Source organism: Lathyrus oleraceus, chromosome 7, assembly GCF_024323335.1.
Source record: "Lathyrus oleraceus cultivar Zhongwan6 chromosome 7, CAAS_Psat_ZW6_1.0, whole genome shotgun sequence".
NCBI lineage: Eukaryota > Viridiplantae > Streptophyta > Magnoliopsida > Fabales > Fabaceae > Lathyrus > Lathyrus oleraceus.
Window position 1 is genome coordinate 120697274 of NC_066585.1, and position 72089 is coordinate 120769362.

General features: G+C 35.7%; 4 protein-coding genes, 1 long non-coding RNA gene and 1 other non-coding gene across 7 annotated transcripts; all 6 read right to left on the reverse strand.

Annotated features, from left to right (window-relative positions):
• Nucleotides 1-29567: 29567 nt before the first annotated feature.
• LOC127107108 (receptor-like protein 51) lies at nt 29568-31224 on the reverse strand. The gene has a single exon (XM_051044383.1). It carries the CDS (start codon nt 31168-31170, stop codon nt 29764-29766), a length of 1407 nt encoding a protein of 468 aa, XP_050900340.1. The 5' UTR covers nt 31171-31224; the 3' UTR covers nt 29568-29763.
• Nucleotides 31225-31600: 376 nt separating this feature from the next.
• Nucleotides 31601-39027, reverse strand: LOC127107109 (cellulose synthase A catalytic subunit 8 [UDP-forming]). The gene is made up of 18 exons (XM_051044384.1): nt 38769-39027; nt 38615-38677; nt 38375-38417; nt 38088-38165; nt 37527-37842; nt 37294-37447; nt 37112-37183; nt 35281-35335; nt 35039-35195; nt 34604-34873; nt 34175-34520; nt 33952-34089; nt 33766-33891; nt 33472-33684; nt 33160-33388; nt 32855-33057; nt 32430-32783; nt 31601-32354 (listed from the first exon to the last, which is right to left on the reverse strand). The coding sequence occupies exons 1-18, from the start codon at nt 38838-38840 to the stop codon at nt 31767-31769; spliced, it is 3477 nt and encodes a 1158-aa protein (XP_050900341.1). The 5' UTR covers nt 38841-39027; the 3' UTR covers nt 31601-31766.
• A 353-nt stretch (nt 39028-39380) lies between these two features.
• LOC127107110 (pentatricopeptide repeat-containing protein DOT4, chloroplastic) lies at nt 39381-42155 on the reverse strand. The gene has a single exon (XM_051044385.1). It carries the CDS (start codon nt 42120-42122, stop codon nt 39507-39509), a length of 2616 nt encoding a protein of 871 aa, XP_050900342.1. The 5' UTR covers nt 42123-42155; the 3' UTR covers nt 39381-39506.
• Nucleotides 42156-42263: 108 nt separating this feature from the next.
• TRNAE-CUC (transfer RNA glutamic acid (anticodon CUC)) lies at nt 42264-42336 on the reverse strand. The gene has a single exon. It is a non-coding gene; the product is annotated as a tRNA-Glu (tRNA).
• A 4956-nt stretch (nt 42337-47292) lies between these two features.
• On the reverse strand, nt 47293-49031 carry LOC127105417 (uncharacterized). The gene is made up of 2 exons (XR_007794998.1): nt 48965-49031; nt 47293-47599 (listed from the first exon to the last, which is right to left on the reverse strand). It is a non-coding gene; the product is annotated as an uncharacterized LOC127105417 (long non-coding RNA).
• A 4230-nt stretch (nt 49032-53261) lies between these two features.
• Nucleotides 53262-55186, reverse strand: LOC127105193 (uncharacterized). Of its 2 annotated transcripts, none has more exons than XM_051042359.1 (3): nt 54945-55186; nt 53991-54719; nt 53262-53843 (listed from the first exon to the last, which is right to left on the reverse strand). In XM_051042359.1, the coding sequence occupies exons 2-3, from the start codon at nt 54680-54682 to the stop codon at nt 53618-53620; spliced, it is 918 nt and encodes a 305-aa protein (XP_050898316.1). In that variant the 5' UTR covers nt 54683-54719; nt 54945-55186; the 3' UTR covers nt 53262-53617. The 2 variants fall into 2 exon arrangements, with proteins under 2 accessions (XP_050898316.1, XP_050898317.1); XM_051042360.1 differs by having other exon boundaries at nt 53991-54730; nt 54945-55175.
• Nucleotides 55187-72089: the final 16903 nt, after the last annotated feature.

The following is a 72089-nucleotide window of genomic DNA, read 5'->3' on the forward strand; positions in this document are numbered from 1 at the left end:
AACCTTGTTGTGTAGGTTCCATGTTACTCCTATCATATCTTATACCCTTAATGTTGACGCTTAGGTACATGGTATCTTGCTATAATTATGTGTTTTGATTGCAATATACAAGTGTCATGTATAAAAAGGGTTAAATATGTTGTTAGTCATCTTAAATATTTTATATTTCACTTTTAGTTTTATGTTTAAATTTCTTCAAAGAATTGTTCTTTTAAAAATTTCAATCTACACTTTTGGTCCTTACTCCTAAAACCAAAACAGTTACTAAATGTTGAAGTTGTTTCAAGTATTTTATGTGTTGTAACCGGTTACCACGGGTGTGTAACCGATTACAGCCGGAACTAACATGCATTCCAGAAGTGAGAAGTGAAGTTTTCGTAGGGATAACCGGTTACCATAAAAAGTGTAACCGATTACCACTGAAGCTGAATTAATTTGATTTAATTTCAGTGTCAGGTGTAATTAGTTACCTGTTTTGGCGTAACTAGTTACAGTCCCGAGTTTTTGTGTTTTCTGCTATTGAATTTGGTCAATTTACATTTCAATCATTGTCTGACTTGTATATAAGTGTGTAGGATGTGAAGGAGAATGGCGATCCAAAACGCAGCGGAATTTAAAAAAAAAATCTTTTTTAGTGATCCTTATGAATGTGCATGATCAGTGATAGAATCGTTACCTCTTGTGGCGATTGTAACCTTTGATGCAGATCTATGGAGCGATCACGAACGTTGAACGATGACAACGTCTCTACTCAGTCCACACGAACGGATTCCTTCAGTCTCAGTGCTAACTGCTACGAATGAAGGCTTTGAGTGAGAGAGACAAACGAAAAATTGCAACGGCACAAATGCTTCTGCACAAGGGTTCTATTTATAGAACCACTTGTGTGGGCTGCAAGCTAAAAAGCCCACTTAAGTGTATGTAGCCCATATCTTATAATATGCCAAAATCACTTAAGTGCGTGGTACCTTACCATATTTCGTATTCTACTTAAGTATACCGTACTTTACGATGTTCTACAATTCACTTAAGTGCATTGTACCTTACGGTGTTCCTTAATTACTCTATCTCTCATCAATCCATCCTTTTGTGTGTGACCCTATAGATTTTCGCGGAATTGACAATTATATTAAATCACGTATTTAACATAATAAACAGTGAGCGGTATCTAGCAACACATCACTGCTACCCAAGACACGGAAATGTCATGTGATCTGACAAATTCTTTTGTGATAATACTTATGTGTACAATTACCTTTTTGCCCTTATGTCTATATTGAACACAAGGCATAGACTGTGTCATCCTTGTCCAGTTCAATATTGGGTCCATAGACATTTATCCTGTTACGCAAGATGTGCAAATTCCATCTATGTCACTTATGTCCCTTAGCATGCTTCGTGGAGTACCCATTAACTGTCTTTATGGTCATCAAGTTACGGATAATGTTTGATCAGCAATAAGGCACTCGACTCTACATCCAGGGTCCATAGTGGTTTCAGGCCGAAGGGTGGTATACATCATTATCACCATGAGAATAACTTATGACACTTTGCATAACATTCTATATAGTATTCTCATAGCGGGTCAATCCAGTATAAATATTACTCTTAATATTCATACATATGTTTAAGACTTGATAACTCCTTATCCATGATCCATGAGATGTGATCATCAGTCTATATACATAATAGTCTTAATGCTTTAATGTTATCCCACTTCACAATAAAGCTCGACTACGGATACCTTAAGAATATCATCCTTATGTTTAATGTGATCTCATGATTAAGTCACACTTGATACATTAAACGGACTAGCTATTCTAGGGACTTTATTAAACAAACATAATAAAGAAAAAGCCTTTTATTATTAATAAATAATTCGATACAAGTACCAAAAGTATTGGCCTCTAGGGCTTACACCAACATGATGCTCTCTCTCTCTCTCTCTCTCTCTCTCTCTCTCTCTCTCTCTCTCTCTCTCTCTCTCTCTCTCTCTCTCACACACACACACACACACACACACACACACAACACATTCGTAACAAGAAAGAGAAAAAACGCTCATGTAAAAAATGGAATGCTCTCATCGTCGACGTTAGAATCCCCCTCGCGAGCAACTTGAATCCCTCCGTGTAAGAATCGCGTGTCGTTGATGATGCAGATTCACATTTCTGTTTCGAAGAATGAAGATGATTGTTGTTGAATCTGATGACGAGTGTTGCGCCGTTGTTGCTCAATTCGTTCGTGTTATTGATGCGTGGTGAGTATTGAATTGGAAGCTGGTGAATGATGAAGATCGTTGAACCTGGTTTCTTGAAGCTCTCTGGTGAATCCCAATGAAGCACCATTTTCCAAATCGTGAGTTTTCCCTTCTTCCCTACCACCATTGAGCCCTCCTTTAACTTTCATTCATTGGCTGAAAAAAATTATCATATCCTTCATTATCAAACTTTCTAACAGATAAAAGATTAAATCGAAGTTCTGGAATGTGTTTCACGCCTTTGAGAACTAGAGTTGTCCCATTGCTAGTTTTGACACAAATATCTCTTATTCCTGTGACATTAGTTTGCCCATTATTTCACATACGAACAACCCCAAAGTCATTGGTCTCGTAAGTTGAAAAAATGTTTCGTCTCGAGGTTGCATGAGTAGAAGCACCATTATCAACCATCCAATCCATCACATCATATGATAGATTGACATTCTCTACACAATTATGACAAAAAAAACAAAGAAATCATCAACAATAGCAAGATCTTCATTATTATTATCTTCCTTTATGTCGTTGTCGTAATTTTTCTTCTTGTTTTCCCTTTTCAACTTCCGACAATACCTTTTTATGTGTCATTTTTCTCCGCAATGATGACACTCAATATTAGAGAATCTATTAGAACATCCTTGTGATTTACCATGTGATGTACCATGATTACTTGAACCTCTACTTTGATGTCTTCTCCTCGATTCAGTAACCAACACCTCGGAATGTGACGCAAATTAGAGATTGTATCTCTAAAGGAGCTGTGAGAGTGGATCATATACGCACTGATGAAAATTTAGCAGATTCTTTGACGAAGTGATTAACTAGAGAGAAAGTCCATAATACATCCAAGAAGATGAGACTAGTTCATATAGAGAAATGAGTTGTTCATGATGATAACCTGACCTAAATGACTAGAGATCCCAAGAAATATTTCAATGGTTAATAACAAATTATGAGTAATATGAGGTGATCATACGGATACAAATAAGTAAAACATGAATTCTGAAGTAATAAGAAAATGAGATAATATAAGTTCTTAATGAAATTTATACTCTCCAAAGAGAGGGTACTTAGACTACATAAATACTTTTGATAAACTCATCTATGTGATTGTGGAATTTAGATCAATTTCTATGAACATTGTCACGAAACGATTTGAGAGAACCACCTATCCAGTACGTATTGCCACATATTAACAATACGCAAATAACATGTGGCTTTACCATCCCTAGCTCTAGAGGCGATTCGTATCGGCACTGTACATATTGATGAATAAGTGTAAAGTTCTACACAACCGGTTTAAGGACATTGATACACACTAAAAAGATAAAATAGAATAACTATATTCTATCGTGTTTACATATATATAAAACTTGGTGTATATGAACATAAACTTAAGATTATATATTATTATTTCTTTGTTTAGTTTATTGAAGTCGATACTCCATCCGCATCAATTTATAAAAGTGCAATTTTTTATATTTAATGAAAATATTCAAATCCTTGATTTTTTTAAATATATTTCATGAGAAAAGTTAAAATAATTTTGATTGTTTGTTGTTTAAGGAAAAAAATAGAGGAAAATCAAATTAAATTAAATTTATATTTTATTTTATTTTTAAAAAGTGAATTTCTTAGAATAAAATATTTAAACTAATTAAAGTTAATTTTTTTCCTTATAATTTCTAAAAACTTGTATTTTTTTAATAAATTGATACGGAAAAAGTACATTTTCTTTTAGTTATATTAGCGTCCCCGAGCCCAATATTTTAAATATAGATTCAGTCTTTGAATCGGTGACGATATTAGATGATCGGTTCATTGATCGAACTATTAGGTGAATGATCAAACCGCATGATTAGATCAAATAAAACTGAAAAATTCGTTTGAATAAACCTGTAATTATAACAAAATTATATAGGTATTAAATTGGTCAAATTAGATGATTCGGCGTAAAAAAGCAGTAACATCTAAAAAATTTAAAATTTTCATAATTCCACACGCTCATAATTTAAATTCAAATTTAAGTCAAACAATTGATTTAAAATTTTAAACAAAGTAAATCTTAAATATAAATTTATGTTTGTTATTTCAAACTTGCATTATCATTTATTTTATGGAATATTTCGGTCCAACTAATAGAAATTAATTATATCAATCACATAGAAGAGAAAATAAAGTATGTTTAAATTCTACGATCTATCACTATAAAACTATAATAGCCTTTATTTATTATATTTAAAATCATTGGTACCAATTTTCTTTTATATTTTTATTTTTACTTTATTTAAATAATGAAAATGACATTTTTAATTTCTTTTAAATAAAAAAATGTATTTAAACCGCCATTGTTTCAAAATTGTTGGTTTTTTATTTTTTACCGGTTTACATCAATTCTTATCGGTTTTCATTGGTTTAATTATATAGCTGATCCAATAGATAAATCAGACCGACTACCACTCTAGTTCCCAGTTCAACGGATCCGACCGATCGGTTCTTAAAACTATGCATGTGTCAGTGTTTATATATCGTTTGTCTGCATTGTTAGTGTAATTTATTTAATTTTGACAATAATTTAATATATTTATATGACTGCGGTTAGAGATTTTTTTACAAAAATACCCCTGATTTAAAAAAAATCCAAAATAACCCTGATTTCAAAAATATTCCCAATCTTCCCCACTTTTAAGAGGAGGCGTCAGACCAATTGACGCCTCTTCTTTAAACTTAGAGAGGAGGCGCCAATTGGATTGGCTAGGGCTCTTTGTGTTGCCAATCCAATTGGCGCCCATGTGTTAAGCTTAAAGGGAGGCGCCAATTAGATTGGCACCTCTGTGTATTTTGTGGGTTTTTTTTGAAAAAAAGTCTACATGATAAATAAATTCGAAATCTGACCAATTCATATTAATATTAATTCTCGTTTACACAAAAAAAAAACTAATGTTGATGACCGGGATCACCTAACCGACCTCCGGTCTCACATCCCCTAGCTACCCGAACACGTGGCCCTAACCCACGTTGATGATTCACCCTAGGTGTTTGAGTATCTGAGGGCCCATGAACATCACTACCAACTGCAGGAGATTGCCTGTTGAGATAGTCAGACAAATCAGCGTAGTCTTGTGTATGCATCGAAGGTGTACCGCCATAGCTGAGTTCATGAACTCAAAACCAACTGATATGTACCAAGCCATATAATTACGACTTGGTTTTTCTCCAGTTGGCATCACAACGTCAGTTAAGACATGGTCATGGCGGTGCTTCCATTTGTGACACTCAGATCTAGCGAAGCTTTGCCATGGGTTAAAGTTCTATTGGTCGTTAACTTTGCGTAAATGTCATTCTCCTAGGGTTGCTGGGGGATCTGAGATGTGCTGAAGCATACCGAACTGCAATTTAACACGATCACTATTGTGTATCTCCACAGTGGTGAATCTTATGATCGATGTGCATGCAGTCCAAACGGCTCTGTCTTGTTCATTGATTTCATGATCATGATCCAAATTTAGGTATGGACGCCAAAGGAACTGAAATGTGAACATATGTTAGATTATAAATTTGATGGAAGAAATTAACAAATTATTACGAAATAGTTAGGTTAATGACCATACATCTGTCGGTCGAAGGTGATCCAAGAGATTGTGATACTGGGTAATACAGTTTCTAGGACATCTGTTATAACTCATACCACGTGCCGACCATTTACACCATAAAGGTAAAAATATTATTTAGAGATGATAATTGGTAAAGTAAGTAAATATAGTCCATTTTAAAGAACTTACTTTTGTGTATACGGGAATGTGAAAGGGTTGTTGTTGACGGGCGCTAGGGACGGTAGTCTGGACCAACCCCATGCTTGAAGCAAAACATCACATCCAGAAAAGGTATATGTGTCTTTGTGTGAATTTTTACACAAAGAGCTATAAAGATAAGACAGACAAGTGGATCCCCAACTGTAACTTCATATTCCATCTACATGTCTTAGTAAAGGTAAATACATAACATGCATACTAGAATCACTACCTTCGGAAAATAAAAAAGAATCAATTAAAAGCATAATGTAACACCTAGTTTTTATTATTCGAGCCTCTTCGATAGAATGCTCATCTAATTGTAAGTTGTTATAATATGCCTTAAGGTGTGAAAGGAGTATATCTTGACCTCTCGAGTTATCATCTAACAAATCAGCATCCAAGAGGTCCATGCAAATTGAATTCGCATAGTTGGTTTTACCATTTAGCGCTTTACCTTCGATAGGCAGTCCCAATAGCATGTAGACGTATTCTAACGTCACAGTACACTCACCGGTTGGAAACCATAATGTGTGTGTCTCGGGACGCCATTTTTCACATAACGCAAGAATAAGTTTATTATCCACCGACCAAGACATTATTGAAGGTAAGAAAAACAAGAAAGGGGGGGTTTGAATTGTTTGGAAAAATAAGCGTTTTTCAAAATGAAAATCACACAAGGATTTTATACTGGTTCGCTTATAACACAAAGCTACTCCAGTCCACCCGGCCAAGGTGATTTCGCCTTCAACAAGGACTTAATCCACTAATCTTGAAAGATTACAAACAACGCCTAAGAGAAAAATCTCTCAGTCCTCTCAAGTATACAGACTACACTAAGTCACTTGAGGAAATCAACAAACAATAAATGAAAGATTTGTGTAATCTAAAGTGCTTCTAAGAAAGCAAAAATTACAGTGTTAAGAACAAGAGTTTTTTTTCACGTTATAAGCAAAAGCTTCGTGAATATCTTAGAGAAAGAGTGTTTTTCTTGACTTGGTGTTTCAGTATAATTTTGGCTTGTTGGCTTACTGATTGTTCTCTCGTGTGTTGCTGAAAGTTGATTTGCAATCCTTTATATAGATCAGTTGAAGTAGTAGTTGAAACTGGTGGATATTGAGATGAAGTTACGCCATCACATAATTAGCTAATGCAGGATGACTTTTTTCTTCTTGAAGTGACTACTTACCACAAGTAGTATTTTCTTTATTGAAATTGGAGATTAACGTCTCTTTCTCAATTAGGAAATCCATTTGAAAATCTTTACTTGTCTTCAACGTTACTCTTTCATGATTAGCAAATCCATAATCAGAGTATTTGTGTTTCTGGAGAACCTTGGAATCTTGCTTCTGATGTTGATCTAAATATATTCTTCAGAAAGCGTTGTTCAGAGTCAGAGGTTCTAGGACTTACTTCTTGTTCAGATGCTTCTGATACTTGTTGTTTAGTTCAGAGTTAGACTTTCTTGAGCTTGTTTCTACTTCAGAGCTTCTGATCATTTGATAATATGCTTCTGATCTGATACTCTATCTGATGACATCATCAGATTTCTTACTTCTTTCTTTAGAACCCTGCACACTTAGAAACTTTTCGTTAGGGTGCCATTTTTGGTTTCATCCTTTGTTATCATCAAAATCAAGGAATCTGTTGTAGAACAATTTTTGTTCTTACAATCTCCCCCTTTTTGATGATGACAAAACAACTTAAATTAGCAGATGAAACATGAATAAAATTAGATCAGATAGACAGAAGCTCCCCCTGAGATAATGCTAGGGAGTTCAGAAGTTCTTACCAGAGTTTCTTAAGTAAAGAGGTTTCTGAAGTTCTCTGCAATTTCTTAAGTCCAAGTTAGATAATTTTATTTATATGAAAAATATGTTGCAGAATGCTTAAGGTTTTAGACAATATTTTCATCAGAGCTAATAATTACTTCTCCCCCTTTTTGTCAGAATCAAAAAGACATAGTAAAAAAAAAAGTAAAGAGAAAATAAATAAAGAGAAAAACTTGAAATTCAGAGATAGAAGCACAAAAGCAACAAACAAAACATCAGAGTCAAAGGAACAAGAAAACACATCAGATGCAAAAGAAGACAGAAGCAAAAAAAAAAATAGGCAAGCAAAATAAATCCTAAGTGCCTAAGGGTTCGGAGGCGGAGGCATTCTCTGAAGCAGCATAGCAAGCATGTTCTGAATGTTTTCGTTGACAGTATCTTGCTTGTCCATTCTGGCCCGGAGTTCATTCTGATCTTGCTTGAGTTCTTTCAGAGTCTGAAGAACCGTAGGGATCACAGAAGAGGACTCCCCCAGAGTCAGAGCCTGCTGAGTTTCAGCTTCAGCAGCAGCTTGAGCTTCTGCATCTGCCAGAGCCTTGGCTTCAGCTTCCTTTTGCCTTAGGAGTTCAGCTTCCTTAGCAAGTCTTTCTTCTTCTAGCCTTTTTGCTTCTTCTTCAGCTTCCTTGGCCAACCTCTCTTCTTCTAGCCTTCTGGCTTCAGCTTCTCTGGCAAGTCTCTCCTGGAGTCTTGCCTCAGCATCTCTGATGTAGTCATTTCTGACTTGTTCAGAGATACTCTTCAGCCTAAAAGACTCAGATGTCATCCAGCCAATGACTCTGTTCCAGTGTGTCCTTACAGATTCAGGATCATCACTGACTTCAGAGTTAGAGACCAGAGAATCGATCTTTTGAACTGAAGCCTCTGCAATCATCATAATGGCTTCCTTAAGGGTAGGTTTAGAAAGTTCAGGTTCAGGTTCTGGTTCAGAGGTATGAGGTGGAGGGCTGAGATTCAAGGTTTGAGGTTCAGATTCTGACTCAGGTTGGGGTTGTAAGAACAAAAATTGTTCTACAACAGATTCCTTGATTTTGATGATAACAAAGGATGAAACCAAAAATGGCACCCTAACGAAAAGTTTCTAAGTGTGCAGGGTTCTAAAGAAAGAAGTAATAAATCTGATGATGTCATCAGATGCACAACAAGATCAGATACAAATTATCAAGTATCAGAAGCATCTAAAGTAGAATCTCGTTCAAGAAAGTCTAGAAGCTCTGACTCTGGACAAAACTGCAAGTATCAGAAGCATCTGAACATGAAGTAAAGTCTAGAAGCTCTGACTCTGAACAACGCCCTCTGAAGAATCTATTTGGATCAACATCAGAAGAAAGATTCCAAGTTTCTCCAGTTACACAAATACTCTGATTATGGATTTGCTAATCATGAAAGAGTAACGTTGAAGACAAGTAAAGATTTTCAATTGGATTTCCTGATTAAGAAAGAGACGTTAATCTCCGCTTCCAAGAGAAAAGATACTACTTGTGGTAAGTAGTCACTTCAAAGATGAAAAGTTAAACTGCAGAAGCTATTTAAGTGATGGAGTAAACTCAGTTTAATATCCACCAGATTCAACTCTACTCCAACTCATATATAAATAGAGATGCAATCAACATTCAGTAACAGGAAATCAACTAGCCAAAACTATACTGAATTATTTCACGCTCAAGAAAATCATCTTTGCTCTCAAAGAATTTCACTAAGCTTTTGCTTATTAAGTGAAAAATCTGTTCTTAAGTTTGTAATACTTGCTTTCTTAGAAGCACTCTAGATTACATATCTTGTATCTAATTTTTATTTGATTTCCTCAAGTGACTCTTTGTAGTCAGTAGACTTGAGAAGACTAAGAGATTTTCTTCTCTCTTAAGTGTTGTTTGTAATCTTTCAAGATTAGTGGATTAAGTCCTTGTTGAAGGCGAAATCACCTTGGCCGGGTGGACTGGAGTAGCTTTGTGTTATAAGCGAACCAGTATAAAATCATTGTGTGATTTTCATTTTTGAAAAGCGCTTATTTTTCAAACAATTCAAACCCCCCCTTTCTTGTTTTTCTCACCTTCAATTGGTATCAGAGCGAAGGCTCTGTTATTGATTTTCTAATCAAACACTTAACCGTGTAGAGAGATCCAGTACGAGAAAAACAATGGCCCACTCAAATGAGAAAGATTCTTACAATGCCAAGCCTCCTGTTTTTGATGGAGAAAAGTTTGATTACTGGAAAGATAGAATCGAAAGTTTCTTTCTGGGTTATGATGCTGACCTCTGGGACATTGTCACAGATGGATACAAACCTCCAATCTTAAATGGAGCTGAAGTTCCCAGAAGCAAAATGTCAGAAGATCAGAAACGTGTTTTCAAAAATCACCACAAGGCCAGAACAATACTTCTAAATGCTATATCATACAATGAATATGAAAAGATCACCAACAGAGAGACTGCCAAAGATATTCTTGACTCTCTGAAGATGACCCATGAAGGAAACTCCCAAGTCAAGGAGACGAAGGCTCTGGCGCTTATCCAGAAGTATGAAGCCTTCAAGATGGAAGATGATGAAGCCATAGAAGCTATGTTTTCCAGATTTCAAACTCTTATTGCAGGTCTTAAAGTGCTAGACAAAGGATACACGACTGCAGATCATGTTAAGAAGATAGTCAGAAGTCTGCCAAAGAAATGGAGACCAATGGTTACTGCTCTGAAGTTATCAAAGGATCTGAACAATATCAGCCTTGAAGAACTTGTTAGTTCTCTCAGAAGCCATGAGATAGAACTAGAGGAGGATGAGCCTCAGAAAAGGAACAAGTCAGTGGCGCTGAAGTCCAGACCTGAAAGACGGAAGTCAGACAGAACCAAAGCTCTCCAGGCAGAAACTGCAGATACTGACGACTCTGAACCTGAAGACTCTGATGATGAAGAAGAACTGTCCTTACTAACCAGAAGAGTTAAGCAACTCTGGAAAAGAAGGAACAACAACAACTTCAGAAGATCAAGACCCAGAGGGGATCGATCAGAGTCAACCTCAAAAGGTAAACCTAATAAAGATATTACCTGTTTTGAATGTAAAGAAACAGGTCATTACAGAAATGAATGCCCCAAGCTGAAGAAAGACAACCCTAGAAAAGAAAGCTTCAAGAAGAATACCTTCAGAACAAAGAAAGGATTAATGGCCACCTGGGACGATAGTGAATCAGGATCATCAGAATCTGACTCTGATGAACAAGCCAACGTAGCACTTATGGCTACCACATCCAGCAGCTCAGATGAAGAATCTGAAGAGGTATTTTCTGAACTTTCTAGATCTGACTTAGAATCATGTTTATCAGAAACTCTTACCTCTCTTCAGAAATTAAAACAAAAAGTTAAAGACATTAAAGGCCTTCTCAAAGCAAAATCTGAAGTGTGTAGTAGACTTGAGACAACAATTCTAGCACGAGATGATACTATCAGATCTCTAACGATAGAAAGAGATGGAGCTAAAACAAAAAGCTTAGAATTAGAAGAAACGTTGTCTCAAGCACCACAAACTTCAAATGAAATTATTTATAAATATGAAGAAGCCTTTCAACAATTTCTGAAGAATGGGATAGATAGGAGTATTATGGCATCCATGATTTATGGAGTAAGTCAGAATAATAAAAGGGGAATTGGGTATGATTCTGAGGAGAATAAAACCTCTACCAGTAACCAAATTAAATCTCCTTTTTCATACCACTACACACACACACAAGAACACAAATTTAAAAATGCTAGAAGACCCAAAGTTGTGAGAAACTCTGGGAAAACTAATCTAAAAGGACCCAAGAGATTCTGGGTACCGAAAGATAAGATTATCTATGTTGCAGATATCCTATGCAGCAAAGTTCAGACACCAGTCATGGTACCTGGACTCTGGATGCTCGCGACATATGACGGGAAGAAAGTCTATGTTCCAAAGCCTGGAACTTAAAGACGCTGGATTTGTAGGCTTCGGAGGAGATCAGAAAGGAAGGATCAGAGGCTCCGGAACTATTTGTAATGGTACTCTTCCCTCTATATCTGATGTTCTTTATGTAGAAGGATTAATGCATAACTTGTTATCCATAAGTCAATTAAGTGATAACGGTTATGATGTAATCTTTAATCAAAAAACGTGTAAAGCCATTAGTCAGAACGATGGCTCTGTCCTTTTCACAGGCAAGAGGAAAAACAACATTTATAAAATAAATCTTTCTGATTTAAAAGATCAAAATGTTAAATGTTTAATGTCAGTTCACGAAGAGCAATGGGTATGGCATAGACGCTTCGGCCACATTAGCATGAGAAAACTTTCTCAGCTAACTAAACTTGAGTTAGTCAGAGGCCTGCCTAAACTGAAGTTTTCTTCAGATGCTCTGTGTGAAGCTTGTCAGAAAGGAAAGTTTTCAAAAACATCCTTTAAAAAGAAAAATGTTGTTTCTACCTCTAAGCCTCTGGAGCTTCTTCACATTGACTTATTTGGCCCTGTGAAAACAGCATCAGTCAATGGAAAGAAGTATGGACTAGTAATCGTTGATGATTACAGCCGCTGGACATGGGTAAAATTCCTAAAGCACAAGAGTGAGTCTCACTCTGTATTCACCAGTTTCTGTTCTAAAGTGCAAAAAGAATTTGACTCTAAAATTGTTAGAGTCAGAAGTGATCATGGTGGAGAATTTGAAAATAAAGATTTTGAAGAATTATTTGATTCTAATGGAATATCCCATGATTTCTCCTGCCCTAGAACTCCACAACAAAATGGAGTTGTAGAGAGGAAGAATAGGACACTCCAAGAAATGGCCAGAACCATGATCAATGAAACAAATGTAGCAAAGCACTTTTGGGCAGAAGCTGTAAATACAGCGTGTTACATTCAGAATAGAATCTCTATTAGACCTATTCTGGAAAAGACTCCCTATGAACTGTGTAAGGGAAGAAAACCCAACATTTCGTATTTTCATCCTTTTGGATGCATTTGTTTTATATTAAATACTAAAGAACATCTGAACAAGTTTGATTCCAAAGCACAGAAAGGTATTATGTTAGGATACTCAGAACGCTCTAAAGGCTATAGAGTATACAACACAGAAACCAAAATTGTGGAGGAATCAATTCATGTTAGATTTGATGATAAGCTTGACCCTGAAGAGTCAAAGCTAGTTGAAAAGTTTGCAGATTTAGAGATCACTCTGGTAGAATCTGAGAAAACTCCAGAAGCAACTGTCACTCCAGATTCTGAAGAAATTAAATCTCCAGAAATTCCAAGGAAAGTTAAAAGTCGTATTAACGTATCTGAAGATTTGATTTTGGGAAACAAAGATGAACATGTTAGAACCAGATCTACCTTCAGAACTTCTGAAGATATTCCTCTGGGACTAGTGTCTCTGATTGAGCCCACGTCCTGTGATGAAGCTCTTCAAGATAACTATTGGGTGGCAGCTATGCAAGAAGAGTTAGATCAATTCTCCAAGAATGATGTCTGGGATCTCGTTCCTAAACCCAGAGGCACTCATGTCATTGGAACCAGATGGGTTTTCAGAAACAAACTGAACGAGAAAGGAGAAGTTGTCAGAAACAAGGCTCGACTGGTAGCTCAAGGTTATGGTCAACAAGAAGGTATTGATTATAATGAAACTTTTGCTCCAGTCGCGAGGTTAGAATCTATTCGTCTTCTTGTATCTTTTGCTATTAATCATTCTATCAAATTATACCAAATGGATGTCAAGAGTGCATTTCTTAATGGTTATATTTCAGAAGAAGTGTATGTCAATCAACCTCCAGGTTTTGAAAATTCAAACTTTCCAGAACATGTTTTCAAACTTAAGAAATCCTTATATGGACTTAAACAAGCTCCCAGAGCTTGGTATGAACGCTTAAGTAATTTTCTTCTGGAACAAAATTTTATCAGAGGGAAAGTTGATTCTACACTCTTCTGTAAAAACCTTAATAATGATCTCATGATATGCCAAATTTATGTTGATGATATTATTTTTGGTTCTGCTAATATCTCTGTTTGCCAAGAATTTTCTAAGTTAATGCAGGCAGAATTCGAAATGAGTTTAATGCAAGAACTAAAGTTCTTTCTGGGAATTCAAATCAATCAAACTCCAGAAGTCACGTACGTCCATCAAAGTAAATACATTAAAGACGTTCTGAAGAAGTTTAACATGACTGAATGCAACTCTGCAAAAACTCCTATGCACCCAACTTGCATTCTGGAAAAGGAAGAGGTAAGCAACAAGGTTTGTCAGAAGCTCTATCGAGGTATGATAGGCTCTCTTCTCTATCTGACTGCTACTCGTCCTGATATTCTCTTTAGCGTCTGTCTTTGTGCCAGATTCCAATCAGATCCTAGAGAATCTCATTTAACAGCTGTTAAGAGAATTCTTAAGTATCTGAAAGGAACTCCTAACCTGGGCCTGATGTATGAGAAAACATCAGAGTATAGGCTTTCTGGTTATTGTGATGCAGATTATGCAGGAGATAGAATAGAACGAAAAAGCACATCTGGAAATTGCCAGCTTCTGGGAAACAATCTAATCTCCTGGGCTAGCAAAAGACAGTCAACTATCGCTCTATCAACTGCAGAAGCAGAATACATCTCAGCATCACTGTGCACAACTCAGATGCTCTGGATGAAGCATCAGCTAGAAGATCTTCAGATATTTGAGAGTAACATTCCTATCTTTTGTGATAATACTGCTGCTATTTGTTTAAGTAAGAATCCTATTCTACATTCCAGAGCCAAACACATAGAAATAAAACATCATTTTATCAGAGACTATGTTCAGAAAGGGATAATAACATTGAAGTTCATTGATACAGAACATCAATGGGCAGATATCTTTACTAAGCCTCTAGCTGAAGATAGATTTCTTTTTATATTAGAGAATCTAAACATTAAAAATTGTCCTGAGTAAAATTTGGCTCTGAACATGTAAAATGAGACTCTGATAAAAACAAATACACTTCTGCCTCTGACTCTGATACTTCTACAAGTTTAGAAGATATCTGAATCAGAAATCTTCAGAAACCAATCTCTTGGTATTCCTGAAGATCAGATACATTAAACACGTGGAGCTCTGAGCGTCAAACCTTAGAACTTCTAGACAGCTGTCAAGAAATTCAAAAGGCAGACGTTTGAGTTTTCCTCGAGCAGTGTGCAAACTGTGGGATTAGACATTCATTTATTAGCTGTAATCATTTTTCCCCCCAAGCGTGCTATTTTGAGTATTGTGTTTAACGCATTCTGAGGTGTCGTTTTGCATGTGTTTTACTTAGGGTATATAAACACTTTTCTCACATTTCACACACTTATCACTCTCACTCACTCTAAAACCCTAAACCCTTCTCTGCAAGTTCTCTGCAAGTTCTTCACCTTCTTCATCAATCTTCTTCATGGATGCTCAACAGCAAGAAGTTTTTAACTTCTCCCAACAGATGGAATCCAGTTCTAATCCCCAAACCTCAAACACTCAAACACCAACTGTTACAGGCGTCACCATAACCCCTGTTTATCAAGAACCCCACATTCTTGACCGAGAAAGCCACATAAACCTTTCAACTCCCTTTGAAGGTTTGGATGTTTTGTGTGAATCTTTGGTTGATTTTGACAACCTAAGTAGAAATGGTGTTGATCTTACCAAGGAACTTCGTCAACAAGGATGGGAAACCTACTTCAACCGGCTTTATGGTCCAATCTACCCTCTTCTGGTCAAGGAATTCTGGAGACATGCTGATGCAGATGACCAATTCATTGTCTCTTTTGTTCTAGGGGTAAAAATTGTCATCACTGAAGCGTCAATAGCCTCCTTGCTGAATATGGAGGAAAGTGGAGGAAAAAGGATTTACAACATTCCTCCCAGGTCTAAGCGCATCACTGAAGTTATCAACCCAACTATCTTCAAACCTAATGTTGAAGGAAACCCCTCTAAGAACAAGGAGCTACATCAGAACCTCCGAGTGTGGCTGAAGATAATTCTGGGAACAATCCATCACCGTCCAGCCTCTAACTCTTCAGATTATATCAATGCAGACCAGAAATGCATTCTGTACTGCATTCAGAAGGGTATCAAGATCAACCTCCCTACTCTCCTGTTCAGATATTTGAGGGATTCAGTCAGAGAGACCAGGAATAACATGAAGCCCAGATCCTACATTCCTCTGGGTAGATTGCTCTCTGACATCTTCATTGAGCATGGACTGGTAGACGCTCTGGAAAAGACCAGATGTATGGATGATCTGGCAATTGATGTAGGGAAGCCTCTGAATGCCAAAAACCTCAAGAGCATGGGAATCATCAAAGACATTAGAGTCAAGCCCACTCTGGATGTATCCTGGGAATCTCTAAAGGATCAGAGGAAGATGCCTCATGGCCTGGCCAGATTCTTCAAGAATGAGCCCAGAGACGCTGTTGCCCTCTATCTTCATCGTCTGCTGGAAGAAGGTGTTGATGTCTCTGATTTCAGCATCGATGATTGTCTGGATTCAGAAGAAGATCTAGTCAGATACAAGAGAGGTGTCTCTGAGAAACAGATAGCTGCTGAGGCAAGGAAAGCAAAGAAAGCCAGAATTGAAGGAGCTTCTGGAAGCGGATCTTCAGCTCCTCTGCAAATCTCAACTAGTAAGTCTATTCCTCCTGTTACTTCTGTACCTATGATGGCTTCTTCTCATCCTCTCACAACACCTCCCTTATATACTACCTCTGAAATACCACCCTCAATCACCAGAACCTCCCAACCTACACCAGTTCTAAACATAGCTAGAACCTTCATTCCTCCCTCTATACCTGCACAAACTCACCAAAGCCCTTCTTCTTCTTCATCATCCTCTATACCAGAATCACCACCTTATGTTTCTCTCTCCTCTGACCCTGATTTTTCTGATCCTGAGTCCCCAACCATAGCCACTCTCTATGCCAACAGACTTGCCTCTCAACAACAAACTCTAACACAATCTGAAGTAACCTCACCACTCCAAACTTCACTTCCACCACAACAAACAACAACTCTCCCCTCTGAAACTCAACCATCTGATCCCTTCACCTCTAATATCACTCCACCAATTATTCCCGCTGTACCTGGACCAGACTCTGACCCATTAGACCTAAATCCACTTTATGCTTCATCCCCCAGTCTTCAACCAGAAGCAGATTCTGAACTTCAACCAGAAGCAGAATCTGAACCTCAAACTCTAAATCTTAGCCCTCCAAACTCTCCACCTCATTCACCTGAACCTGAACCTGAACTTACCATACCTACCCTTGAGGAAGCCATCAGGCAGGTAGCAGAAGCTTCAATCCAGAAGATCAAGTCTCTGGCTAACAACTCTGAAGTCAGTGATGATCCTAAATCTGTTAGGACACACTGGAACAGAGTCATTAGTTGGATGACCTCTGAGTCTTATAGGCTGAAGAGTGTCTCTGAACAAGTCAGAAATGGCTACATCAGAGATGCTGAGGAAAGACTCCAGGAGAGATTAGCTAGAGAGGCTGAAGCCAGAAGGCTTGAGGAAGAAAGGTTGGCTAAGGAAGCTGAAGAAGAAGCAAAGAGACTAGAGGAAGAAAGACTGGCAAAAGAAGCAGAAATCCTAAGGCAACAAGAAGCTGAAGCTAAGGCTCTGGCAGATGCAGAAGCTCAAGCTGCTGCAGAAGCTGAAGACCAGCAGGCTCTGACTCAGGGGGAGTCTTCAACTGCTGTTCCCATGATTCTTCAGACTCTGAAGGACCTTAAGGAAGATCAGAATATCCTCCGAGACAGAATGGACAAGCAAGATACGGTCAATGAGAATATCCAGAAGATGCTTGCCATGATCTTGCAGAAATTGCCTCAGAACCCTTAGGCACTTAGGATTTTATGTTTTGCTTGCTTTTTGTTTTCTTTTTGCTTCTGTTCTCTTTTTTTGGATCTAATGTTTTGCTCTTGATCTTAATGAATCTGATGTTTCTCTTTTAATGAAATGTTTTTCTCTTTAATTCAATTTTTATTACTATGTCTTTTTGATTCTGACAAAAAGGGGGAGAAATCATTAAATAGCTCTGATGAAAATTGTCTAAAAACCTTAAGCACTCTGCAACAATTGTAGAAATAGCTCTGATAAAAACAGCTCTGATTAAATAACTCTAACATTAAATTTAAGAATTTGCAGAAAGTTTCAGAAATCTCATTACTTGAAAAGCTCTGGTAAGAACTTCTGAACTCCCTAGCACTAACTCAGGGGGAGCTTCTGTCTATCTGATCTTATTTATTTCATGTTTCATCTGCTATTTTAAGTTGTTTTGTCATCATCAAAAAGGGGGAGATTGTAAGAACAAAAATTGTTCTACAACAGATTCCTTGATTTTGATGATAACAAAGGATGAAACCAAAAATGGCACCCTAACGAAAAGTTTCTAAGTGTGCAGGGTTCTAAAGAAAGAAGTAATAAATCTGATGATGTCATCAGATGCACAACAAGATCAGATACAAATTATCAAGTATCAGAAGCATCTAAAGTAGAATCTCGTTCAAGAAAGTCTAGAAGCTCTGACTCTGGACAAAACTGCAAGTATCAGAAGCATCTGAACATGAAGTAAAGTCTAGAAGCTCTGACTCTGAACAACGCCCTCTGAAGAATCTATTTGGATCAACATCAGAAGAAAGATTCCAAGTTTCTCCAGTTACACAAATACTCTGATTATGGATTTGCTAATCATGAAAGAGTAACGTTGAAGACAAGTAAAGATTTTCAATTGGATTTCCTGATTAAGAAAGAGACGTTAATCTCCGCTTCCAAGAGAAAAGATACTACTTGTGGTAAGTAGTCACTTCAAAGATGAAAAGTTAAACTGCAGAAGCTATTTAAGTGATGGAGTAAACTCAGTTTAATATCCACCAGATTCAACTCTACTCCAACTCATATATAAATAGAGATGCAATCAACATTCAGTAACAGGAAATCAACTAGCCAAAACTATACTGAATTATTTCACGCTCAAGAAAATCATCTTTGCTCTCAAAGAATTTCACTAAGCTTTTGCTTATTAAGTGAAAAATCTGTTCTTAAGTTTGTAATACTTGCTTTCTTAGAAGCACTCTAGATTACATATCTTGTATCTAATTTTTATTTGATTTCCTCAAGTGACTCTTTGTAGTCAGTAGACTTGAGAAGACTAAGAGATTTTCTTCTCTCTTAAGTGTTGTTTGTAATCTTTCAAGATTAGTGGATTAAGTCCTTGTTGAAGGCGAAATCACCTTGGCCGGGTGGACTGGAGTAGCTTTGTGTTATAAGCGAACCAGTATAAAATCATTGTGTGATTTTCATTTTTGAAAAGCGCTTATTTTTCAAACAATTCAAACCCCCCCTTTCTTGTTTTTCTCACCTTCAGGGGTTCAGATTCTGCTTCTGGTGAAGGTTCAGATGTTTGGGATGAAGCATAAAGTGGGTTTAAATCTAAAGGTTCGGATTCTGGTTCTGGTTCAGCGGAGATGTTTGGTGGGTTGATATCAGAAGTGGGATGGTCAGAGGGTTGGTTTTCAGAAGGTATGGTGGTTGTTTGTTGTGGTGGAGGTGAAGTTGCTTCAGATTGTGTTTGTGTTTGTTGTTGTGAGGCAAGTCGTTGAGCATAAAGTGAGGCTATGGTTGGGGATTCAGGGTCAGAAAATTCTGGGTCAGAAGAGAGGGAAACATATGGAGGTGATTCTGGTTCAGAGGAGGAAGAAGATGAAGTGCTTTGATGGGTTTGTGCAGGTTTAGAGGGAGGTATGAAAGTACGGGCTATTTTTAGGATTGGTGTAGGTTGGGAGGTTCTGGTGATTGAGGGTGAAATATCAGAGGTGGTATAAAGAGGTTGTGAAGGGAGAGGGTTAGAAGAAGCCATTAGAGGATTAGAGGTATTAGGAGGAACAGACATACCAGTTTCTGATGAAGTCATCAGAGGATCTGAAGTTTTGCTTCCAGAGGCTTCTCCAAGTCTTGCCTTCTTTGCCGGAGGTGCTATCTTCTTCTCAGAAAGACCTCTCTTGTATCTGACGAAGTCTTCTTCAGAGTCCAGACAGTCGTCGAGGCTGAAATCAGATATGTCAACACCTTCATCCAGCAGACTATTGAGGTAGATAGCAACAGCTTCTCGGGGTTCATTCTTGAAGAATCTGGCAAGGCCATGAGGCAACTTCCTCTGATCTTTCAAAGACGCCCAGGATGTGTCCAGAGTTGGCCTGACTTGAATTTTCTTGATAATCCCCATACTCTTGAGGTTTCTGGCATTCAGAGGCTTCCCCACATCTATTGCCAGATCATCCATCAACTTGGTCTTTTCCAGCTCGTCTACCAGTCCATGCTCAATGAAGACGTCAGATAGCAATCTTCCCAGAGGAATGTAGGATCTGGGCTTCATATTGTTTCTGGTTTCTCTGACCGAATCTCTCAGATATCTGAAGAGGAGAGCAGGGAGGCAGATCTTCACACCCTTCTGAATACAGTACAGAATGCATTTCTGGTCTGCATTGATGTAATCAGAAGAGTTAGAGGCTGGACGATGGTGAATTGTTCCCAGAATAATCTTCAGCCACACTCTGAGGTTCTGGTGCAGCTCCTTGTTCTTAGAGGGGTTTCCTTCAACGTTGGGTTTGAAGATTGTTGGGTTTATCACATCTGTAATGCGCTTTGACCTAGGAGGAATGTTGTAAATCCTTTTTCCTCCACTTTGCTCCATGTTCAACAAGGAGGCAATAGATCCTTCAGTAATAACAATCTTCACCCCCAGAACATATGAGACGATGAAGTTGTCATCTGCATCAGCATGTCTCCAGAACTCCTTGACAAGAAGTGGGTAAATAGGACCATAAAGTCTTTGGAAATGATTCTCCCACCCTTGTTGACGAAGTTCTCCGGTTAGATCAACGCCATTTCTTCTTAGGTTGTCGAAATCAACTAATGATTCACACAACACGTCCAAACCTTCAAAATGAGTTGAAAGGTTGATATGGCGTTCACGGTCAAGAACGTGAGGTTCTTTGTAGACAGGGGTGACGGTGACGCCGGTAACGGTTGGAGTTTGAGTGTTTGAGGTTTGGGGATTAGAACTTGATTCCATCTATTGAGAGAAGTTAAAAACTTCTTGTTGTTGAGCATCCATGAAGAAGAAGATGAAGATTGATGAAGAACTTGCAGAGAATGCTTCGAAAGAGGGTTTAGGGTTTTAGAGTGAGTGAGAGTGATAAGTGTGAAAAGTGAGAGAAAGTGTTTATATACTCTAAGTAAAACACATGCAAAACGACACACATTCCAGCGTTAGCACAAAAATCAAAATAGCACGTTTGGGGGGAAAAATGATTACAGCTAATAAATGAATGTCTAATCCCAACAGTATGCACACTGCTCTAGGAGATTTCAAACGTTCTGACCTTTGATTTCTTTTGACAGCTGTCTAGAAGTTCTAGGGTTAGACGCTTAGTGCTCCACGTGTTGATGTATCTGATCTTCAGGAATACCAAAGGATTGGTTTCTGAAGATTTCTAACTCAGATATCTTCTTAACTTGGTAGAAGTATCAGAGTCAGAGACAGAAGTACATTTGTTTACATCAGAGTCACATTTTACATTTTCAGAGCCATACTTCATTCAGGGCAATTTTTAATGTTCAGATGTTCTAAGATAAAGAGAAATCTATCTTCAGCTAGAGGCTTAGTAAAGATATCTGCCCATTGATGTTCTGTATCAATGAACTTCAATGTTACTATCCCTTTCTGAACATAGTCTCTGATAAAATGATGTTTTATTTCTATGTGTTTGGCTCTGGAATGTAGAATGGGATTCTTACTTAAACAAATAGCAGCAGTATTATCACAAAAGATAGGAATGTTACTCTCAAAGATTTGTAGATCTTCTAGCTGATGCTTCATCCAGAGCATCTGAGTTGTGCACAGTGATGCTGAGATGTATTCAGCTTCTGCAGTTGATAGAGCAATAGTTGACTGTCTTTTGCTAGCCCAGGAGATTAGATTGTTTCCCAGAAGCTGGCAATTCCCAGATGTGCTTTTTCGTTCTATTCTATCTCCTGCATAGTCTGCATCACAATAACCCGAGAGTCTATACTCTGATGTTTTCTCATACATCAGGCCCAGGTTAGGAGTTCCTTTCAGATACTTAAGAATTCTTTTAACTGCTGTTAAATGAGATTCTCTAGGATCTGATTGGAATCTGGCACAAAGACAGACACTAAAGAGAATATCAGGACGAGTAGCAGTCAGATAGAGGAGAGAGCCTATCATACCTCGATAGAGCTTCTGACAAACCTTGCTGCTTACCTCTTCCTTTTCCAGAATGCAAGTTGGGTGCATGGGAGTTTTTGCAGAGTTGCATTCGGTCATGTCAAACTTCTTCAGAACGTCTTTAATGTACTTGCTTTGATGAACATATATGACTTCTGGAGTTTGATTAATTTGAATTCCCAGAAAGAACTTTAATTCTTGCATTAAACTCATTTCAAATTCTGCCTGCATTAACTTAGAGAATTCTTGGCAAACAGAGATATTAGCAGAACCAAAAATAATATCATCAACATAAATCTGGCATATCATGAGATCATTATTAAGGTTTTTACAGAAGAGTGTAGAATCAACTTTCCCTCTGATAAAATTTTGTTCCAGAAGAAAATTACTTAAGCGTTCATACCAAGCTCTGGGAGCTTGTTTAAGTCCATATAAGGATTTCTTAAGTTTGAAAACATGTTCTGGAAAGTTTGAATTTTCAAAACCTGGAGGTTGATTGACATACACTTCTTCTGAAATATAACCATTAAGAAATACACTCTTGACATCCATTTGATATAATTTAATAGAATGATTAATAGCAAAGGATACAAGAAGACGAATAGATTCTAACCTCGCGACTGGAGCAAAAGTTTCATTATAATCAATACCTTCTTGTTGACTATAACCTTGAGCTACCAGTCGAGCTTTGTTTCTGACAACTTCTCCTTTCTCGTTCAGTTTGTTTCTGAAAACCCATCTGGTTCCAATGATGTGAGTGCCTCTGGGTTTAGGAACGAGATCCCAGACATCATTCTTTGAGAATTGATCCAATTCTTCTTGCATAGCTGCCACCCAGTCGTTATCCTGAAGTGCTTCATCACAAGACGTAGGCTCAATCAGAGACACTAGTCCCAGAGGAATATCTTCAGAAGTTCTGAAGGTAGATCTTGTTCTGACAGGTTCGTCCTTGTTTCCCAGAATCAAATCTTCAGATACATTAATACGACTTTTGACTTTCTTTGGGATTTCTGGATATTTAATTTCTTCAGAGCTTTGGGTGACAGTTGCTTCTGGAGTTTTATCAGATTCTACAAGAGTGATTTCCAAATCTGCAAACTTTTCAACTAGCTTTGACTTTTCAGGGTCAAGCTTATCATCAAATCTGACATGAATTGATTCTTCCACAATTTTGGTTTCTGTGTTGTATACTCTGTAGCCTTTAGAGCGTTCTGAGTATCCTAACATAATACCTTTCTGTGCTTTGGAATCAAACTTGTTCAGATGTTCTTTAGTATTTAATATAAAACAAGAACATCCAAAAGGATGGAAATATGAAATGTTTGGTTTTCTTCCTTTACACAGTTCATAGGGAGTCTTTTCTAGAATAGGTCTTATAGAGATTCTATTCTGAATATAACACGCTGTATTTACAGCTTCTGCCCAAAAGTGCTTTGCTACATTTGTTTCATTGATCATGGTTCTGGCCATCTCTTGGAGTGTCCTATTCTTCCTCTCTACAACTCCATTTTGTTGTGGAGTTCTAGGGCAGGAGAAATAATGGGATATTCCATTAGAATCAAATAATTCTTCAAAATCTTTGTTTTCAAATTCTCCACCATGATCACTTCTGACTCTAATAATTTTAGAGTCAAATTCTTTTTGCACTTTGGAACAGAAACTTGTGAATACAGAGTGAGACTCACTCTTGTGCTTTAGGAATTTTACCCATGTCCAGCGACTGTAATCATCAACGATGACTAGTCCATACTTCTTTCTATTAACTGATGCTGTTTTCACAGGACCAAATAAGTCAATGTGAAGAAGTTCCAGAGGCTTAGAGGTAGAAACAACATTTTTCTTTTTAAAGGATGTTTTTGAAAATTTTCCTTTCTGACAAGCTTCACACAGAGCATCTGAAGAAAACTTCAGTTTAGGTAGGCCTCTGACTAACTCGAGTTTAGTTAGCTGAGAAAGTTTCCTCATGCTAATGTGGCCCAAGCGTCTATGCCATACCCATTGCTCTTCGTGAACTGACATTAGACATTTAACATTTTGATCTTTTAAATCAGAAAGATTTATTTTGTAAATGTTGTTTTTCCTCTTGCCTGTGAAAAGGACAGAGTCATCGTTCTGATTAATGGCTTTACATGTTTTTTGATTGAAGATTACATCATAACCGTTATCACTTAATTGACTTATGGATAACAAGTTATGCATTAATCCTTCTACATAAAGAACATCAGATATAGAGGGAAGAGTACCATTACCAATAGTTCCGGAGCCTCTGATCCTTCCTTTCTGATCTCCTCCGAAGCCTACAAATCCAGCGTCTTTAAGTTCCAGACTTTGGAACATAGACTTTCTTCCCGTCATGTGTCGCGAGCATCCAGAGTCCAGGTACCATGACTGGTGTCTGAACTTTGCTGCATAGGATATCTGCAACATAGATAATCTTATCTTTCGGTACCCAGAATCTCTTGGGTCCTTTAGATTAGTTTTCCCAGAGTTTCTTATAACTTTGGGTCTTCTAGCATTTTTAAATTTGTGTTCTTGTGTGTGTGTGTAGTGATATGAAAAAGGAGATTTAATTTGATCACTTGTAGAAGTTTTATCTTCCTTAGGATCATACCCAATTCCCCTTTTATTGTTCTGACTTACTCCATAAATCATGGATGCCATAATACTCCTATCTATCCCATTCTTCAGAAATTCTTGAAAGGCTTCTTCATATTTATAAATAATTTTATTTGAAGTTTGTGGTGCTTGAGACAACGCTTCTTCTAATTCTAAGCTTTTTGTTTTTGCTTCATCTCTTTCTAACATTAAAGATTTGATTGTATCTTCTTGTGATAGAATTGTTATCTCAAGTTCACGACACTCTTCAAATTTTGCTTTAAGACAGCCTTTAATATTTTTAAACTTTTGTTTTAATTTCTGGTAAGAGGTAAGAGTTTCTGACAGACATGATTCTAAGTCAGATCGAGAAAGTTCAGAAAATACCTCTTCAGATTCTTCATCTGAGCTGCTGGATGTGGTAGCCATAAGTGCTACGTTGGCCTATTCATCAGAGTCAGATTCTGATGATCCAGATTCACTATCATCCCATGTAGCCATCAGTCCTTTCTTTGTTCTGAAAGTGTTTTTCTTGAAGCTTTCTTTTCTAGGGTTGTCTTTCTTCAACTTGGGGCATTCATTCCTGTAATGACCTGTTTCTTTACATTCATAACAGGTAATATCTTTGTTAGCTTTACCTTTTGAAGTTGACTCTGATCGATCCCCTCTGGGTCTTGGTCTTCTGAAGTTGTTGTTCCTCTTTTTCCAGAGTTGCTTAACTCTTCTGGTTAGTAGGGACAACTCTTCTTCATCATCAGAGTCTTCAGGTTCAGAGTCGTCAGTATCTTCAGTTTCTGCCTGGAGAGCTTTGGTTCTGTCAGGTTTCCGTCTTTCAGATCTGAACTTTAGCGCTACGGACTTGTTCTTTTTCTGAGGCTCATCCTCCTCTAGTTCTATCTCATGGCTTCTGAGAGAACTAACAAGTTCTTCAAGGCTGATATTGTTCAGATCCTTTGACAGCTTCAGAGCAGTAACCATAGGTCTCCATTTCTTTGGCAGACTTCTGACTATCTTCTTAACATGATCTGCAGTTGTATATCCTTTGTCTAGCACTTTAAGACCTGCAATAAGAGTTTGAAATCTGGAAAACATAGCTTCTATAGCTTCATCATCTTCCATTTTGAAGGCTTCATATTTCTGGATAAGCGCCAGAGCCTTCGTCTCCTTGACTTGGGAGTTTCCTTCATGGGTCATCTTCAGAGAGTCAAGTATATCTTTGGCTGTCTCTCTGTTGGTGATCTTTTCATATTCGTTGTATGATATAGCATTTAGAAGTATTGTTCTGGCCTTGTGGTGATTTTTGAAGACACGTTTCTGATCTTCTGACATCTTACTTCTGGGAACTTCAGCTCCATTTAAGACTGGAGGTGTGTATCCATCTGTGACAATGTCCCAGAGGTCAGCATCATAACCCAGAAAGAAACTTTCGATTCTATCTTTCCAGTAGTCAAATTTCTCTCCATCAAAAACAGGAGGCTTGGCATTGTAAGAATCTCTTTCATTTGAGTGGGCCATTGTTTTTCTCGTACTGGATCTCTCTACACGGTTAAGTGTTTGATTAGAAAATCAATAACAGAGCCGGAGCTCTGATACCAATTGAAGGTAAGAAAAACAAGAAAGGGGGGGTTTGAATTGTTTGGAAAAATAAGCGTTTTTCAAAATGAAAATCACACAAGGATTTTATACTGGTTCGCTTATAACACAAAGCTACTCCAGTCCACCCGGCCAAGGTGATTTCGCCTTCAACAAGGACTTAATCCACTAATCTTGAAAGATTACAAACAACGCCTAAGAGAAAAATCTCTTAGTCCTCTCAAGTATACAGACTACACTAAGTCACTTGAGGAAATCAACAAACAATAAATGAAAGATTTGTGTAATCTAAAGTGCTTCTAAGAAAGCAAAAATTACAGTGTTAAGAACAAGAGTTTTTTTTCACGTTATAAGCAAAAGCTTCGTGAATATCTTAGAGAAAGAGTGTTTTTCTTGACTTGGTGTTTCAGTATAATTTTGGCTTGTTGGCTTACTGATTGTTCTCTCGTGTGTTGCTGAAAGTTGATTTGCAATCCTTTATATAGATCAGTTGAAGTAGTAGTTGAAACTGGTGGATATTGAGATGAAGTTACGCCATCACATAATTAGCTAATGCAGGATGACTTTTTTCTTCTTGAAGTGACTACTTACCACAAGTAGTATTTTCTTTATTGAAATTGGAGATTAACGTCTCTTTCTCAATTAGGAAATCCATTTGAAAATCTTTACTTGTCTTCAACGTTACTCTTTCATGATTAGCAAATCCATAATCAGAGTATTTGTGTTTCTGGAGAACCTTGGAATCTTGCTTCTGATGTTGATCTAAATATATTCTTCAGAAAGCGTTGTTCAGAGTCAGAGGTTCTAGGACTTACTTCTTGTTCAGATGCTTCTGATACTTGTTGTTTAGTTCAGAGTTAGACTTTCTTGAGCTTGTTTCTACTTCAGAGCTTCTGATCATTTGATAATATGCTTCTGATCTGATACTCTATCTGATGACATCATCAGATTTCTTACTTCTTTCTTTAGAACCCTGCACACTTAGAAACTTTTCGTTAGGGTGCCATTTTTGGTTTCATCCTTTGTTATCATCAAAATCAAGGAATCTGTTGTAGAACAATTTTTGTTCTTACAATTATTTTGCTTATATGTCCAAAACCGATGAGCTCGACATACAGTTGAATCATCGGGTCCATGTGTACATATTCGTGGAGCCGAGTTCGAAACCTTGAAACATCCTATAAAAGAAATAACAAAACACGTTACTTTATAAAAGATAAACAACAAATTAAGTATCGTTATTAAAAGGTATTCTAGACAAATAACAAAAGAATTAAACGCTTACATAAGTTGTTATGTTTGCAACTGTTCCTCTGTGCGATTCACCCATTGTGAGAAGAGACATCTTGTCGGAGATGAAAGAGGTTGTTGCAGATGAAAGAGTTGATGTTGTTGAAGAAGAAGTGGGTGTTGGTGTGGGAAATGTGAGAGTTTCATGCCTATTTATAAGGTGTGACATGCAAAAGTGTGGAAGCATGGCAAATTGTGATTGCAAGTGCTAGCCAAATGGTTTGACGCCAATGTGCATTTGCCACATACTAGCGCCAATCAAATTGGCGCCTCCCTTAGACTCATGCATGCTACATCTTGACCTAGTTTGACGCATGCATGGCTCATCATGCTTGGTTACGAGGTCTGCATGCAAGACATGGTGTCGCCAATTGGACTGGCGCTCATGTGCAAACATTACAAGTAGGGGTGGCAAAACGGGTTCGACCCGCTGGGCATGCTCGTTTTGCCCGCACTTTAGTGCGGGGCGGGCCAAGGATTTAGGCCATCACCCTCTAATGTGTCCCCCCCCCCCCGCCCCATTTTTTTCGTGGGCTTTTGCGGGCACGTACATTTATATAATTTTTTGCATTTTTAGACTTAAAGAGTGCAGTGCCCGCAGGCTTTCCCCGTCCCGCCCTCACTTTTTTGCGGGGCGAACCTAAGTTTTAGGCCCACATCCTCAACTATGACCGTCAAGCGCCCGCCCCGTTTTTTTGCGGGCTTTTGCGGGGCGGGCCTAAACAGGGCGGACATGCCCGTTTGCCACCCTTAATTACAAGCTAGCGCCAATTGGATTGGCATTAGGGCTTGCATGTTTGACACATGGCTTCCCTTTGACTTGCATGCTTGACACATCACTTATGTCTTGCTTGCATGTTTAACACATCACTTCTGACTTGCTTGCATGTTTGACATATCACTTCCATCTAGTTTTGCATCTTTGACATATGGCATACCTATTTAAGTGTCTTACTATCTACATCCAACAATCAACACAAATTTATCTACACCAAAAAATTAATTTTCATCTGCATAAGAAATATTACAATGTCATCTTCACCAAAATATAATATCAATGTTCAAACTGATGTCATCTCGTCCAAACATCATTTCCCTAACATCCTAATCAGTTTTGACTCGCACCCAACCAAATATACTATCGAGTCTCTCAATACTTCTAATTTTTTCCCCTTCTAGTATTTTTCCATCTAACCAACGAACCAACTCACTCTTTAGTTGATCGAAACTAGTGATGTTCCAGAGGAGCATCAACATCAAAGGTTTATCTCTCGAATAAACCACCTTTCCATAGTGGCGACAAACACCAAACATGTTTGGAAAATGATGAAATGAGAGGTGAAAAAATGATTCACACAACACATTTACTTATAACACAAAAATTGCACTTTACACTGAGGCGTCAGACCAATTGACGTTTCCTCTACTAACTAACACATGTGCGCCAATTGGATTGGCAGCACCTTGTGTTGTAGTCAATCCAATTGGCGCCTTCTCTCTAACTTTAGAAGTTGTCGCCAATCGGTCTAACGTCTCCTCTTAAAAGTGGGATAGATTGGGATTTTTTTTGAAATCAGGATTATTTTGATATTTTTTTTATAAAATTAAGGATACATAAAATTAAAATTAAAATTATTTTGGGATTTTTTCGCAACTAAAAGTTATTAAAAAATTAAAATTAATATATAAATACATTAAATATTCAATAAATTTAAAAATTGAACCTCTCTAATAAAAGTATGGGGGGTAGTATTTGAAAAGACACAACTTTATATGTTTTGTCATTTCAAAATTAATGTTGTTATTAAAATCAGTTTGTATTGTTTTGCATAAATAAATCTTAACACTTGATTGAATCCAATGTGGTGCAATATGCAATAATCGAAAGTCTAAAATAAAAATCATTACATCAACATAGCGGCGGAATAAAGCAAAAGTTAAAAATAAATGCTTATGGCACAAGTTAACATACCTCATTCATCACATCAACCTTTTACTCATTAATTAATCTCTCACCTAAGTTTTTATTTTTGACGGCACGTAGTATAAGCTGTTACTAATAACTTGACATAAATATTTCATCACTCCCAAAATAAACAAGCACCATTTGAAATTATCAATTTTCCTAACAAAAATTATATAAAGTGAAAAAATGAAAACAAAATAGTTTCTTCAGCGACAGCACTTTGAACATAGGATTAAGAAAACAATCAAAAAGACAATGGAGGAAAGAGCAATTGCCACCCCAAGAACAAATTTATTTGACCTATGATGATGTTCTCTTTTGTGTATGCTATCATCATCGTCATCATCATAATCTGAATCACTACTGTCATCTTCAGAAGAATCCTTAGCTGGTGGAGGAGACATTGGTATCCCATGCTTATCACAAGGAGCAATCTCGAGCTTCAGTTTTGATGACAGAACAGAATGGTTATAACACAAGTTACTGTTCCCGACAACCTTAAAAGTTGTCAGGGTTTTGATAAAACTCGTGTTGAATGGCAAAACCCCACGTAGGTTGTTGTTAGCTAGATTCAAGTACTTGAGGTTTTTCATTTCTGATATGAAGTTTGGAATTGTCCCATTGAGCTGGTTTGAACTTAGATCCATGTGAGTTAAATCAGGTATGGCGGAAATTGAATCTGGGATAGATCCTGAGAATGAATTGGAAGCCAAAGAGAGATTTTTAAGGGAGATTAAGTCCCCTAATGAAGAGGGTATCTCACCCTTGAAGTTATTTGAAGAAAGATTTAAGCTTTCAAGGCTATCAAGCATGGTGATGGAAGAGGGTATGTTTCCTTTGAGTTGGTTAGATGAAAAATCAATGTGGGTAAGGTTGGAATGAATGTATTTTGGAAGATAACCAGTGAGGTTGGTTTTTGAAATGGTTAAAGTTTTGAGCTTTTTCATGTGGGCGAGGAAGACGTAAGGACCGGAGGCTTTTATTGGGACATTTGAGACGGTTAGATCGGTGAGGTTTGCTAGGTGAGAGAGCCATACTCCTGAGATCTTGCGGAGGCTGTTGATGGAGGTGAAGGAGATGAGAGAGTTTGTGAGTTGAGGAGGGAAATGAATGGGGGCAATGGGGCAGTTAAGGAAGTGAAGTGATTGGAGTGTGGAGAGGGATTTGAGGGCATTGTAGGAGAGAGAAATGGAAGATGAACAGTTGGAAAGGGTTAAGGAAATGAGGTGGTGAAAGGGCTTTGAGGAGTCACATTGTGTGGCATTGTGGAAAGATGGTTGGATGCAAGGGTTTTTGGATGTGGGGATGTTGAGGGATTGAAGGGCTTTGAGTTGGTTTGGGTCAAGAGTTGAAGTGGAGGGTGAAGAAGGTGATGATGTTGGTGGAAGAGGTAGAGAAACTGAGGTGATAAAGATGGGGAAGAGGAGTAAAAAGATGAAGAGGAGAATGGGAAGTAATGGAGATGGTGGTGATGGTTTCATACTTGATGGAAGATAGAGAGAATGTGGGATAAAGAGAAAGAAGAATGGAAGTAAGGGTTGGAAAAGTGAGATGTTAGAGTGAGTACAAAGATTGGTATGGGAAAGTAATACTAAAATAGAGATGGGGGGCATATTTACAAGAGAGAGAATGAGAGAAGCCTTTGCAAATTTGGGACTTGGGATTATGCTTCATTGCTTGGCTTTGTTTGTTGCTTTTGATCCAAGACAATTCCAAACATTGCTAACAATCAATAGTATAACTTTTTTAAGACTTGTACACTTAAGACAATAGAAGATTTCTAGTCCTAAAAAAAATATTAAAAAAAATTCAAGACGATAATAATATAATTTAGATGTTTGTTATTTAATCACGCAAATGTCAGATGTTTTATCTTATACCGTATATAAAATACAATTCATATGTGTGTAGTGTCATATCTATGCAAAGAGAAAATACATTATAAAAGTTGGAATCAATATCTTATAAAAATGTGTCACTTAAACATTTTTTTTATTTTTTGAGTACCTTTTCTTTCTCATTTGAAATGTAAAGAGCATGGTCTATCAAAGCTTATAACATATATTTCCAATCTTAGTTCAATATGGTTACACATTTCAACAAAGAGCCAATCCTTATGATGAGATATGACTTTGCACAAACAATGGATCAAACCATTATCCCATGTATGCATCTTTTTACATATATTTCCAAAAACTCTTCAAGTGACTCAACAATCTATAGCAACACAAGTTTCAGCAATGGTCTCACTATCAACTTTGTTCACAAATGGATCTATCTTGACCCAAATAATAGAGAACACAGAGGCTAACAACACTGACCAGAGAATAACAATGGTCGGAGTGCGGTTTTGTCGACCCATGAGACCCTTTAGGAATGGATAGAGATGAAAAATCACCCAAAAGGCAAAGAAAACCTTCCCAAAAAGAGGTCCCCAAGACTCATATCCCCCATTAAGTGCATCAGAAAATCCAGCAACAACACCAACCATGTTAATAATGATAAGAGTTGTTGGTGGAATCAAGAGAGTAGTCCATTTGATGATATAAAGTTCGCCAAACTCAGTATCCTCGGCAGCCTTAGCAGTGACAGTGAAGTTGGTATCAACACCGGCCAACATCTTAAGAAATCCTTGGAACACGGCGAACAAATGAGCCGAAGAACCTCCAATCACCCAAAATTGCTCATTACGCCACAAATCTTCGATACAAACACCACTCCAACGCAGCTCAAGCACACTTGTCACTATAATTGAGAGGAAAAGTCCAAGAAAGAGAACACTTGCAAGGTTCGAAAGCTGTAAAAAACATGATGTAAGGCATTAGTAGAATACGGATATGTTAAGACTTAGAAATAAAGATTAGGAGATTACCGTTGGAATGATAAATTTTCCTGTAAGAAGGCAAATTGCTGGCAAAGTACAATAAGCAACTAGAGGAAGTGATGTAAAAGGGTAGACAATGGTGTTTATATAAGCTAATCTCTGCAGCCATTTGAGACGGCCTCCTCCAACTGCATACCAAAGGGGACAGTGTCTACTTAAGAAAATTTCAACTGATCCAAGCGCCCATCGAAGAACTTGGTGCAACCGATCAGACAAGTTGATAGGTGCTGATCCTTTGAAAGCAGGCCTTAAGGGCATGCAGTAGATTGACCTCCATCCTCGGCACTGCATCTTGAACCCTGTTAAGATATCCTCGGTAACGGAACCATAAATCCATCCAATCTGAAAAGACAACAAGATATGTTGATTAATCAACAAAAAAGGAAACTTTAATCTAAACATTTAAGTCAAACCTCTTTTCCCCATTCGGTCTTCTCTTCATATCCACAGCTAATTACATGAATGGCCTCTTTGATCAGCATTGAAGGATCAGCGGTTTCTGGCACCCCTCCTCCATTTTCCATTAATGCAGATTCAATGAAAACAGTAGACAAGCCAAAAGTTTTTTCAAAGCTCATCTGTGAAATCAACATTGACCTCTCGTTCTCGTCGTAATCTGCAGAAAGAAAAGAAACCAGAAGAACATTACACAGTTTACACTTGGAAGATCATGCTTTATGCTTCACGAAAACTGATAGGCTAAATTAACTGAGCTTACTGTCTATCTCCCTGAGATTATAAATGGCAGCTTCGAGTTCTGCCCTCTTTGCATCTCTAGAAACCCGCGACACGTCTTTGGTGGATTTTGAGGGAAAGCAACAGCATGAAGATACTGATAAATTGGCCATAGAAGGTGGACTATAGCCATAAAGTGCTTGTCGATTGAAAACACATCCAGTCCCCACATACATTGGTCCTTGAATGCCATCAAGTCCTCTCATGTTAACCTGAAATGTATGTAATTAAAATACTTGTTTGATGAGATAAATTTTCTGTCACATGAGAAAATAATGCTTTGCCATGAACTTACATCAAAGAAAACTGTATTGCGGTTGGCATACCGATCACTACGATCAATACCATCAAATCTTTGGGGGAACTGTACATAACAAACATCTCTACCAACTTCGGGATCCATGAGAAAACACATTGCTTCTCGAACAGCTTTACTGTTGTTAACATAATGATCACAATCAAGATTGAGAATGAACGGAGCATTTGTGAGAACTGCAGACACCCTCACCTGCATAGATCCATACAAACATCAAGCATTATAAAATCTTAATGACCTTATATAAAATATTATTACGGTATCTAAACATACCAGTGCATTTTCGGCACCTGCTTTCTTGTGGTGTTGATATCCTGGTCTTTTCTCTCTAGAAACATAAACTAGCCTAGGAAGTTCATTTCCTTCGGTATCACGGGCACCAGTGTGTCCGAGGAAGACCTGGAAGAAATTTAGCATTGAGAATTGATTACACACCGAAATTAAAAATAATGGATATACCTGAATCATTCCAGGGTGATCACGCGAATTATTTCCAGGCCAAGGTGTTCCATCTTGCATACTCCATCCTTCTTCTGGTGTTTTCTGAGCCTTAGATACCATAGCATTAACTCGTACTTTATACTCTTCGTATTCTCTCTGAAAGAATTGAAATGTAATCAAAATGAGTCGGTTAACCAATTAGTGAAGTTACAAATAAGTCGAGGAAGCTTCACATGCTTACCTTCATCGCTCTACGTTCCTTCACAAAAGAAGGTTGCACTTTGTCTTTGAGGTAGTCAATCTTTTGTGAGAAGTAAAACTCGGGTGCTCTTGGCTCAATTGAAAACTTTTTGCAAAATGGCACCCACTTTCTTGCAAATTCAGCTGTCTCCACAAGAGATTCAAATGTGAGCATTGCTGCTCCATCATCCGACACATAACAAGATACTTTATCTACTGGATAGTCAACCGCGAGGATAGAAAGCACTGTATTAGCTGTAATCAACGGTGGTTCTTTCAAAGGATCGACCGTACTGACAAAGAAATCAACAGAAGCAAGTCCAGAGGGTTCACCCTCTCTTTCAAACCTGGTTACGTCATAGCATTAAACATTTTACTCATACTCGCATGATTGTATCGTAGTGTTAAACAATAGAATTTGTGCACTTACCTTGCAGACAGGTTTTCGATGAAAGTGTGTCTATTAATCGGAGACCATTTAGGGAACTGATCCAACACCCAGGAAAACGCAAACCAAATCTCACATATGATAGATGTCAACCACAGAGGAAAAGCACTTTCGACAGGATTTGTAACTCGATAATGGAAGAAAAGACCCAATATTATTAGCCGCACGATTATCACAGTTCTGTATGGTGCGAGTTTGGATTTTACTATTGGCACAACTACGGAAAGCGGAAGAGCAGCAGCCTCCGTAGACCTGCAAAGCAGATCATGCAAATGTCATAAATGCACGAAACATGTTAAGAATAAAATCAATAGTTTTATAGGTACAACCTGACGCTTACAACAATTTGATGAACAATTAACTATCAAAATCTGCGAGTAGAAGATAAAACTTTATTTCATTTCTCAATGAACTTACCGTATTTCTTCCATCTGCTGCTCTGATGGAACTGCAGCCTCATTTTTAGCCTTAGGTGAAGCCTTTTTATTCTTGTTCTTTTTATCCTTCCCCTTCCCTTTCCAGCTTTTCATCCGTTTTTTCCATGTTGAATTTCCAGATTCTTCAGTTACTTCTTCTACAAGAAAAGCAATACTGTTATTATCAACGATTATTTCTAACTAAAATTTACCACAATATGTGATCTAGAGTCTCTCATTTACCAATATCAACCGTCGAAACTGTACTGACGTGTCTAGCATGAAGTCCTCCAACATCCTACAAAATTCAAAGCAATGTTTGTAATTAGTAAATTACTGATTCTAATAACTTCACAATATTCCGAAAAAATACAGATACTAAGTCCATATTTCCCTTAAAAAATGCTATGGCTCTCAAAAACTAAGGATGTTCCTTATCATGTAATAATTCATAGTAACTCACTACCTCAGAGTTATTGATCTGGGAAGCCACTGTGGATGGATTTTCGTGAACCTCAATGACATCACCACCGTCGTTGACATCATCACGATCATCATCGTCATCCTTTGTTCTTCCTACGTAAAAATACAGACAGAAACATACTTTAACATAGCATATTCAACAAAAATAAACATGTATTAAACGAGTATAATGTGCACATGAAAAGATTACCTTGATAGGGAGTGGCACAGTTCAAGCAGACACTATGTCCCTCATTGATTTCATGTTCGAAACATGGCTTACAAATCGGGTAATTACAGTCATGACAAGCCACAAACCTTTCCCCATTCTCACCAAGCAAAAGTTGTTCCCCACATATGTTGCAGAGGGGAACACCAGATTGCATCATTTTTTGGCTCAGCAGTATAATATCTCTCTGACTATTTGGAATGGTTCTCAATCTGTGCTCATATGGAATTAATATGAAATAGCATGAGTCTGTTGAGTCAGTAGTTTGAGAATGCAGTTTTTGTAGTAGTGTGTAAAGGATGGTGGGTTGTTTTTTGAGGTTGAGCTGTTAGTATCATGGTTTCACAAAGGTAGCAGCTGAGAAAGACAGAGTTGAGAAGCAACGTCAATTTTTTCGGATGATGAAATGAACAATGTTTCAATTTATTGCGGGAAATTCTCAATAATGAAGGCTTCAAACAGTGGATAGTTGCAAGGGGTACATCTTTCAGATTTCAAACTATATCAATTTAGTATCTTTTTCAAAAAAAAAATCATATTAACTTATATATTATTTTAACTTCAAATCACTTTTATTCTTAATTAATTCATTCAAAATCAATTTTCGCAAAATTAAGTACAAACTAATAAGCATATTCTGTATATTTATTTTTACTTCTTTGGGTATGTTCTCTCTATCTAGTTTTATTTGTCACTTTTACAATGGTGGTTATTTTTTTATTTAACAATAATTGTTTTTAAAAAATAATATAATATGAATAAATGCGTCTAGAGCACACAATTATTGATACCTCTACTGTAATTGTCATAGAAATATGTTTCTCTCAGATGATGCAAACATGATAGATAGCACACAACTTCCAAACAATGCATGTTTAATAAAATATGTATACTTAGCTTACAGAACACACCCTATAAATGATCAGTATCTATCAAACAAAATAATTTGGCTTTTTGAGGTAATCATTTTGAGTACATTACATATGATCAAACAATTGTTGGTTCTCGGTACCAAATTGTTGCGACAACTGACAACATTAAATCACTAAATCTATGATCAATGACATAAACCCAACTCACACACAAGTTTCACCAATAAATCAGACATTTCGCTCAATGTAAAGAACACAGGTCAATTAGTTAATCTACCAAAATATCTTTTTAAAAAACATCAATTAAGATTCATGAAAGAACTACATATTACATTAAAATTATTTCATGGTGCATTATAACGCACAGAAAGCCTAAAAAAGTGTGTATATCTATACTAAAATCCTGTGTGCTTAAGTTTTTCCTGTCGTGGAGAATGATCTCTCATACAACATAAATCGTTTTGATTGCTCTCCAGGAATACTCAGCTTGAAACTATGTTATAGAATAGACCTTTACGGTTTTAGATGTGTCGCACACAACAAGGTTGTCTGTATCAGCTGAAGTGGTACATAGCCAATTGACCTGTGAAATAAAATATATCAGTGATCACAGAACAGACAAATTTGGCAGAAGCAGAATAATTAAATAACCGGCACCCGGAAAGTTACAATAAAATAAGCTGCAAAACTCACCTTCTGAGGTACACCAATGTTCAAATGTAGGATATCATTGTTGCTATCACTTGTCCCAGCATCAATATAACTGGACCAGTTCCACACTTTCACCAACTTATCATTTCCACCAGATATTAAGAATTTCCCTCTTTCCCCAAACAACGAAAATGCCCTGTGTCACCCAGATCAGTTAGGGGAAGCGTGAAATTGGTCCAAAAGTTTATTAATTAGAGATAAGAAAGGTAACTCACAGGCTAGAAACAGCTGAAGTATGGCCACCCATACTGTAATCAAAATGCAGCCTCTTTTTTACATTATGATCCGCATTTGTATTGCTAGTCGAACTACCGTCTTTTAATCTTGATTGTGATCCTTTTCGTGTATTCGAAGAGGTTTTTGATCTTACAGCAGCGATTTCTGATTCAATGTCAATCACATTAATAACTCCACCACCTGCAACAGCACATACCCTGCCTAATTTATCTACCATGTCAATTTCTGGGACAGCTATTGCATGAATCAAGGAAGGGTTGAAACACTGCCCCGCGCCGCTATTACTTACAGTACCTGCAGTGAAGAAAGGAAGGATAACTGTTAGAAAAAGCCTTTATCCAGGATTTAAAACAGTTGTCATACTCAAACTTAAAAAGTTTTCGTTTGCTTATTGCACAAACAAAATAAGTAAAGATGTGAACACTTGTGTTATTGCAAATATCAATTGGAAAAAATAAAAGGGTATGAATTAGATAATGCTAGTCGTCTCGTTCAAAACGTAAATTAATAAATACAAAGACATTTAAAGAAAAACATACCGAAATTGACTACTTTGTAGGGGCGAGCTTTGGAGAATTCCCACAGCACAAGAGTTGAATCGAGACCACCACTAATTACTGGGAGAAAACAAACATAGGAGTTAACTTCCTATAAATAATTAACTCAGGTTTCTAGAAGACTAGCATAAATACCAAAAAAACTGTAAAATTTAATTATAAATAGATACTTGTGCATGTGCAAATTCTTTTGATTAATATATCCAACTCAATAGTTAAGTCTATAAGTATTTTTTTAGACTCTATTAAGCAAGACTTTGTTTGACTACCTTCCCAAGATCGCCAAGGAAGGAATTCCACAGTGCTACATATCTACAATACAAGGTCAAGGTGAAATAAACAAAATCAATATATCAAATTACCCATTACTTAATTATATAAGAACAGAACAATAGGAGAAAATGCTGGACAAAAAGTAGAAAGATGAAATATTAACTGGTTTGAAAAACTTCTAATTTATGTAATTAGCAGCCATGTAGTGAAGAACAGCTAAAAAGCAATAAGGATACACTTGTATGACCAGTTTCGGCTCTCAATGTTTTGTAAAGGCAATGCTGCTTTATGTCAATTACCTGTCAAAAAAACTACAGTCAATAATGAAGAAAATATGGTATTACACAAGGAAAAGTTAGAACCCAGAACATGAATAAATATGAGGCATACCTTCACCTCGCCACTATCATCTGCTACAGCAAGAAATGAGGATCTTGAGTTGCATGTAACCTGCAAAATCATACATATAATTGTAATATATAAGCATATTTTAACAAATGAAGGGAACCTCTGAACAAGGATATGATCGATTAATATGTAACAGAATAGAGTGGTATACAAGTGACTATAAGTTCAGGTATAATGAAGTAATCTAGTTTGACAATTTCAATATCCTTTACAGAACAAGAACGCACAAGACACAACCTCGCATAATAACCTCTTGATGACTAAATTGATTGGTTGTTACTGTAATCAAGCTATAGACAGGGGGATCAAGCACGTAGTCATACATAAAATTTCTCTCAGACTCTGTATCACCATAGTATCAAAGCGGTATCGATCTCAGACTCAATGATCTAAGCATGTAGTATGCACAGTCTTGCTGCTGGTTTCCATAAAAGTTGTAACCATAATTTGGTGTCTGTTTTCTCCGCGTTGTAAATTCAAATGACTGCGTTGTCTTTTCAGACAAGTTTTAGCTCTACATCGCAGCTACCAACTACCCACAGCCCAGTTCTGCCACAGCTCACTTCCAAGTGCATGAGATCTCTTGACTGCTATATAGCAAAAATCTGTGAATTGTGCTTTATCTGACTATGCTTCAGATTTCACAGTACATAAGGCATCTTACACCAGTAGCAGAAATGTGATTGGAAAATATGTACACTATTGAATTCTTCCAATGATTTACCAGAAACCTCGGCAAGAACATATACCATCCTTGAAATGGTGAAACCGGTTTGAATCTCTCAATAAAATTTCACTATTGGTTGTCTTGGACATGAACTTCCCCATCTCGTGACAATCCCCGCATACTCTTCGATTCTTCGTGACCCTAACGGTTCTCCCAGGCGGCAAATTTAATATACCAAACGCCATTGCTGACTTTTCACTGTGTCCACACTGAATCACTTCCTTCTCCATATCATCTTCATTAATCAATGCATACCTCAACTTAGTAGAGTATTCTCCATTCTTCATTTGCAAACTCAATTTTCTCAGCAACGCGTCTATCCTTTTTGCTTGAGGGTGTTTAGTGTTCCAAGCGACAAAGATATTAAACTTTCCTCCGAACTCTATCCAACTACAACCTGGATTCTGTTCGAATCTTCTTTTACGCATCTTTTCTTGCAACTTTTTCACTTCCTCCCACTTTTCCGCCTCTGCGTAGACATTCGCTAGAACAACATAATACCTTGTGTTGTCTGGCTCTAGCTCAAAAAGATTTTCTGCCACTTTTTCTGCTAGCTTCACATCATGATGAATCCTGCATCCTGAAAGCAATGCACCCCAAATTGTAGCATCTGGTTCAATTGGCATGGACATGATGAACTTGTACGCCTTTGATAGATTTCCAGCGCGGGAAAGGAGATCCACCATGCAGGCATAGTGATCTAACTTCGGTTCAATACCGTATTCATTTCTCATAAAGTTAAAGAATCTCCAACCCTCGTGCAGTAATCCAGAATGACAGCAAGCATTAAGTATGGCGGCAAAAGAGGACTCGTCAGGCTCGATGCCCGCAATCTTCATCTTCTTGAATGTGGAAATCGCCTCACTCCCAAATCCGTGCATGCCATATCCAGCTATCATAACAGTCCATGAAATCAGATCCTTTTCAGGAATCATATCAAAAAGCCACTGTGCTAGAACAAGTAACCCACATTTGGCATACATATCAACAAGTGCACACGCCACATGCAAATCTGAAAAGTACCCTCTTCTTAATATGTGTCCATGTATCTCTCTTCCTTTGTCTAGAGCTGCTAAGCCTGCACAAGCTGGAAGGACGCAAGCCATTGTAATGTCGTCTGGTTTTAACTGTTTTTGCATGTCCGAAAAAAGTTCTAGAGCTTCATTGGGAAGTGAATTTTGCGAATAACCTCCAATCATTGTATTCCACGAAACAATGTCCTTAGCTAGAATTTGAGAGAAAACTAACCGAGCTTCTTCCACACTTCCACATTTTGCATACATGTTCATGAGAGCATTAGCGACAGGCGAATTTGATCCCATGCCATTCTTTATAATGTAACTGTGCACATCCCTTCCTTTATCCAAAGCATTGCTACAAGCACAAGCATGAACAATGCTTGTGACAGTATAGATATCAGGCCTAACACCCTTGCTTTGCATTTCATCAAATAATACAATAGCATCATCGTATCGACCTTCTCGTACATAAGCAGCAATGATTGAAGTCCAAGAAACAATAGTTGTGTCACCCATCTTCGCAAAAACTTCAGTTGCACTATTTAAATTACCACATTTTGAATACATGTCAAGTAAGGTATTGCTAAACACAACTTCCTTACCAAAACAAGCTTTCACCCCAAAAGCATGAAGAGATCTACCAAATGAAAGGTTGCCAATATTTGCAGAAGCCACAAGAACACTAACCAATGTGGTCAAATCCCAATTAACCCCCATAACCAGCATCTGAATGAAAATCTCAACTCCATTTTTGGAAAAACCATTCACAACACATCCATTTATCAGAGAATTCCATGAAACTATATCTCTATCAGCCAACTCATCAAACAGATTACGTGCACTCTCAACTTCGCCGAATTTAAAATAAGCTGCAATCATCGAGTTAACAACAGCAGTATTAGAACCAAAACCAAGTTTCAAAATATACCCATGAACCCTTTTAAACTCCTTAACCTTTCCCAATGCAGCAAAACACTTCAACACACAAGTAAACGTATAAGAATCCCCTGAAACTCCCATTTTCTGCATTTTCATAAAAAGACTCACACTTTCTCTATAACTACCAATCTTTGCATATTCAGACATCATAAGATTCCAAAGAAAAACCTTATCATTAAGAATCTCATCAAATATCCTTCTTCCATTAACCAAATCACCACAATTCACATACATGAAAACTAATTTAGCCCCTAAAGCCTCATCCATTACCATCCCATTTGAAATGATAACGGAATGAACCTTTTTTCCATCTTCCAAAGAGTTCTTCTCAGCACAAAGCTGCAAAACGGAACAATAAGTACTCAACGCAAGTTCATGTCTTTGTGACGTTGTGAGCAATTCCATGGCGTTTCTGAGATTACCCATTTGACAGAAGTTGCAAATTTTGGCGTTTTGGTTTTGGGTTACGTTGCGAGTGACAGTGGCGCGAGAATAAAAATCGAATTTGGAACATAGAAGACATGTTGTCCGAGGTGGTTTGAAGAAAATGAAACGGTTACGAGATTTGGTGTAATTTATGTTGTTTTTAGGGTTATGAGAAAGTGAAGAGGTGGTTGAGTTTGGAATGGTTTTCAACATATTTGACAACATTGGTCTCTGCTGCTTTCTATCCAGGACATGGACAACAACAATGATGCTAATCGAAATAAATAAATAAATAAATAAATAAATAAATAAATAATAATAAATAAATAATAATAAATAAATTAAAAACATTAAAGAAAAAATAATTTCCGTTGCCGGGACTTGAACCCGGGTCTCTCGGGTGAGAGCCGAGTATCCTAACCAACTAGACTACAACGGATCTTGTTTTAAAGATTAATGTTTAATATTTTGAATGAAGAACAGGAACACAATTTTTGTGAAGAATCAATGTTGCTGCCAATCTTAAATCATGTTTCGGATTTTTTACATCTAACGTTTAGTGATTTAGGGCATGTTTGAATCTCTTCTCAACTTTAATTTTTAAAATCTGTTTTATAAATCTATTTTGCAGATTTGTTTTTAAGAAAATAAAATAAAAAGAATTCATTTGGTAATTCAATTTTTGAAAACTGTTTTAAAAATTAAAAAGTGAAAAAAATGTTTGATAGTATAACTCATAAAAATTGTTTTTTTTAAATAGAACAATATAGCTTGTTTGATCATCTATATTTTAAAAATCTGTTTTACTAAATAAAAATAATTGTGATATATTTTTTGAAAATATAAAAATTCAGCTAATATACATTTAAGTTCATTAAAATATTTTTAATAATTAATGATAAAATATACCATTCACCTAATGTATAAAAAATATATTTGTAAAAATTATATTTGAGTGTTGGTTTGGATATATATATATATATATATATATATATATATATATATATATATATATATATATATATATATATATATATATATATATATATATATATATATATATATATATATATATATATATATATATATATATATATATATATATATATATATATATATATATATATATATATATATATATATATATATATATATATATATATATATATATATATATATATATATAATTCACTTAATATATAAAAATATACCATTCAATAACGAGGATTAATTAGAGAGAGAATAATTGAGAGTGAGAATTTTAATTTTCATTAACAATAGATGAGGATTAATAATAGATTGAGAGTGAAATATTGCGATTAAAAAATATTGCAAATAATTACTATAATGTGATTAATGAAACCTTTTTTTCCAGCTTACCTCATTTTAAAATTAAAAATTAAAATATATTTTGATAGTTTTAATTTTTTAAATTTTAAAACACTGAATTTTAAAAGTGTTTTTAAAAATAGTTTTGAGAAACAAATGTATCAAACAAGTTTTTTGTTTTTCAATTTTTAAAAATTATAAATCTGTTTTTTAAAACAGTTTCAAACAGGTCCTTATTCTTCTAAGAGTTAGGGATATCAAAAGCCAGGGTCCACGTGTTGAATCTTTCATTTGGCTTGGCATTTGCTTGTTGTTTTCTAGATAAGTTTGGGTGGTTTTTAAAGTCTCATAAAATTTTGTTACGGTTAAATTCATTTAAAATATTTTTTTTATATGATTAAACTTCAAATAAGCTATATAAATTTTGAAAAAACTTTGAGACTCGTAGAGTAATCATATAAAAAATAGTCAAAATGTTAAAAATAAAAGAAGTTTTAAAAAGAAATTATAAGTGAAACTATTTTAAAAAAACACATGTTAATGAATTCAATATGAACATGATATTTATATAATATTATAACAGTTTAATATTCATGCAAGCGATGATATTGTAGTTTAAATTTGATTTTTGTTATTAATCTTCTTTGATTTTCTTTTAATTTCGTTAATTTGGCGAATTCTTACATCATTTCCATAAAATGGCCCGGTTAAGTCTTGTGTTTTATTGTGGAATGAGTTGTCCATTCTAGTGATGTAAGTGATATAGGACATCCCGATTTCAAATGAACTTGAACAAAGTGTTATGGATTTGAAATCTACCCAACACACATAATACAATCATTTGGATTTTGAGGTGGAACAATGTGAAGTGGAAAAAATATTTTCAAGAAAACGTATCTTGTAAGATCAATATGCATTTGCTATGAGATGACCCATTTCAGGGAAGTGTATTCATTTATCCTCCGGTGCCGGTCCACTAATGCAAGGAATAAGAGATTGATAAATTGCATCAATTTTTCCCATATAGTTGTGTGTATGATTCTTTATGGCCACTCACCTCTTTGATAAGTTGATGTCGGACAAGTGTGTGATTATCTTCTCCTTTATCGAGCAAATTAGAAACAGCTCGAAAATCGCAGTTACCGTCACCCTTAACATGGACGATCCATCCAATGTATTTATGCATAAAGATTGACATCTCGTTAAATAATAGAATTTTTTGTGAAGGCAGTGAAGGAGGTGGTTTTCTAATGTGAGCTCTTTTGAAAACATTTTTTTGATATTTTGGAGTTGGTGAATCCGAAAAAAGTTTCTCAACATGTCCAAAATACGAAGGAGATTGCATCGTTGAGTTGTCACTCGATGTAGGTTTGACTTCTTAAGAGCACCTTTTGTTTTTACCGATTGAGAGAGTGGTTTCAAGTCTATGGCTTATGGATAGGAAATTTTTCTCAATTTCTCTTTGATGTGGAGTTTTATATTGTCATCGACTTTCAAAAATCTTTCTTGTATCACTTCTCATTCGTTCAAGATAAAAATATTCGATTTACCATCTTTATGACACCATCATCATCATCAAACCTGAGCCTTTTCCAGTGAGTTTAAACTTCATCAATTCGTATCGGGCTATCAAGTTTCACTCTCTTAGATATAAGACAAGCACGTATGAGAATAATTTTTCATAAGTGTGGAACCACACTTGAGATATCGGAACCTACATTATCAGCTCGTTTGACTTCTTGAAGAATATAATTCAATCATGCTCAAGATATGTTGCCAACCAACTTAGAATAAAGAATATTGTCTTTAAATTTGTGTTCCAACACTGTGATACTACAACCAAATGATGTATGTATGTTATTACGCTAATTTTGAATAATTTGGTTCATAGAGACTCAATCTCTACATAAATCATCCTTACTGTTTCTTAACCATTTCTTTAGTGTAGCATAGGCAAACTCAACTCGATTTGTTATTGTATTTCCAAAGTGTCTAATTTGATCGGTCCAAGCACGGACAATCTTCTCATTCACCTGATCCAAAATTGTACTTTCAACATATTTCAATAAACCTGGATATTTCTCACACACCTTCCTGAAATGTATAACATCACCAACGTATAAGTCTTTTGTAGAAGAGTTTATTATAATATTCCATGCATCAATTATTTTTTCCACTATCATGTCCACCTTGACCATTTTTCCATCTTCTCCCTCAACTTGTTTCGTCTCTATCGTGGGTTTAACCCGACTTCTCAAATTCTTTGTGATGTAATACCTACAAAGTAATGTGTAATAAGTAGGAAAAACCTTTGTAATCGAATTCATCAAAGCGGTATCGTGGTCATCAAAGTAATGTGTAAGAAGTAGGAAAGACCTTTGCAATCGAACCATTATCGAACATTCCAATTACAACAACAAACCCTACTTTGGATGCCTCCGCACGAATCCATTGAAGCATATGTTCACGAAATTCATACTCTTGTTCATTTTTAAAATGATTGCTAACATCTACCTCCTTCACAACAACATGTTTGACATTTGAAAACACAATAGGTTTGGGGAAAACATCGTGTGCACCATATCTAATGAAAACAATAACATAAAATACTCAAAAACTGGTAAAACTGAAAACAAACTACTAGAAAATGAAAACAGACAGAATCCAAAAATGCATTTTTGGAGGAATTTATACAAAACGCATAAATACATTTCCGAATATGATGTGAGTTTTTTCAGTTGCAATAGAAGATTTATTTGAGAAATGAAGACTGAAATAAATGATCTTTACCTTTAATTTCAGTTTCTTTTGCTCATTTTGATGTGATGAAACACACGAATGAAATTTTGGAGTGAAAATCTTAGTTGAGAATGGAAGGATATTTGGAAAGTGTTTTTAGCAAAGATGGGTATGGGGTATGATCATGCAGATGACTGTTTTATTAAAATGACGTTTGATATTTCCGAAAATGCATCTCCGGAAATAACTAACATACAAAGGTGATAGGTTTTCAAATTTCCGCTTCAAAACTCCGGACATGCATTTTCGGAAACTCCATTGGGATGCTCAATAAACAAAAAAATGAATTAATATGTCTGAAGATGCATCTTCGAAACAAAATTTTGTTTTAAAATGGGGTGACATGTATTTATTGCGTCATTCAGTGATGCAAATGGTTCGCTCGAAGATATATCTCCAAAATCTTATGGTTATTTTTGGATATTCATAGGATGCTTTTCCACCTGATATGGTGGAATTAAAAATTCCCTTATTAAAAAGCTAAGAAGCGACGTTAGAGCTCTAACGTGGAATGCCCAATTCAAACACATTGATATCTTCTTATAAAAAAGATAGTGATAGTCATAAGTGAGATACTCTGAAGCAATGTAGTTGACTTGACTGCAAATTTGAGTCACTTATTTGTAATACGCCAATTAGTTCAGTAACCCATATATTATGCAATACCTTGGGTTTATAAATAAGGTTGTCGTAGCTGTCATACCCCAAAACTTGCATTTCCTTTTCATTTTTATCTGATTTTGGTTTGAGATTCATCTATACACATCCATGCCAAGTATATTTATGTCATCCATTCATGTTAACATTTTCAAATAAGCATCATGGATTCAAAAGCTTGTGGTCTATTTAAGTGGAGAAGCTTGCTTTGTTAACCAAGAGGCATGAAACCCTAGTTATGGATTCTTGACATTTGTGGATAATTTGTTTTGCATCTTGATCTTGGGATTAATTATGGAACTCTAATTCATGGAATATAGTACTTGATCACTATGGAATGCGTCATGCATGATATTGGTCTTTGGAATCAACCATCAGATGTGGTTTTGGTCAAACATAAGTCAACTTTAGGGTTGATCATCTGTTGACCATGGATTCTTACATGGTTATTTGTTTGATGGTTTATTGGGTACAAGGCTTTATTATTGAAGCTTTCATTCAAGGATTGACATTCCATTCAAATTCCATGATTTAAGAAGAATTCAAATAAGTTTTGGAGGGAAGAGATTTTGCTTGAGAAACAAGGCATGTTTCATTGGATAAAGGACTATTTTCTTTTCAAAGTTTCCATTTCATTTGCACAAGACCAAAATTACAAGAATCTATACAAAATTACAAAAAAAAATGTAACTTTGACCTACAGTTGACTTTGGTCAACCAGTAGACCAAAGTCAACTAACCTAATCGTTAAACCTAATCCTAATTTTCACTTTGGTCTTCACTCTTTCATCTTCTATTTTGACTTCATTTGCAAGCAAGTCATGTCTTTTTTTTCTCCAAGCCATCATCCTTTACCTTCATGGTAGCCTCACCCCAAGTGTTTTGAAATCATGACTAAACTCCAAGCCAAATCATCCCTGCAACACATCATCAATGTACATCAGAAAATAAACCTCAAGGAATTCCATTCATAAACAGTCTAACACATCAAACATTCCATTCAAAAACAAGGGTGAATGAGCTTAATTGCACTAACTCAATCCAATATCATTCATAACAAGTAGCATCAACATTTAAGCATTCTACATCATCTAGTTCAAGTGACATAAACATTTGAGCATTCTACATCATCTAGTTCAAGTGGCATCAACATTCTACATCAGCTAATTGCACTAACCATTTTCTTCATTAACTCATACTCATGGCATTCAACACACCACATTCTAACATTAACATCAGGTAACAATGCAAGCATAACCACTCTAATTTTCTTCTAATAACTCCAATGATAGGCTACAGTCCAACCATTAATAGTTAACATTTTAATAGAAGTTCAAGTTAGCATAACACCAATATTATTCATCACTAACCAACAATTCTAAGTATTAATTCCAACAATCACAATCCAACAAGTTCAGCTCAGCTCAATCCATTAACATGTTGGTCAATGCATTTCTAACAATCATATTAATACACTAACAATAGTTGTAGGTTCATAACATATTTCATACTAATTGAATTGAATTCAAATAAACAATGGAATAACTTGACATTAGTTTATCATTTGCTAATTCAAATGAACAGTCTAACCCAAACATAGCATAACAAGTTCATTCAAAATTTATCCAAGCATAACATAACACCACTTAACAACATACTAACTATAACTAACCTAGTGCGCATCACAGTTCATTATTACCATAACAATAGTTAATTGATTCACATCATAACTAACTAACTATTAGCATTCAACTAATCTAACTGAATTGGCTAACTGCTAACTAACTAATAAAATGAATTAAAACTAACTTTCCTAACTGACTTTCATAACTAACTAACCTGGCTTATCAGAATACAACTAACTCCTAACTAATTTAACTGATTAAAAACTCAACCTAACTAATTTGGTAACTTCTAACTGCATCACTAATAATGTCATAACACAACCCATCCCCTAACAAACTTGCAATGTGAGAAGTTAACAGAACTTGACAAAGTTAACATTCTAAACTCTATAAATCTCTACTTTCAATCATTGTTTGGGGGGATTTTGGATCATTACATTCCTCTAATCCAAATCTCAGAATAATTTTTGTCTCCCAATCACATTCAATCATCACTCTCATCCCATAGTTTCCTCTTAGTCTCTCTACATAAGTCTCATCATTCTCAATCATAGAAAAATGCATCATAGAGCAACATCCTAATTCCTAAAGACTAAAGAATTTGAAGAAGAAGAGGAAATAACTAAGGGGAAGGAGTGAGGAGATTTTGAAGCTTACTTGAAACACATTCGTCTTTGTCTTCATCTGCTTCAAGCGCAACCTTGACCGAGAAGCATCTTGTCCCATGGAATTGCTAGGTGCAATCGGTTTCAGAGCCACACCTTCTTGAACTCAGACCATTCACATTTAGACATTGCCATTACGCCTCATTGGGTGGGCCAACGCCCATTGCAGAATTTCTCTTGACACCCTGGTTTTGTCTTGTGCACCCCTGGTCCTTTTAGTTAGTTTTTCTATTTCCTTTTATTATTTTTTCTTTTGTTATTTTAACTCCATTTTTTCCAATTACCTTTAGTTGTTTTAATACATTTTCATATCATAAAAATTATGAATTAAATGAGTATGGTGATTTAATTAATTTTTAATTCATTCTTAGAAAATAAATGATAATCATGCATGATTAGTGATTAGATTTCAATTAGGCTTTAATTGATTTTGATTACTTTGAAGTCATTTTGAAAAATAAAAATGGTTAATGCTTAGAACTTAAATTGGATTTTTAATTGGACTTTAGACACATTAACCCATATTTTCTTGAAAAATATAATAAATCATACATGTTAGCATTTAATCATGATTAATTTTATAACTAGTTTCTAATTTGCATTCATTAGAATTAACATTCTTTTTGCATCCATTATCAATTGCATGAATTGTGATCATATTTTGTGAATATGCTTGTTTTTATCCTTGCCACTTGATTGATGTTTGTGCATGGTACTATTGTATGTTTGTATGAATCTTTTCCCAGTTCTTGTATGGTTTATGATCCATCCCTTACTGTGGGTAAAATATCCCCCATTCCCATAAACATGTAATAATGTAGGATTTACCTTTTCTTTATTGCTTTACTTTGCATGTTAACTAACAAGATAAAATCAAAACGATAAAAAGAACAGTTTTTTCAAAGAATAAAATACACTTGATCCAAAGTTAAGTGCTTTTCAAAATCAAATTCAATCAAATGCAACGCGAGTGCTTGACTCAATGTCAAGTATCTCTTCCATATCACTCTCACGATTCTCATACTTTCATTTCACTTACACCTTCCCATTTCAAAATCATCAAACACTTGATCTAGCATCAAGTCATTTTCACAATAAACTAGAAGAAAAAGGATGAGGTGTATGTACTTGTGCACACTATTTTCAAGTACATGGGTTGTCGACCGTACCTAGCTTGTGACCCGATACTTAACTTTCATTCAAAATACTTAACAATAAAATGAGTTTAATTCAGTCCTATTAGGGAGAAAGAGAGTGGTTAGAATGCAACTATCCTCTCAGCTCCCGAGTATTCTAATAGTCGGCCGTACTTAGTCGGTGGTTAGATGCTTATCTCCCTCTAAGTACCAACGATTAAACTCGCCTCACAAATTTCATAAACAAACAATCAAATACTTTTCTCCCGCCTAAGGGCAACATTCAAACCTTTCACCATTCAACATCCTCAATACTCCAATAATTTTCACCAATACCAACTGATTAATCGACTATTTGAGAGATTTGTCGAATCTCGACGTGATTGCCCAAGATTGACTGAATCTTGAAGCGAGTTGCTCTTTTGTTCAGTGGAGTTTTCAAGCGTTTTTCCCCTTGGAGGGATCGACCTGAATGACTGGCCTCTGCTCAACGGAGTCTTCAGGAAATTTTCCCCTTAGGGTGACCATTCCTTGAAGTGATTTTCCCTTGCTCAACAGAGTCCTCGGGCGTTTTATCCCTTGGTATGCTCAAACTTCTCAATTGATGCTCATTGTGGATACTTTCTTGATATCAAGTGCTTATTCGCTAATAAAATTGTTCATTTTGAAAATGATAATTCTAATGTTATGCTTATGTCAGTTTCAAAATTCGAATCTTTTCATTGAAAAATGATGTTGTGATATTCAATGTTCACTAGACAAAATGTCATATCGATACCAACACAAATGATAAGCTAATCTTTAGGAGTCAGTTTTAATGCGATCTTTTCGTATTATTCTTTCGAAATAAACTCTACTTCAATTAGGTTTTTTTAGGGTTGTAACGTGGCCTGGTTCACAGTTTCAGAATAAAAAGATTTATGGCTCAAAATTTTATTTTAACTCACCCATTCTCTTTGATGTTCTCCAATCATGCGTTCAGCTAATTCGACATAAGCATTAATTTTTCAAAAGGGTTTTGATGGTGAAGAAACCAATGAGATTATTGGAGTGGAAGTCACTCACTTATTGTTTTTTTACTTGTAGTCACATAAATTTGTTCTTGCTGGAGATTTTTCCTTTTGATTCTTTTTTTCTGTTTTTTTCGTTTTCCCTAATTTTTGCGTAGACTGATTTTTTTGAGTTTGCAGTCCATCGGGATACCCTAATTTTTGCCTAAGCTACTTGTTTTCAAGTTATCGACTTAGCAGACTTTTCTCTTCTTTTTTTTTAAATATTTTTTTTTTTATATTTTTGTATTTCTCATTTTGCTTGAACAAATCATGTGACATTTGTTCGTTTGATTTGTCGAAGGGGTTGTGACTGCCTCGTTCCTTTAGTTGGTGAGGGACAACCATTGTTGATTTGTGATTCTCGACCTCAAGTGAGAGATATGATGTGGTTGATCCTCATATGGGATACTCTTCTTTCTCCTCTTTGAAATTTGAACGCATGGTCAAATTAACTAAAGACTACTTGTCCCTAGTTAAGATTGAGGGTTTTTTCGTATAGAAAAGAAACTCCTACTATTAGGGCGAAAAAGAGATGTCAGGATGCAATTGTCCCTTCAACTCCCGAGTATTCTGATTATCGATTGTACTTAATCCGTGGTTAGATGCTTGTCTTCCTCTAAGTACCAACGATTAAACTCGCCTCACAAATTTCATAAACAAAAAAAAATTATGATGAAAAAGAGAGGTTATGATGCACTTGTCCTTTTAGCCTCCAAGTACTCGGATTGTCGACCGTACTTAGCTTGTGGTATGATACTTGTCTCCTACTCTAAAATCAATCACAACCAATCAAATTCAATTTTCCGCCTTAGTCTCTCATGCGCGAGCATATAAGCAACGTTTAACTGATAGAACGTGAACGTTAACATCGTTCAAATGAAAACAAACAACAAATTTGTATTTTGTACCACGAATTATGGAGCTCTAATTTTCTCATTACACTATGAGAATACGCAGGCACGACGGTTCGAATCCTTGACGATCACACTGAATAATAAACTTATTTTTTCTCTTTTCGCAGGTAACCTTTAATAACACTCGTGCGCGTAAAGAACAATCAAAACGGTCTTCGTTTAGTACAACGGATGTGAAGGGTGCTAGTACCTTCCCCTTGCATAATCGACTCCCGAACCTAAATTTGATTGCGACGAGCGTTTTCTTTTTTTAGAGGTTTTATTAATAATTTTTCTCTCCTTTAAAATAAATAAAACTCGACAAGCGTAACGACACACACGTGTTGATTCTTCCATTTGTCTTGGCAGAAAAAATAAGCTATCTGATGTGAAATCCAACATTATTTACAATCACAAATCTAAAGAGTTCTTTGTGGATCATTTTCTTATTCATGCTTAGCATCATTTATGCACCTAGATGGGAGAACATGACTGTATTTTTAGATATGACCTTAATCATGACTGGTTTAATTCCCTATTGCGTTTTGAATTTTAATTAACTTTGTTTTTTTTTATGCATATTTATTAACTTTTTGTATTTCTTTATTGTTTTTTAGTAAAGTCGGGGATCCTCTTTAAAAGCATGCAAAGATAGGCTACCTCGTCTTACACAAAATTTATCACCGTTAAATTGTAGTTAAATATAATTTCTATTTCTTTTGGTATGGTTAACTAATCTACAAATTCGAAACGACTCTTAGTTGAGTGATCAGATGAAAAATAGTCAAAATATTACAAATAGAAGACGACTTAGAAAAACTATAAAAACTATAACCGATACTGTAATAAAAAAACATCACAATGTCAATGAATTCAATGTAAACATGACCTTATAGTTTAATTTGTGTAACTGACACCTCTTACATAATAGAACTTGATTGTTGACCTATTTTCTTAATTTTTTTTAGTCATGTTAAGATATATTATTATTATTAATTAAAGACAAATTACAATTTATTTTCTATACAAAGCACCCCTTATGAGCTCCATTAGAATTGTGGTCACTTCATACACATTATATCATGTATACATTTACAGTTTGATTTAAGTTCAAGTATATCAATTTTAAGCAATTTTAGCACAAAGACAGAACCAACTTTCCTAACGCCAGAGTAGGTTAGAACATTTGCAATTTATGAAAAGACAAATAAACAAAAAAGGAGGAAATATAAACATTGATGACAACCATAAGACATTGGATATTGTTTCTGTTTGCTTGTTTTGAGGCAAATTATATATTGTTTCTATACAACATCAAGTCACAAGCAAAATATCTTATTTTCTCTTCTACCTAAAGCAATCTATATTCAGAACATAGTAACCACTCCAATCCAAAGAATTCTTCATCAACGAAGCAATCTTGCCATAACTTGCCATGCCTGCTAACTTCCTTGAACGTGGTTGGTTAATTGCGACGCAATGCGACTTCTTTAAATAAATACGTGCCACGAATCAATGATGTACTCATCATATAGACAGGGAAGAATAGTTTTTGAATCCGAAGCTAGAACATTTTTACACGAAAGAACCATGGTAGAACAAAACCTATTACCAGGCACGCCATCAAGAAGTTGCAGAACGGTTGCCCGCGCCAGCATCCAACCAACCCGCGCGGTGAGTTGCTAGTGCTGCCACTGTCGATGAATCCACTTTCACACCATTCTTCCATAAATCCGTTATTAATAACATCGGGAACATTCTTTGCAGTCTCACCGCATATTTCGCATATCCTGTGTGATCAGATATGGTACATGAAGATGCTAAAAGAGCTAAGGAACCTCAAGATTAATAACAACTGACATTTTGAATTCAAAGTATAAGCAAACAACATCATGAACTAGAAATAAACAGATATTAAGAGAGGTAAAATCTACTACCTGTTTCCTTTAATCTTGAACCATGCCTCAGCGCAATGACTGTGCGCAATTCCTAACTCGTCTTTACATGCACAACCAAGCATAATCAAACCTGTTTTATCATCAGCACTATTTGGAGTTCCAACAGCAGTTTCTTCTAATGGTTGCCCAGATGCCAGATGGCAAATCCTACAAATCGTTTCACCATCCAAATTCTCGGTAAAATCTTTGCCGTTGCCACAATTCACATCAATCACACACGAATTTTTATCAGTCTCAGACACACCTTTCAGTGCTTTAATCGATAGCTTGTTCAACCTTGATTCATTAGTTTTAGCTTCTAATTTTCGGCTATCTCCATCGACAGACTCAACCTGAGCAGAAGAATCTATTACAACACGGGTCTCAAGTGCTTCCCCATTAACCAAATCACTTGAATTATAACTAGTCCCTTGATCAAACCCGCGCAAATCATCGTCGATTTTTCCAGGATCACCACCAACATTCTCATTCTGACCCTTAACTTCTAAAGCTCTCTCCTTTAGCTCCTCATTCAATCCAAGATCATCGCATACACTAGCCCTACCACCCAAGCTATGTCCAGCTCCTGCATCAATTGCAACTCCTTCAACTAAATGACTCGAATTCTCATTAACCCCTTCATCAGCATGATCCAACATTTCACTACTGCCTTTGCTTGTTGCCTGATCCATAACACCAATTGATTCCTTCCAATAAATATATCCACACCTGAAAATAAACTCCAATAACACAAAGATCCTACAGTCACAAACTCAACAAATTGAACCAACAAAAAACATTTTTTCCATCCAAGGGAATAACAATGTGATCAAATGAAAGGTAGAGAAAGTCCAAACATCTCACCGACCCATTTCACGATTTAAGACAGAATACACATACATGGTTACAAGATCATCAACAAAAGAAAGGGCTATCACAAAAACAAAGAATTACCTGAAAATATAAAATTCTAGAGAAAAAAAAACTGAATCTGGGTATGTTTGAACTGAACCAGAAGATGTTGTTGGAAACAGTGCTCAATAATATGGATTTTGATTGAAGAGTGGCAAGGTTAGGTGAAGAAAGTAAGTGGGAAATGGTGAGAAAATGAGAAAAATACAAGAGATTGAGTGCATTTGAAATGTTTGATAGAATGAGTAAGAGAGAGTGAATAAAGCAAAGGATAAGAAATAGAGGGTTTGTCTTTATTCTATTCTTTTACATATAAAACCCTTTTACTTTTACGGCATGATATATGTATATTCCATTCTTTTCCACAAAACAAGATTATTACAAAAACAAAAGATGAAAATTACTATAATTAAAGGCAAAAGAGAAGTGAATGTTTATCAATTTATAACTATAAACATTAATTAATACTCCTTTTGTTATTATTATTAATAAATATTCTAATTTTAAAATTATTGAATATTTAATATATGACTTCAAATATCAATTTTGTTATTATTATAAATAAATATTCTATTTTTAAATTGTCCAATATTTAATGTGTTTTATTTTAAATATCAATGGAATATTAATTATTCAATGAATTTGAGAATATAATATTTACTTATTAAACTGGTTGGAAGAGATAAAGATTTACTCTCACCAGATGATTTGTAAGAATAATTATTGTATTTATTGAAGGTGAGAAAAATACATAAGAAATGAGGTTGAATTGTGTATGCCAAAAACGTTTCGGTTATGATAAAAACAACTTCAGAATCTGAACAAAGTTCAAATTCTGATGTCATAATTGGTAAAGGCAGCGAGAAGATTATGTATCAAAAACAAATAAGTAAAGCAACACACAAAGATTTATCTTGATTCCTCTCCTCAACTGAGAGTAGTCTAGTCCTCTTGCCTCAAAAAGAGATTTCCACTATAATCAATCCCGATTACAATTGCTCAATCAATCCAGAAAGAGACTCCCGCTCAAGCAAATCCTGCAAGAGACTTCTGCTCCATCATACCTGAAAGAGACTTCACTGCTCAAGCACACAGGCAGGAGACTTCATTTGCTTATACACACCAGTATAAGACTTTCACTGCTCAAGCAATTTTGAAAGAGACTTCCTCTACTTTAAACAATCAACTTAATAGAAAAGATAACAAATATACTTTGATACATAATTAGAAGTATAGTAGTTGTACAACAACCACAAAGGTTCTTAACTCTTAAGATTTCTAAGATACACATAGATAAGAAATCTTAAGATCTTATGTAATAACAGTCACAAATAATAGCTCAAAATTATGCTCAAGATGTTCTAATATTATGTTGTTGTTATGGGTGTAATCGATTCGTTTGTATCGGTTTTTTGTCGAAAAAAGGTCTGAACCGATGATATCTTCATCAGTTTGTTTTGGTTTGGTTTGGTTTTTAACATTTTTCAAAAATGGATCCAAACCAAACTAATTGATTTTGTTCAGTTTGATTTGGTTTGGTTGATCGGTTTACAATATATATTTTTTTCAAACATTATATTCATCAATTTATTCTCCATGTGTTTTTTCCGCATAAAAATATGCTATTATTTTTTAATATAATATATTTCATGTAACTTATTTTATGCACTATTTTTCAAACAAATTACAAGTTTCTCTTAATCTGTATGGAATAGTGACAAGATTTCCATTGCATCATAAAATAAGTTCTCTATCATAAAAGTTGATACTTGGAATTAGAAGATTAGGAAGGGGTTTGAAAGCTTAACAAATAGAACACAACAAAACACACATTAATTAACATGTTTCACACCTCAAACACGCATCAAAACTATTTTGTAGCAAGACTAAAAGGAATTTTGTTGAAGAAGAAACAAAAAAAGGTAAAAAAATAAAAATTAACTAAGAGAACTTAAACACAAAGAAAGATAGTAGAGAGAGAAACACTTGTGGTGGACAGTGAAAGCAGAAGTTTAATGAAAGCAAGTTTGACTTATGGTTTTTATTTTTGATGTTTTGGAGTTTGGTTCTAGATGTGTGTTTTGCTGAAAGGAAGAAAATGTAAACAAAGATGGATAATGGTTGGACTAATACAAAATTTGGGCTTAATGATTGGTGAAATAAAATATTTAGAGCGTAATTATATCCATTGGCTCGATTCATCGGTTTGGCGGTTCCTAAAAACTAAAACCGAGAATCGAACCAAACTACATCGGTTTTCATTGGTTCCGTTTGATTTTAGAACCGAACCATAAATAATCGGTTTTATTTTTGTTTAGTTTAGATTGTCAGTTTAATTTGTTTTTTCTGATCCGCTTAAACCCCTAGTTGTTGTAACCTTTCTTTAAATATTCAACTTCCTTTTATAGAGGCAGAGAAAGAGTCGTTGAAGGTAGATCATAAGAGCTAACTTTGTGAATAAGCATGCCAAGAGAGACATTGAAGGATGTAACTGGTTAGAAACATTGTCCACTGAATAAAGGCATTGTCCAAAGCACCTTTCGGAGTACTAGGTATCTACCAAAAGGTAAAACATACTTAAGAGGTCACATCATCATTCCTTGAGTCTTGCAAAATGAAACCCTAGTTGACTCTCTCCAAAAATCTGGAGCTTTGACAAGACTGATATGCTTTTGGTATGGAGTACGGATCAGAGACACCATTAATCTTTAGAGTTTGAGCTGTCATCAAAGGCTGGAACACTATGATCAAAGTCTGAACCTTTAGAGGCAGAACCACCTCGTTTAGAGTTTGATCCTTCAGAGTCATCAAATTCTGATCTTCCAGAATCTGAGATACTCTTCTTCTCCACATATGCTTTTAACAAGGTCTAATCAGAGTTGAATATTAAGCTTGTGATCATGCACACTTGAACATATATTAGTATACCCATTTGTTCTTTAAGTACTTTGTTATCGTCAAAATCCAAAGGATATGAACAAATCTTGTTTCAACATTTATACAAATGAGAAACTTTTATATTTTTAATATATTTTTCTTAAATAACTATATAAGAAATTTTATTGATGATTATAATATAATGATTTAATATGAATAAGTGAATAAAAATTTAACATCAATTATCTTATGCGATATTTTTTCTAAAATAGCAAGAGTCTTAAATTTTTTATCTATTTTAAATATTAATTTTATAGAAAGTATATATTGTTGAATAAGTTATGAGAGTCTTTCATATTAGAGTTTTAGACATTTTTTTAAAATCTATTGTGGGTTAACCAAAGGCTTAATGCAAAGGTTTAATTAGGTGCAAATCTAATTAAAATTGTTTAATGTATAAAGTCAGCATATTTGAGATTTAAGATATACTTTCTTGATATCCACTTTTTTTATACTTATTTTGGACTCTAAATTGACTTGAACGTTGGACTGTTAATTCTGCAGGTCACCATTCACCACCGTATAAAATATAAACATCGCCTATTCCAAATTCCCATGTCATTAATCAACAACAATTATGGTTCCACAACAGAAGATTGTCGTTGTCTGTGGTAATTGATTCCTAATTCCCACCAAACTCCATAGATAAACCATTTCTCAATCCAAAGTCAAATCTCTACCAGAACCACCAAGAGATGGATACAGTCACCTCCAACGTCACACTAAAAAGCCTTGTTAATTTTTATGATCTCGTTAAACCTCAATTATTGGTCATCAATGAGATATGCACCATCTTTACATCCATCGCAGATCCATCATTGAAGCACAACATCCAGACAACGAATGATACCAGACTGCAAAGTGAAGACTAGATGACGATAGGATTCCTATATTACGAGAAGATGAATGGAGTCCTAAACATGGAGTTGCCATTAGTTATATCAGTCACCGTCGATGATCACACTCTCACTAAATTCCTCGTAGAGGCGAATGTCCATGAAACTTCCTCTACGCCGACACATTAGAGCGATTAGGTCTCCAACAACTAGATCTAAATCCATACAATGTCGGAGATCTATTTTCCTTCAATGGTTTGATAACTCGCCCTTGTAGAATGACAGATCTGACGATGTCACTAGGAGAATAAGCGGATAAGAGAAAGGTGACCCTTAGCTTCCCGGTTATTTTGTGTAAAAGCATTTTTAGTGGTATCCTTGGTAGATCCTTCTTAGAAAATCTAGATGTTGTGGCTTCACCTTCCCACCTGAAAGTAGTGTATCATAGCAATGAAGGGAAACCAACAGTAATTAACGCCGACCTTAAGGAAACGAGGCACATCAGATAGACCATCCTCAGGGATCTCCCCACTTTTGCAGCATAGAAGAATAAGGCCTTGGGGGAATAAATATGTTCGATTTGGATGCATGTGAAGAGTAGGTTAGACCTATTCCGGACATTGATTTTAAAGTTATTCATCTTGATGATAATTCTGCTCGGTCAGTTAAGATATGATTCAGGCTTTCTACTGAAGTAAAGTCTGTGTTGATCAATTGTCTCCGAGAGAATGCTGATCTTTTTGTTATCTCCCTGTATGAGATGCCTGACATCGACCCCATGATGACCTTCCATCAATTAAATGTCAACCCTAGCGCTTGATACGTCTCCCCTCGAAGAAGGAAGCAGTCCCTTGGGAAGCCGAAGTTATTACTAGCACAGTGAAAGGTCTGTTTGACATAAATTTCATTTATGAGGTAAAATATATGTAATGGCTTTCCAACACCGTATTGGTTAAGAAAGCCTCAATAAAGTGAAGGATATGCATAACATATACTGATCTCAACAGAGCATGTCCGAAGGACTCTTACCTGCTGCAGAGTATCGACAAACTCGTAGATAACTCGTTGTCATACCCCAAAATTCACCCTACCTCGATACAACTTTCATTTGATCCATGGCCATACTGCACATGCATGCATTCATTATTTCATCATCACAATTTCATTGAACTTTCATAACCAAATACATATTACACGGACTCAAGGCATGGTGTTTACACCTGGGAAAAACTGGGGTTATCCGGTTAAAGTTCTAGAGGAAAAAACCAACAAAATAACGGAAAAATCAATCTTTGGACTATGTAATCGATTACCCTAATCATGGTAATTGATTACACAGATAAAAAATTGATTTCCATGCTATTTTGGATGGTGTAATCGATTACCCCAATCATGGTAATTGATTACACCTGCGTAGACAACAATAGTAACTCTATTTTTTCACCACAAAGTGATCTTCTTTCACCCACTTCAACCCCTTTGCTTCCTCTATTAATAGAGCACTATCCCCCCTTATTTTTCAAGCTTAAAAGCCACTAAACATATGCCAAAATCGCATTCAAGCTCCCTCTTTTCAACCTAAACCCTAACTCACCCAATCCCTCTTTTCTTCTTTGAACCACTAAATCACCATGTAAAAATCCACATCTCCACACAACAAAAATAGTAGCAAACTTGTAATCTTCACTTACATAATCATTCACCACCACCATATAAACATACAACTTCCTTCTCTTCCATTTTTCTACCACAACAACCATAGTCACCCTCTTCCAAGCTTCTTGTTCATTCTCAAACCCAAACACAACAACAACCTAGTTTTGACACCACAATCTTGGTAATATTTTGGACTCAAACTCCTTGACTTTTTTTGGTTTTTATTTTGTGTTTGGAAATGAGATTTTACTCTTGGGTTGTGTTTTGAGAGGGATTTGAGTCGTGTGGGTTTTGTTGAGTTTACACTCTTTTTTGGGATTTTTTGCTCTTACTACTTTTATCCACCATCTTTAATCAAACTTTGTATTTTGTTTCATTTTCTATTTATTGTTGACTTGTTTTCACATTTGTTTGGTTGATGAGATCTATTAGATCATGACCATGGTTGTTTAGAGTTGATAAAACTTTCAATGCTTCAAACCTATTAATGGTTGATCAATAGATCCTTCATGATACTTTGAGGCATTGATAGGTTGCCTCTATTTCAACCATATTTGGGTCATTTGATGCATAGATGAAATTATTTTCTTTAAATTAACTTGTTATTTTATTTTCTTATTGTTATTCTACTAACCACTAACCACTAATTACTAACTCCTAACATTTACATTATTGCACTTTACTTCCTTGCAATTTATTTTATTGTTCACTTTATTTCAAGTAATTTATGTTTATCTTTAGGTTTATATTTATTGTTATCTAACCATATCATTTACATTATGCTAATTTATTTACTCTCTTACTGTCTTGCTAAATAAAAGAGGAGTAAAAACAAATGAAATAGAATAAATCATAATTTATTAAAATATTGATAGATGGACATAGGGTTGCATAACTTTCTTTGTTACAAATCTATTGTTAGTTGATTTTTTAATCATCTTCAATACTTTGCATCAATGATAAGCTATCCCTTAACATGTCATATTTTGAGTCTTTTTTACCTATGAAAAATAGTCCCCAAGATGTTCATTTTGTACATATTACTAACCACTAACTATACTTCACTAACTTTGTTTATCATTAACCTTTGTTATTGTGATTTTGGTACTACTAACTTGTTATTTATTCTAATGTCATTTATATCCACTAACCATTATTGTTATGATATTGTCATTCTTTATCTTGTAATTTACTTTTATGTCATTACCTTGTAATTTACATTCAAACATTCATACCATCATCATTGTACAAACTCATCATGCATGTTTATTTACGTGTTATTTATTTTATTGTCATCAAACATTAAAAAAAACAAAAACATGATAAAATGATAAGACAAAAAATATTCACTTCACTCTTAATCAACTTGGACATAAAGAATTTCATCTTAGGACCTTTGCTTGGAGGCCTTTTCATTACTCTTTGTGGTACTTTGTAAACACTTGGATTTTCATTCGTAACTTACATGCATGTTGTAAGAATGGCATCATGACACCACCTTAGGGGGGCATTGTAGCGGGGTATTCGTTACCATTAGAGATATTGACTAAATCCAAGGTAAACCATACAAGTCGAGTCGCCACCGCACTTCTATTTATCCAAAGGAATGGTTAGAAAGCGAACAAAAACCTAAAAGTTTTATCGAATCAAAAACTAGTAAAAATGTTAGAGATCTGGGTAAGGGGGTTGGTTATGCAATGGAAAGGTTTTAAGCACCCAAAACATCTTAGGTACTCCTAGGGATCCCTTTTCATACTTGTTGTAAGGTTGGTGTTTTGTGAAAATTTATTTGTGCAAACATGATTGAAGAGATGAGAAAAGAATATACAAGTTTATTTACATTTTTGTGTTTGGATGGATAAACCCATTGCCTACGTACCATCTTAAAAAGATTAGGATCAAAACCTCGTAGTTTGGGTAGAAAAATTCAAAACAAGTTGGTGAATTGATTGGTCCAAAAGCCTTAAGGTCTTTTGTTATCCAAGGGAGGAAACTCAACCTAAAACCACAAATCCACCATGTGAGGATAGCTTCAACATGCTAGTGAGGGGTTAACCCTATAATAAGCATGGAAGACTCATTGTCCATCACTAAGGATATAGGTGAGTATTATATCTACCTCAAGGATAACTCAAACCTAATAGCTAAAGGTTATGAAAAATTTGATTAAGGAAGTGGCCATTGAAACCACAAAAAGATATTTGAATGAGTGGTATTTACCAATAAAAAGTATTTACAAAAATATGATCAAAGTTTGACTTAGAAGTTCAATTCAAAATGAGTATTATGAAAAGAAAGTTTGAAAATCAAAAGCATAAGGCTTAGGTTTCTAATGTTTGAAAAGAGATGTTAAATGTTTGCACAAAAAAAGTTTTGGCTTGGGTTAGAGTGGAGAGAAGAAGAAGAATGGCTAAGGTCCTAAGCATACAAGAGGTAAGGGATAAGAAACAAGACCACAAATGGAGTTCCTCTCTTGAGATCATATTGATGATCCAAGTAGCTCCCCTCCTTTGGAATAAGCAATCACAATAATAGTAAGCTCAAGCAATCAACAATCAAACAAGCTCTTGGAAAGTTCCTCAATGTATCTTGGATCTCTCTCTTTTAGAAGCTCATGGTAATGGTTCCTCAATTTGGCTCAAGTTGGAATCCCTAGCACAAGAACACACACATCAAAAAGTTCTAACAAAACAAACAAGGAATGGACAAGAAGAGTTTAGAGATTAGTCATTTTCAAAGTCATCTTTAACATTAAGCATTCTAAAGGCATGAGGCCTAGTTGCTCTTTGACATTTTAGCATTCTAAAGGCATGAGGCCTAGTTGCTCTTTGACTCCAAATTTGCATAGGGAAAGTCCTAATTGTCTAAGTCCAATTGTCCATTTCTTTTGGTTCAAAACAAACAAACAAAACACAAGCACAATAATATATACACAATTATGTGCTCAAGTGAGCAAAAGGCAAATGGCATTAACATAAACATGTGCTCAAGTGAGCAAAGCAAAAAGCAAATGAATAATATGTGCAATAATAGTAAATTGCATAAAGATAAAGAGCAAGAATTAAATGTTAATGGTTAATAGTTAGTATTAGAAGTTAGTGTGCCATAAAGGCAAATTTAGCGCTATGTTAAGCAATCGTAATTGGACTTATGTAGAAGTCACAACTATCTGAGGCCGGTCAATAATAATGTAGGTAACAAACACAAGTTAGAAGTCTTGATTAGTGAACCAAGTTCCAACAACTTGCCATGCCAAAAGAAAATGGGAAATGATCTTGTATTGGTTTAAGCCTTTTGCATGATTTAGGAAGCAACCTATCCTTAATGCAAAGCCATTCACTTGATCAATTGATCAAGATGAATTAGATTTGAATCAATGAAGATTAAACCTCCCTAATCAATGCTAACTTATCAACCTTTAACTCATTGATCAAAAAGAAAATAAGAAAAAGGAGAAGAAGAAGATGGATAATGAAATGAAATAAAAGTAAGTGCATCAAATGAAAAGGAATGTACCAATCCATAATGTTGACCAAAGACATTGAAAGTCAAAGTCAAACAAGAGAAATCAGAAGTAGGATGAAGATTGGAAGTCAAGCAAATGAACAAAATATTTTTGGCATTTTTAATATTAAAAATAAACTTGAATTAAAATAAAAGAAAAGATCAAACTTCAAAATCACTTCAAATCAACTCTGAAAAGTCCAAGTGATTTATCCCAAGTTCAACAAGGTCAAACAAAGTTTGACAAAAAATTTCAGCATTTTTTAAAGTCAGAAACTATTTTTAATCAATTAAAAATGAATAAAAATAACCTAATTGAACTAAAATCTCAAATAAATCTCAAATCAATTAAAAAATTGATGAGAATATTTTTCATAGATCCATCATCATTCAAATAGGTTGAGAAAATATTTTTGTGTTTTTTAAATATCAAAAACTATTTAAAATGAATTAAAAACAACCAGAAAAGAGAAAATTCACAAAAAATATCAAATGACAAAATAAAAAATATTAAAAATCATTTTTAGAAACTAGAATTTAAATGGAGAAGAATGCAATTGGTCCCATATTTTTTGGATTAAAAATGAAGAAGTTATGAATTTTTGAAAATAAATGGAATAAAAGAAATAAAATGGAAATTATAAAAATCAGAAAAAACCACAAGCGTCTGATCAAGCCTCATTAATTGATGTGGCTAATCAGACGGATGTGAGATGCGCGCGCACGATGGTCCCTGGTCAATTGAGTAACATGTGGAATTAAAAAAAGTCATAAGATCCAAGAGCCATGATTCAATCTGGAAATCATCATCAACTGTTAGGATTCAAACTGGCAAACGGACGGTGGTGTACACCACCGTCTTCTCCGGCGAACATGGAGATTCCGGCCAGAGTTGCAGGTTTTAAAAACTTGAAGAAAACAAGCGATCCTCATATCATTGGAAAGCTGGGGTGATGTACATCACCCCTGTACCAACCAATTCAGCTCTAGACTTCCATATCAAGAGGAATCAGAGCTTGAATTTTGTGGTGTCCAACTGGAACTTGATGGATTTCAACAATTCAAGGCTCAGAACAATTGCCTCTATGAAGAGGACTTCAGACAACACAACAACCACAAGAAACAAGCAATGTATAATGAGATTCGAAGAGATCAAAGTTTGAAGTAAACCTCTGAAATGGAGAGCTTAAGAGCACGAATTCTTGATGTTCAAGCTTGTAGTGTGATCTATGGTTGAAGTGGATGAAGGCTAAGGAACTTTAGATCTAGAATTTCAATCGAGGAGATCAAAACTTAGATCTGAATTTTGAGAGAAAATTGAGATTGTTCCTTTAGTGAGATGTTGGGAAATCAATTCAACAGGGTTTCAGGCGCCTTCAGGTTGGATTTTGAAGAGGAATGGAGCTTCTATTTATAGCCACAGCTGATGCAAGGTCATGAAGAATCCGTGTGCATGAGAATTGGGTCCTCCATGCATGGGCCTGTACAGGCGCATGTGAGGCCCAAGAGCAATTGCAAATGAGTTCTGAACATCAACCAAATTGATTTGGACGTGTAGTTTGCAAGGCATGTGCTTGTGCATGGAGATTTAACATGAAATGCAAGATTGGACCTAAAGCTTCACCTCTTCGAAAGTCCCTTTTGCAAAATCCAAACATAAGCATGTGGGTAATGGTTGGAAAGGTCTTGACATAAGGAATAAATTTTATGTTGAACAAAAACTCATTTGGAGTGTGGAAATTTATGAAAACAGGCCATGAAGTTCATAGTGTAAAACATGCCTTTGAGAATTTTGTCAAAAGGGTCCAACTTCAAGCCCTTCTGTTTTGATGATGCAAGCCTCAAATGGAAAAACCTCCAACATCAAATTTGTAGATATTTTCAATAAAATCAATATGGACTTAAATTTTTCATCATTTGGATTTTTGATGAAGAAGTTATGGGCACTTGAAGTTGGACTTTTTTGCCTTTCAATGCATTTGGTCCAAAGTGACCTATAATGTTTTGCATTATCACATGTATTTAATTTGAGATTATAAAATTTTTCTCAACATAAAATTTGAAGTATACATCTTAATATTTCCAATGCATTTGATCCCACCTCAAAATCATAAAAAATGAATGATTTATGTTCTTGGGAAGTTGACCCAAAATTAGGGTTTCAGTCAAAATGACCTATAATGTCTTGGAATGGATGATGACCTTCCAAGCTTCAAATAAATTTTTGATGAACATGAAAGTTGTTCATATTGTTCTTAATAACATTTTTTATCTTGGGGTCATCTCCATTTGATCAACACATAAAAAGTTAGGTCTCAATGCATTTCAAAATAGTCAGATGAATTGACTGATCAACTTTTCAAGTCCATAACTCATATCTTGATGAATTAATGATTGAGGGCACTCAAATAAGTTGAAATATGCATGAAATTATGAATTAAAGAACTTCCCTTGATTGTATTTGACCATGGGTTGAGGTTGCTTCATGAGCAAGGCACAGTTGATGATCAGATAAATTAGGGTTTCCTTGGGAAACAAACCTCAAACCTTTTGACTTGCTTTGGTAAAAATGATGAATTGAGATGCTTGGGAGGCATATTTTATGGATGAGAGCTTTGGGAACCATTACCATGCTTGCTTTCATCTCCCCTTGGTCCTATCCTTGCAAAAAGGATCTCCTTGAAGCTTTGGACCTTGTGACTGCTCAAGCTACAGACAAAAGATGTTAGTGACATATTTTTTGTGCTTTTGGTTAGCAAACAAAATGAGAAAAGAAATTATATACAATTCAAGCATGCTTGGTGATCTCAAACCACTCACAAAAGAGATCCCAACCCAAGGGAGGGAACCAAGATGCCTATGATCCTTGAGGCAATCCCAATGCAATGTCATGATGCCATGAGGGATCTTAGGGCCAAAATTAGGGTCTTACAGGCATGTTTGTAAGACCATTATCCTTTGTTTAGCATATGTCACTTTTGCACACACAAGGTTTTCTCTTGGGATACCTTACAATGAGACCCTTTATTTTCTTGTTGGTTACTTTGCATTCAGGTTGCATAAGCCAAGTTTCATAATCAAATAAACTGAACCCTTGATTCAACGTCAAGTGGCATTTTGATAATCAAATTCAAAATACAATAAAACTACGATTATTATTGTGCTCCACGAGCCTTAAGTGGTGGCGAATGAGTAAGAATGGAGCATTCCTACCCTTACTCTAATTATTTTGGACGCAAGACGCTTGGCTTGTTGTTTAGAATAATCGCCTATGCCCATAGACTTTAGTGCAATATAATCACAAACATTCATTTCATAAAACCCTTATTCAAGGTAAAAATAATACAACTCATCAAAGTCATTTTTTTGCCTTAGGGCATCATTCTAAAAACCCTTTTCTCAAAGGTAAAATCAACCAACACACAAATATTTTCTACTTCGAGCTAAGGAGCTCTGATTCCTCATCCCCGAATGAGTGATACGTAGGCACAAGGGCCCTAATCCTTGGCGAGCACTATGATAACAAAAACACCCTCTCTTTCACACACATTCTTTTGAAAATAAAACAATGATAGATAAATCCCTTGTATGTAAAACAACCCAAATGGTTCCCGTGGAGTACCATGAACGTGAGGGGTGCTAATACCTTCCTCTTGCGTAACCGACTTCTGAACCCAAATTAATCTCGGTTGCGAGACCGATTCCTTATTCTCTTTTAGCGCTTCCCGTGCACGTCTCCTTTCTGAGGGTTTTATCAACTATTTCCCCTCTCCTCTCCGATGGAGGTAAACTAAATAAAATTTGATGGTGACTCTTATGATTTTGCCTCTCTTTGACATCTCTTTAGTCTCGGTTTTGTTATCGTGAAATCCTAGTAGCGACAACTGACGACTCTGCTGGGGAGATAAATTCCTAAGCAAGTCTAGCCTAGTTTGGGTTGTTTCTCTTTTATGTGCGTGTAGATTTATCTATTATCTATTTTTTCTGTATATATTGCTTTTGTTGCTAACCTGTGCATATTTTCTTTGTTTGTTTGTTGGTCTAAAACCCTGACCCTGTGACGAAGAATTTTGAAGGCAATAATGATTACAAAGAAAACCCTGTGTGAAAGACTCTCCACCTGAGTTTGAGAGATTGCTTAAGATATGAGAGGTTGAGTAGTATTGGTTTGCGAGGTGCCTTCCTCGTTAGGGTCGTATGAGAACCTCACTTAGTGATAGATTCTCTTAAGGGGATTGATGACCATCATGCTTTCGGCTTAAGCATCTTTTCCTTTACTAGAGTCAGTGACCCTAAGACCCCTTTTGTAGAACCTTTAACCACGGTGTAACACCTCAAAATTTGCCCTCCTCTCTTGGGACTAGCTTAGCATATTGCATTTTATTTTGTAGGGCATTAGTCATTGCATAGCATGGAAAATACACAAGTCATCCTCCTAGGTCTTTCTCAGAAGATAGAGAGGTTAAAAGATTCAAGCTTGAGGGTCTCATGAATTGATCACTAATCATCTGAGGTTTGTGCTTCAATTAGGGTTTCTTGGTTCCTCAAGGAGGTTGAGTATTATTTTGGTTGAGATGGTACACCATCATCATCATGATTCATTATTCCTGATCAGTTCCTTGGGATTAGGGTTTTGACCTCTGGTCAACCCTAATCAGTTGAATTATACCAGTCAGGGATTTTCAAGGAGATGAGGTCTTTATTGAGATGGAGGTCCTCATATGATTTTATTGAGCTTGTATAAGCTAGGGTTTCATTTTGGTGCCATGTCATCAAGTGGTTGAGGCTCAGAATCATCAGTGTATGTTCAAGTCATCTGTCAACCATAAAAGTCAACTGTCAGGTCAACTGTTGGATTTGGAGGTGGGAAGTGATTAGAAATACTTCATTCATGTTCAAACAAGTCTCATTTGACATTTCAAACACTCACATTGGAGAATTTGAGGTCCAGTCAAAACTTTCCAAAAATAGAAAGTGACCTGTAATTTGAATTTGCCAAAAATGGAAAGGTTTTCAACTCAAGATTACATCATCAAGAAAGCTTCAAATTAAATTTTGTTGAACATGAAAGTTGTAGATCTTTCTCTCCCATTTCCAAAAAGTCCAAGATCATCAATTTCTCATGTGTGGTTAAGGAGATATGATCAAAACTTGACAAAGTGTGCATTGGATTTCAAATGGGCATAACTTCTCAACCAAAACTCCAATTCAAGTGGTTCTTTTTGCTAAATTCTCATTTTGAACTCTAGTTTCCAAAACATGCATTGCATTGCACAAATTGTCATCACATAATCATTTGCAAATTCTTGCATTTTTGGAGGGAAAAATTGGAGTTTAAATTTGGTGCATTGTTTAAGCATTCCACCACCACCATTGGCTCCAAAATGGATTTTTAAGTGAAAATGAATACAAATTCGTGTACTGTTCATTCATGATTTTCATGCATAAGGTGAAAAATCAAAATTGCCCTTGCACCTCATTTTACTAATTACCATTACCATTTGGCTAAACATGATTAAAGCTTGATTAGCACGACATATATATACCATAACCCTAACTGTTTTTGAGATTAACAATTCATTTTTTCAGATCTAGAAAAATCTCTCAAAATTCTCTCTCAAAATTTCTCCAAATTTCTTCACATCTCATCCATTTCTTTGGCTTGATTCATGATTCTGAAGCATCATTGAGCAAGTTTGGAGGTAGAATTCAAGAGAATCGTGGCACATGGAAGCATATTCAAAGCTTGGAAGCAACAATGGTGATGCAAAGTTCTGGTAAAATCGTGCACAATTAAGCCTTGATCTCTCTTCCAATCACTTATGCAAGCATTCTGGAGCAACATTGAAGCCATTACAAAGCCTGAATCACACGAATTCCAAAGCTGCTCTTCAAGAGGTCATTGAATCGAATCTCTAATTTCTCAAAATTGTTATGATGATGTTGTAGGTCTCTTTATGCTGGTTAATCTGAGCTTTAAATCATTGAATTCCATGCATAATTGATTGAGTTATGATTGTTTAAAGTTTTGTGCATGAATGTTGTTGGCTTCGATTCTCTCATGATAGTTGGAATTAGACTTAGCCATGCATGGATTTGTAACCTAGGTTGAAAGATCCACATGATGATATGTTCAATTTCCATTTCTGGAAAATTTGTTCTTGGTTCATGAAGATGATTCCACTGTTCATGCGTGCGTAATGAAGAAGATGATGTTTCAGCTATGGCCACGGTTTTGGATTCCTTTTACCACAGAAAAGCGTTGCCTATTGTGTTTCTTAGGGTTTGCACGTGATTGGTGCATGCCAACGCCCATGCACGCTTCTGATTGGGCCAGCGTTTAATGAAACGCTGCGTTTAGCAGCCTGGCGCCATTTTTTTTAAATTCAAATTATTATTTCATTTAATTCATTTCCATTGTCACACTTTTATTTCATTTCATTTCCGATCTTTCAAAAATCAAAACAAATTGAATATTATTCCAAAAAATACCAGGTTTTTTGCATTGTGTTGCATTTTTTGTCTAGTATTTTATCATCATATTTTCATAAATTGTGCCTGGCCTGAAAATTATTTTGCCTAAGGAGATTGAATACATGTCCATTCTTGACATTGCCTTGCTATATCATTTGTGAAATGCTCATTTTTAATCCAATGCTCGTGAAATTTTACATGTTGAAAATAGACTCATGGCTTGAAATTATGGTGTTGATTTGGTATTTTTATCATGTGTCATTTCTGTTTTATGATCATGTTAGGTTAGGTGTGACAATTTGTGTCACACCTTGTGATGTTCAACTTGATTGATGAGTTTGCCATGCCAAATGATATCCAATTGCCTTGATTGTTTGTATGATGCTTGATATGAATATTGTGAATAAGCATGATTGTTTTTGGAATTTTTGGAATCATTTCTGATTTAATTGAGATTTTTCATTCTGGATGGTCACATGTGAGCTTTTGGTTTGCCTTGAACTTCATTTGATTGTGAAATGCTTGTGGATTATCCAATGAATGTGAAACTTTTCACACTATTTCTAGACATGTTGAATGGTGTTTTGGCTTTGGTTTGAGGTTTTTACCATGATTCATTTATGTTTTGTGCTTATGCTAAGTTGGTGTGACAATTGGTGTCACACATGTGCTTGTTATGCTTGTCTTGACTTATGCTATGTGATTGCCATGCCTAATGATGTCCAATGCTCCTAATTTTTTGTGTGATGATCATGTTGTATGTCCTGTTTACCCATGAATTTTGTCAAGATTATTTGAATCATTTTTGATTTGATGTGCATTTATTGTTTCTGATGCCACAATGTGGTCACAATTTGCATACCTTGCCATGTTTGGTTCATGAAATGGATTTGGTAATTGATATTGAGATGAGACCTTTTGGAGTGTTTCAAGATGGGTTTGAAGTTGATTCATGTTAAATTTCATGTTCTGTTTTGGATTTTTTCTCCATCTTTGACCCTAGGCCTTGACCTAGTGGTTGGTTGCTTACCTTTGAGTTTTGTTTTCAGGTTGAACATCCAAGTTCCATAGTTGTTGATGCTTCATCACTTGAGCATTGATGTTTGCCTTTGACTACTAACCTTGTGTGTTTTGTAGGGTTGTTAACTCATTTGAGTTTGACTTGTTGGCTTATGCCTTTGCTCATTGGGTTTGACTGTTTGATATTCATGATTGTCTGTTTGTCTGTATAGTTGTACTGATTTGTCTGATGTTTTCACAGGTACATTAGTTGCTTTAAGTTCACTTTGAACTTTGCTTTGCTTGGTTACTTAACCATTGAGGTATAATTCCTTTGACTTCATGTAGTTTGGAAGACCTACTGTTATTGGTAGGCACCTGTCTGAAGCCCTCCTTAAGAGGCAATGCTTGTGTTTGTTTATTTTTGTGCCAAGCAGGAAAAGTCCTCTTATGAGGCAATTGGCAGATAAAAGAGATGTGTAATCCATCTCCTGCTAGTCAGTGTGTCATCCACTTTGCTCACACACCTTGTGTTGATGCATTGTGGATATTAACCCAAGATCTATGTTGTGTCAGTCTTGTGGAGAAGAGTTCCTACTTTCTGAACTCCCACACCTTCTATTGTTTAAAAGCTCTCCCAGGCCAGGGATAAGAGCTATGAGGCACACCCCTCATCTCCATTTCATCTGCTTCACCCTAACTCTCAATGTTAGGGTTAAGAGCTAACATCACCCTGTTACAGTGGCTTGTTTGTCGAGGTTGACATGACCCCTTGACTAAA

Coding starts and splice junctions, on each gene's coding strand:
- LOC127107109 (XM_051044384.1), bottom strand. CDS start 38,840: ATGATTTTGCAGGTTACATGCAACTCAAGATCCTCATTTCTTGCTGTA. Junction 37,843..38,087: donor CTACAAAGTAGTCAATTTCG/GTATGTTTTTCT, acceptor TCTTCACTGCAG/GTACTGTAAGTAATAGCGGC. Junction 37,184..37,293: donor ACATTGGTGTACCTCAGAAG/GTGAGTTTTGCA, acceptor TTTATTTCACAG/GTCAATTGGCTATGTACCAC.
- LOC127105193 (XM_051042359.1), bottom strand. CDS start 54,682: ATGGATCAGGCAACAAGCAAAGGCAGTAGTGAAATGTTGGATCATGCT. Junction 53,844..53,990: donor TTCAAGATTAAAGGAAACAG/GTAGTAGATTTT, acceptor CTGATCACACAG/GATATGCGAAATATGCGGTG.
- LOC127107110 (XM_051044385.1), bottom strand. CDS start 42,122: ATGTTGTCAAATATGTTGAAAACCATTCCAAACTCAACCACCTCTTCA.
- LOC127107108 (XM_051044383.1), bottom strand. CDS start 31,170: ATGCCCCCCATCTCTATTTTAGTATTACTTTCCCATACCAATCTTTGT.